This window comes from Nicotiana sylvestris, chromosome 2 (genome assembly GCF_000393655.2).
Source record: "Nicotiana sylvestris chromosome 2, ASM39365v2, whole genome shotgun sequence".
Lineage (NCBI taxonomy): Eukaryota > Viridiplantae > Streptophyta > Magnoliopsida > Solanales > Solanaceae > Nicotiana > Nicotiana sylvestris.
In genome coordinates this window covers 31,369,766-31,441,854 of record NC_091058.1, presented here as the reverse complement: position 1 = coordinate 31,441,854, position 72,089 = coordinate 31,369,766, and the positions used below count along the sequence as shown (strand labels likewise).

Below are 72,089 nucleotides of genomic sequence, written 5' to 3'. Positions count from 1 at the left end.
CCTACGTATCTCACATCCGGTGAGAATCAGACCCGCGTAGTTCGGTCGATCGGGCGTCGAGGAAATAAACTAACCTTTTTTTCTGAATAAAATACTTACAAAGAAAAGGAGAAAATATTTTTTGATTTCGATTTTTTTATATGTTTTTTTATTATTTTTTGAAAAGAGACGATGACTAAAAAAAATATTTTTTCTTTGAATTTAACTTCTTTTCATTTTTTTTTGAAATTTCGAAAATCTTTTAAGGAAGTACTTGGACTATTAGTCTGAACTTATAAAAGAGATACTACAAAAGAAACAATATTTTTTGAATTTTGAATTTTCCTCTTCTTTTTTTTTTTACTTTTAAATAAATACCCCTTTTTTGATTTTGAAAATGATTAAAAGGAAATTTTTTTTATATGTTTTTTTTAATAAATCAAACTAGAAGACAGATTTTGTTTTCATTTTTTTTTAAAGAAAATTCCGGCGAGGTTTTGATACTACTTGGACATTGGTTTTTTTTTCCAAAAAATAAGTAATTATCTCCCTACGCTGCTATTTTTTCTTTTTTTAGAAACCGGTCAGCATGCAGATCTGAAGCAAATAAATGCGCAAAACAGACGGGATGCAGCAGGATGGTCTTTTCATTTCAGGTTGTCTGTCCTAGACGGACCCAACCCCTGTGTTGAGTCCCCTATGTCAAATGCAACATGATGCAGATAAGCGTTCCTACTAGGGATCCGGTATGAGGTTTTGTTATACTAGGTTTATAACCTGGGTATATGTTCTAGACTGTGTATCCGAGTGGACGACTCGAGTCGAGGAGGGGGCAACTTACCGGGAACCAAAAGGACATCCGGTTTCGTAACTTGTTCGTCCTCTTTCTTATTTCAGGTATCGACACTAACAGAATAGGGAGTCTCAACCAGTAAGCACATCCCCGGAGGTGAAGAGAGAAGGGCTTCGACACAGTTTATATACAGTTCAGATAATATCAAAGCGGTAAAAGACAACATTTAGCACGTTATGTCAAAACATGTAATAAATATCAGATAATAAAGCCAAATATAACAATTATTCTAAGCTCGAATTCTTGAACCCTGAACCAGTGGTTCTGGGTTAGTTTCCCTAGCAGAGTCGCCAGAGCTGTCACACCTCCTTTTTGCGCGCCCCGCCCCGAAGGGTAAAAATGCGCGAGGGAGTTTTCCAATTTAAGTGACAATATTCAAAATGGGATTATTTATTTAATTCAGAGTCGCCACTTGGGAAAGGTTTGGCTTTTGGTGTCCCAAGTCACCGGTTTATCTTGAATCCCAAATCGAGGAAATTTTCGACTTTTCCAAATGAAGTCTGCAAACCAGAAATTCTAAGTAAGGAATTCTGTTGACCCGAGGGAAGGTGTTAGGCACCCTCGAATCCCGTGGTTCTAGCACGGTCGCTTAAATTGTTATAATGGCTAAATATCTGATTTAAATACATGTTGTGACTTATGTGCTTTTATTGAATTTAAAACCGCTTTTATTATTATCATTTATTTTTATAGAATTGCAACGTCGTGAAAATGCATCTCGAACCACGTCACAATCAATGCACCCGTAGTTGTTAACACATTTCGACTCCGTTGAGATTTGGATTTTGGGTCACATCAATGCGCACCCGAATTTAAGAATGTAATTTTAATTGAGTCGCGCCTAAAGAGTCTAACGCGTTATTATCTTTGGGGAAGGCAGTGAAATTCACTAAACAGTCCATCCCAAATTCTAAGTATTTATTATGATCAATTATTGAGGGCCCCGTAATTTGCATTTTTTATTTGACGAGGCCCGTCTCATTATTTTAGAAGGGATATCCTAAAGGGACTACATTTCTATTATGTTCGTCTCTAAAAATAAAAGAAAGAAAATGTATGCTAATTGAATTGCATGCTTAGCTAATCCCGGCCTCTTATTAGTTATCCGATTGATTATTTACAAGGTGAAGGATGTTGTACCTCATGGAACATGCTTTTAATTTGATAGAAGGAATTACATACGAGATTGATGAAATGCTACGCTTACTCCAAACACTCCTTAAGCTAAATTTAAATTAACTCATTTAAACGGGATTAATAGAATTCCTTATTAAAGGATGCTACTAATGGTATTCAAAACTTGTCCTATAAACTGCCTAATGAAATTGAAACTCGAGAATCTAAAACTGTATTGTATTTGGCGAGATTTAAAAGACGTTCCCCTACATATTCAAAGCATGCTGAAGAATGAGTTTAAATTAACAATCATACTAAATGGTTGCATATTCCATGAATTATAGTTACATCCTGTATACTACTAAACGAATCACATATCGCGGATTTAGATCAACATAAGCTTCAATTAAGTACAAACTTACTAATGTATTCTCTATTGAACTACAAACTAAAATTTACACAACTTAACAACATTTATAAAAGCCGTAAATAAAACAAAAGATGATTGTAATTCCTTCAGATCTTTCAATTCATGCTTTTCATTGTTACATCAGTTACACCAATGTGGGACTCGAAATATGTACCTGGAAATGCTTACAATGAAGAAGCAGGAGAGTCAGTAGAGTAACCGTGGCAAACGAAACAGCAGCAGTAACAACAGGTAGCAGCAGAACAAATTCCAGTGCAAGATGCAACTATAGCCGAGGGAAAAAGTAGCAAAAATAACAACAACAAACAGTGTAGTAGAAACAGAACTCCAGACAGACCAAATCCAGGAAATAAACCAATGCAACCCACAACCAGTAAACTTAGTTAAGACTTGGAAGAATCAGAATTGATTGAACAGGTTGAAATCAAGTGAAATCCAAACAACAATAGGAAGAAACAGTTTCTGATTGTTGTCTGTATGTTTTTTCTCTCTTGTGTATGTGTCTGTATCCTTTTTTTTTCTCCTATCTCTGGTCCCCTTTCTAAATGGAGGTTCTGCCTCTTTTATAGCCTAGCATCAGCCCTTTACAGCCTGTTGGACAAATCAGAACCCCCCTCTTTTCTGCTGTTTTTCCACTCATCTTTTAAAAGTAGAACCCTCCCCATGAGATTCCCTGACAGCCTTTACTTAGATATGGTTTATTATTTCTTAACCAAATCAGGGTGTGGGCAGCCTGAATATGCCCTGACAGCACATGCTGTCAAGTTATTTTTCATCTCAAAAAGGGCCTTTATGCACATGCCACCAATTCAGACTGCAGCTAACAAACCAAATCCTTAAATTTTTGATTCAAATGTAAGTAGCTATACTCGATTCTCAATTTGATTCAAACAAAGTTCAACAGGAAACAGATCAAATTGTTATCGTTCAAACAGCTGAAACCAATCGACGACACGTATCGAATCGACTATACTAGTTATAACATATGCAACCAATAGCCAATGATCAGAAATCTAACAGTATCAACATGCGATTCAAATTGTACTGACTAAACAAAAGTTGTACTGGGGGATTAATTAATCAGTCAAATTTAAGTTCAATTGATTGTACATCTTATACACATACACATGATCAGCAAATGGAGAAAACTTGGCCAAATACAAAGGTCCGGGCAAGGTGGACAACACAGTCGATAAAAATTCAAAACATAAATTAAACAAAACATTTGGGGCAATAAACAAACATTTAACTACAACAAAAACTCATGAACTGATAAAAGGAAAGCAAAAAATACCTGAAATCTTGAAAAATCAGCAAACCCTGGCTCAGATTTGAATCGATCTTTCTTAGGGTTGAACGGACTTTAATCGAAGTGCTCTCAACTGAGAACAACTTCGATTAAGGTCCATTAGACCCTAATCATTTGGTTCAAACGGACACAGACCGGGCCCAGGGTTTCTAGGGTTCCTAAGGGGCAGATTTGGGATTTGTGTTTCCTTGGTTAGATTCGGACCAAACCAAGCATGGTTTGGTCACGAGGGAGGTCAGGGGAGTGTCTGGTATGAACCTGGGGTAGATCGGTGTAGATCGGAGTTCTTCTCGAATCTTCAAATGAAGATTCGAGAACCTGGGGGCTGATTCGAACTAAGCGGTTGATGGATTTGGGTTCCTGGTGGTGAGGTGCATCTATGGTGTTAAGGTGGGGGTCATCGGCGTTCATGCCGCCGGGGTTTTGGTAAGGGGAAAGGGGGGGAGGCTCTAGGGTTTGGGAGATTGAGGTCTGTGAAGGGGATGAGGACGAAGGAGGTCCTGGGTTTAGGGCGCGGGGTAAAGGGGGGAACGTTTATATACGGAGTGGGTGATTGGATGTTAGCCGTTGGATTGCTGATGATCAATGGCTGTGATCTTTCTACTGAAGGAAAACGGTGTCGTTTGTTCTCATGTTGGGAATGGGTCAAAACCGGTTTCATCGGGTTGGGTCAGATAACGGTTAAGTGATCTGGACCGTTGGATCAATTTGGTTTGATGATCGAGATGGATTGGCATTGAAACGACGTAGTTTTGGTGTCAAACTATGTCGTTTTGGTGGCCTGGAGAAGGGCTGTTTGGACTGGCTGCTTTTGGGCCTCAGGTTTAAAAAGAAAAATGGGCCCAATCCGAGTTTAAACCCATTTGCACCCTTTTTCTTTTATTTTTCTAATTTTTAAACACAAAACCTAATTAAATAAAATTAAACACCATTAATTAACACTTAATGTAATTATTACACATATATTAAAATATTTAAAGCAGGTAAAATCACACCAGGGCAACAAATAGAACAAAAGATGTATATTTTGTGATTTTCCTTTTGATAACCGGATTACGGTTCAACGACATTTATTTTTTATATTTTCTGTTTTTGATAAAAAATAAAAAGTGGACAAAATCACAAATAACTACCAAAAATGCTACGTACAAATCCAAAAACTGTACAGCAAGACCAATTGCTATTTTTTGTTTCTTTTGGAGTGATTGTCGCGAAAACAAAAATCACGTGCTCACAGGTGGATATGCTAAATCCAAATAAATTGAGGATTTATCATAGTTATATTATTTTTATGATGCTTGTCAATCTAACCGGACCATCTACTTTACATGGGCTAGAGATCAGTCTCACATGGCGGAGTTAAGTAGGGGGATCTGTAATAATATGATAATTACACCCCGGACAAAATATGTAAAACCTGCATCACGTATTAATCGCGTGATCTGCAACCTCATTTATGAAAAACACTATTAGAAATTACGCCTATGGCAACCCTTTCAAAACCGTAGCTATAGATATTGTTGTGATGACCCAAAAGGTCATCACTTGTGTTGCAAGTGAATTCAGTGTTTCAAGGCCTAAAAACCTCTTTTTTACCCCACCTTGATTTACGTACGCGGTCCGGACCTATATCCGGAAAGTCTTCTATGTGAAAATATGAGAAATAGAAATTTTAAAGTTAAAAATTTGATTATGGTTGACTTTGGTCAACATTTAAGCAAACGAACCTGCATCCGTGTTCCGGCGATCCCGGGAGGTCCGCATTAAAGTATGGGACTTGGGCGTATGCCCGAAAATGAATTCCGAGGTCCCAAGCCTTAGAAATCAATTTTTGAAAGAAATTATTTTATTGAATTATCTAAGAAATAAAGAAAAGAATTAATGTTTTAAACCATTGTTATCGGGCCCGTATTTTGGTTCTGGAGCCCAGTACAAACTTGTTATATTATTTGAAAGATAACTGTGAAATTTAGTGAAAAACGAAGTTTATTTGACGTGAGTTGGACTTCCGATTAAATAGTTATGAACTTTGAGAGTTCTTGATGAAAATATTGAGTTTTGAGATTTAATTCATGATTTTACATGTTATTTTGATGATGTGATCGCACGAGTAGGTCCATATGATGTTTTTGAGTTAGTATGCATATTTGGTTTGGAGTCCCGAGGGCTCGGGTGAGTTTCAAGTAGGTTCTGGGGTGTCTTAGCCTTAAAACATGGCTATTGGAGGTTCAGAGAAGTGCAAATCTCTGAACTTGCTAGTGCGGTCCGACTGGTTTTTGTGTTGTCCGCACTGGTGACTGTGTGGCCGCAGTTGATTTTGTGCGGTCCACACAAGTTCACTTGTTCGACTTCGGAAGCCTATATCTTTGGATCAACAAGGAATTTTGAGACGAGTCAAAAACGAAAGTTGTAGCCCATCGTGTCTAGTTTCCAAAAAGGTAAAGCAACCACAATTTGGACATCTGCAGAGAAAGTTATGGCCAAAATACTAATACTTGTCAATGTAGTACACAGGAAGGGCTGTGCGGCCGTAGTTGATTTTGTGCGGTCCGCACAGGGCATCTGAGAGTAGTATATTTAGACGGGATTTTCAGTTATTTTTCATTTTCCAAAACCCCAAAAACATAAGAGGCGATTTTTCAAACAACCTTTCTTCTCCAAAACGTTGGTAAGTGATTTCTAACTCATTTTTCTTCACTCCTTAAAATCTTTTAACATGATTTCAACTCAAAATCAATGATTTTCATGGGGAAATTGGGTGTTTTGGGTAGAACCTATGTTTTTCAAAAATTAGGGATTTAGACCTCGATTTGAGGTCCGATTGCAAAACAAATTATATATTTGAGTTCGTGGGGGAATGGGTAATCGGGTTTTGGTTCGAACCTCGAGTTTTGATCATGTGGACCCGGGGGCAATTTTTGAATTTTTGGGTAAAACTTTGGAAGATTCATTTTCATACATTCAAATTGATTCATTTAGCGTTTATTGATATAATTAAGTAACTTGTGACTAGATACGAGTGAATTGGTGGTGAAATCAAGGGATAAAGTTATAATTGAATCGTGAATTGTGTTCGTGACATCGAGGTAAGAGTTTGGTCTAACCTTAGCTTAAGGGATTAGGAGTTGAGTACTATTTGCGATGTGTTAATTGTTGAGTACAACGTATAGGCATGGTGACGAGTATCTATACGTTGGTGTCTAGCATGCCCGTGAGTCTTTATATTGTGATTATCATGACTTCGTTGTATCTTTCATGCCTTAGTGATGGTTTCTATTTGTTGTTTAAAGTGTGTGGAAGGAATTGTGACCTATGAACATTGAGGAGCGTGACTCAAGTTGTATAATGAATTGTAAAAGTGTAAGTAAAAAATTGAACCTCTAGAGCATTGGCTCGACTTGTGAAGTGAATTGTGAAGTAAAAGTGAGAAAGAGAAGAGATCATTATGTTGTTGCCCTTGCCGGGCTATTGTTCATTTATTTGTTATCTCCCTTGCCGGGATTTATTTGTTGAATTGTTATTCCCTTGCCGGGATTTATTTGTTGAATTGTTGTTCCCTTGCCAGGATCTTTATTGCAATTTCATTTATTCCCTTACCCTATTGTTTGTGATTATTGTTTGGGTGAGGAAGAGAGATAAAGCACGAAGGGTGATGTCATGCATTGTTTGTTTCCTGAGGAAAGAGTGTAAAGCATGAAGGGTGATCCCAGTAGCGGAGCCTCAGGTTGACTTTGATGATGAGGTTCCGGCCCCAACAACTCTGGTGGGCCCAGCTCAGGTCCGAGAGGGGTTTATTGCTACCCCAGTCCTTCAGGATGCTCTTGTCCGATTAGTGGACCTCATGGAGAGTGTCACCCGAGCGGGCTTGCTTCCTATAACACCAACCGTCTCTCAGGCTGGAGGAGGGGCCCAGACTCCTGCTACTTGCACTCCGAAGCAGGTAGCTCCTTAGATTCAGACTCCAATGGTTCAGCCAGTTGGAGCAGTTCAGCTGGGTGTGGTAGCTTAGACCGGTGATGGAGCGGTTATGTCTGCTGATGCTTTGTGGAGGCTGGATAGGTTCACCAAGCTCTTCACTTCGACTTTCAGCGGTGCATCTACTGAGGATTCCCAAGATTATCTAGACAGCTTCCACGAGGTTCTCAGGAACATGGGTATTGTTGAGACCAATGGGGTCGATTTTGCTACATTTCGCTTGTCTGGATCCGTCCAGACTTGGTGGAGGGATTATTGCATAGCTAGACCAGCCGGATCTCCAGCCTTGACTTGGGAGCAGTTCACACAACTATTTTTGGAGAAATTTCTCCCCATTACTCAGCGAGAGGCTTATCGGAGCCAGTTTGAGTGCCTCCAACAGGGTTCCATGACAGTTACCCAATATGAGACCAGGTTCATCGACTTATCTCGCCATGCTCTTGTCATATTTCCTACCGAGAGAGAGAGAGAGAGAGAGAGAGGGTGAGGAGGTTTATTGATGGGCTTATTCAGCCACTTTTCCTTTAGAAGGCTAGGGAGGCTGGGAGTGAGATCACTTTTCAGGAGGCGGCCAATGTGGCCCGTAGAGTGGAGATGGTCCTATCGTAGGGAGGTGGTCATGGGTCGGATAAGAGGCCCCGTCATTCAGGTAGATTCAGTGGTGCCTCATCTGGAGGTAGGGATTCATATGGTATAGGCCATCTTCCTAGGCCCTTTCAGTCAGCTCTTCAGGTCTCTCACGGCGCTTCAGGTAGCCGTGGTACACAGATGTGGTATTCCGATCAGCAGTCCTACAGTGCACCACTAGCTCCTATCAGTGCACCGCCGCTCCAAAGTTTTCGGGGTGGTCATTCGGGTCGCCAGGATCAGTCTCAGTTTCCTCAGCCACATCACTCAGGTGGATGTTTTGAGTGTGGTGAGTATGGTCATATTAGGAGGACTTGTCCGAGGTTGGTGGGTACTCAGTCGCAGCAGCAGGGTTCCCGTACTATGGTCCAGGCACCAGGTGTTCCACAGACCGCCCAGCCAGCGAGAGGTAGGGGTAGAGCAACGAGAGGTGGGGGTAGAGGATTTAGAGGTGGAGACCAACCAGCTGCAAGCCGTCCTAGAGATGGAGCCCAGGATGGTGGGGCCCGGCCCCAATGTTATGCTCTTCCAGCCAGGCCCGAGACTGAGGTTTCAGATGCGGTTATCATAGGTACTATTCTGGTTTGCGATAGAGATGCTTCAGTGTTATTTGATCCAGGGTCCACCTACTCGTATGTCATCTTATTTTGCACCGTATCTGGTTGTGCCTAGTGATTCATTGAGTGTTCCCGTTTATGTGTCTACACCGGTGGGTGATTTTTGTTGTAGTTGATCGAGTCCATCATTCTTGTATTGGGGTGATTGGGGGTCTTGAGACTCGTGTAGATTTATTGCATTTAGACATGGTCAATTTCGATATTATATTGGGGATGGACTGGTTATCACCTTACCATGCTATCTTAGACTGTCATGCCAAGACTATGACCTTAGCTTTACCGGGTATGCCTCATTTAGAGTGGAGAGGGACTCCTGGCCATTCAACCCATAGTGTTATCTCTTATGTGAAGGCTTGACGTATGGTCGAGAAGGGGTATTTGGCCTATTTGGCATATGTTCGTGATTCTAGTGCCGAGGTTCCCTCTATTGATTCTGTGCCCATTGTTCGAGAGTTTCCTGATGTTTTCCCTTCAAACCTGCCGGGTATGCCACCCGACAGGGATATTAACTTTTACATTGATTTGGCTTCAGGCACTCAGCCCATTTCTATCCCGCTGTATCGTATGGCCCCGCTTGAGTTAAAAGAGTTGAAGGAGCAGTTGCAAGACTTGCTTGAGAAGGGTTTCATTAGGTCGAGTGTTTTGCCTTGGGGTGCGACGGTGTTGTTTGTTAAGAAGAAGGACGGATCGATGAGAATGTGTATTGATTACCGGCACTTGAACAAGGTTACAATCAAGAATAAGTATCCATTGCCGAGGATTGATGATTTGTTTGATCAGATTCAGGGTGCCAGGGTATTTTTGAAGATTGATTTGAGATATGGCTACCATCAGTTGAGGATTAGGGCATCCGACGTCCCTAAGACAGCATTCCGCACTCGGTACGGGCATTATGAGTTCTTGGTTATGTCATTTGGGGTGACCAATGCCCCAACAACTTTTATGGATTTGATGAACCGAGTGTTCAGGCCTTATTTGGACTCGTTCATGATAGTCTTCATTGATGATATTTTGATATCTTCCCGCAGTCGGGAGGAGCACGAGCAGCATCTTAGAATGGTTCTTCAGACCTTAAGGGATAGTCAGTTATATGTTAAGTTCTCGAAGTGTGAGTTCTGGTTGAGTTCAGTTGTATTTCTGGGCCATGTTGTATCGGTAGAGGGTATTCAGGTTGATCCGAAAAAGATTGAGGCAGTCAAGAACTGGTCTAGACCAGCATCAGCTACAGAGATTCAGAGTTTCTTGGGATTGGCAGGCTACTACCATCGGTTCATGGAGGGGTTCTCATCTATCGCAGCCCCGATGACCAGGTAGACCCAGAAGGGTGCCCAGTTCAGATGGTCAGCTGAGTGTGAGGCGAGCTTTCAGAAGCTCAAAACAGCTCTGACTACGACACCAGTATTGGTTTTACCCACAGGTTCAGGGCCTTATACAGTTTATTGTGATACATCTCGTATTGGGCTTGGTGCAGTGTTGATACAGGATGGCAAGGTCATTGCCTATGCTTCACGGTAGTTGAAGATTCATGAGAAGAGATATCTGGTTCATGATCGAGAGTTGGCAGCCATAGTTCACACATTGAATATTTGGAGGCATTATCTGTATGGCATGGCATGTGAGGTGTTCACGGATCACAAGAGTCTTCAGTATTTGTTCAAGCAAAAGGAGTTGAATTTGAGGCAGATGAGGTGGTTGGAGTTGTTGAAAGATTATGATATCACTATCTTATATCACCCAAGAAAGGCCAATGTGGGGGCCGATGCTTTGAGTAGGAAGTCAGTCAGTATGGGCAGTCTTGATTATATTCCAGTCAGTGAGAGATCGCTTGCTTTGGATGTTCACGCCTTGGCCAATCGGTTTGTGAGGTTGGATATTTCTGAGCCTAGTCGGGTATTAGCTTGCACGATCGCTCGTTCTTCTTTATTGGAGCGTATCCGTGATCGGCAGTATGATGATCCCCATTTGTGCATCCTTAGAGACACGGTGCAGCGCGGAGGTGCCAAGCAGGTTACCCTAGATAATGATGGAGTTTTAAGATTGCAAGGTCGAGTGTGTGTGCCAAATGTGGATGGGCTTCGGGAATTGATTTAGAGGAGGCCCATAGCTCCCGGTACTCTATTCATCCGGATGCTGCAAAGATGTATCAGGATTTGCGACAACATTATTGGTGGCGGAGAATGAAGAAGGATATCGTAGCATATGTGGTTCGTTGTTTGAATTGTCAGCAGGTCAAGTACGAGCATCAGAGGCCTGGTGGGTTATTTCAGAGGATTGAGCTTCCCGAGTGGAAGTGGGAGCGGATCACTATGGACTTCGTTACTGGACTCCCACAGACTCGGAAGAAGTTCGACGCAGTATGAGTCATTGTTGATAGGCTAACCAAGTCAGCGCATTTCATTCATGTGGCAGTCTCCTATTCATCCGAGAGGTTAGCTGAGATCTATATCCGGGAGATTGTTTGTCTTCATGGTGTGCCTGTGTCTATCATTTTGGACCCAGGTACGCAGTTTACCTCGCATTTCTGGAGAGCAGTTCAGCGAGGGTTGGGTACACAGGTTGAGTTGAGCACATCATTTCATCCTCAAACTGACGGGCAGTCCGAGCGGACTATTCAGATTTTAGAGGATATGCTTCGAGCTTGTGTCATTGACTTTGGAGGCTCGTGGGATCAGTTTTTGCCTTTAGAAGAGTTTGCCTACAACAACAGCTACCAGTCGAGTATTCAGATGGCTCTGTATGAGGCTTTATATGGTAGGCGGTGTCGGTCTCCGGTTGAATGGTTTGAGCCGGGAGAGGCTCGATTGTTGGGTACGGATCTGGTTCAGGAGGCTTTGGACAAAGTCAGGATAGGCTTCGTACAGTTCAGTCCAGGCAAAAGAGTTATGCAGACCGCAAGGTTCGAGATGTGGCTTTTATGGTCGATGAGCGGGTATTGCTCCGAGTATCATCTATGAAGGGCGTGATGAGATTTGGGAAGAAGGGCAATCTTAGCCCTAGGTTCATTGGTCCGTTTGAGATTCTTGATCGAGTGGGAGAGGTGGCTTATAGACTTGCGTTACCGCCGAGCTTATCAGCCGTGCATCCAGTGTTTCATGTATCCATGCTTCAGAAGTATCACAGCGATCCATCCCACGTGTTAGATTTCAGCACTGTCCAGTTGGACAAGGATTGTCTTATGAGGAGGAGCCGGTAGCTATCTAGACCGGCAGGTTCGTCAATTGAGGTCGAAGAGTTTTCCTTCTGTTCGTATTCAGTGGAGAGGTCAACCTCCTGAGGCATTGACCTGAGAGTTCGAGTCCGATATGCGGAGTCGTTATCCCCATCTTTTCCCTGACTCAGGTACTTCATTCTTCTGTCCGTTCGAGGACAAACAATTGTTTTAGAGGTGGAGAATGTTCACTTGTGTTAAAACGAAATTTTCGTGTTTTGAGGCCTTGAAAACCTCATTTAGAGTCACCTCGATTTGCATGCGCAGTCCGGTAGCCGGAAAGCTTAAATTTGATAATCTGTGAAAATATGAGAAATGGAAATTTTAGAGTTAAAACTTTGATTATGGTTGACTTTGGTCAACATTCTTAGAAAACGGACCCGGATCCGTGTTCCAACGATCCTATGAGGTCCGTAGTAAAATATGGGACTTGGGTGTATGCCTGAAAATGAATTCCGAGATCCCAAGCTTTAGAAATCAATTTTTGAAAGAAATTATTTTACTGAATTATCTAAAGAATAAAGAAAAGAATTAATGTTTGAAACCATTGTTATCGGGCCCGTATTTTGGTTCCGGAGCTCGGTACAAACTTGTTATAGTATTTGAAAGATAAATGTGAAATTTGGTGAAAAACGGAGTTTATTTGACGTGAGTTGGACTTCCGGTTGAAGAGTTATGAACTTTAAGAGTTCTTGATGAAAATGTTGAGTTTTGAGGTTTAATTCATGATTTTACATGTTATTTTGATGATGTGTGTCGCACCTCCTTTTTCCGCCCCCGCGAGGGTGCGTGGGAGTTTTTCCAATTAAAGGACAGTCGAAACGGGATTTATTTGTTTTGTTTCAGAGTCGCCACCTGGGAATTTTAAGGCGTCCCAAGTCACCAATTTTTAATCCCTGAATCGAGGAGAATATGACTCTGTTTGTTATTCTGCGAACCAGAAATCCTGAATAAGGAATTCTGTTAATCCGGAAGAAGGTGTTAGGCATTTCCGAATTCCGTGGTTCTAGCACGGTCGCTTAACTGTTATTATATTTGACTTTGATTTATTAAATGCATATTTATTGCCCAATTTTATTGTTACCGCTTCTATTTAGACTGCTTGTAATTAAGGACCCTTCTTCGAATCGAATCACGCATACGTGTATCCGTTTTATATATTATATATTTTTTTAACGTGAAAAATCGTGTTACGCGTACGTATACACAATGATATTGATAATATAATTTATTTATTTTTTTCGAAATTTTTATTTATTTATAAAAATAGACTTAAGTTCGAAATTGTGCTTAAAATAAAATTAAGAACGTCTGTCGCTCTTGTATGATTAAATAGTGAACTGCACATCTCAGGTTATATGAAATTAATTTGATATTCTCCGAAGAACCCCTTTTTAATAAAAATTTGCTCGAAGTTGCGCGAACGCATAATCCGAAATGCCTTTAGAAGTATAATCAAGTCACGCGAACGCATCCCTAATTATGCAAATTAGTTTGGGTCGCATAAATGCGTACCCATGTTTAAGAATGGAATTATTATTATACCGCGCCTAAAGCAATTAGCGTTTTATTTACTTTGGGGAAGGCCGTGAAATTTGTTAAACGGCCCATCCGAAGTCTAAGTAATCAATTAAACAGTTATTGAGGGCCCCGCAATTAGTGTGTTTTATTGGGCGAGGCTCATCTCATTTTATTAAAAAAAAATAGTCCTAAAATGCCTACATTTTCTGTTGAAATTTTTCTTTACAAAATAAAGAGAAAATGTCTTAATTTATTTACATGTTATTACCTAGTTACATTATACTAGGCATGTTCTCAATTTGTCAAATTAAAAAATAGCAATCCAATTTTAATCCTAGACCATTTACATGCTGAACTTAACCAATATTATTTAACTAAACAATATTTCTACCAAATTCTTACTAGATGGCCTATTCGTTTGATTTTTACTTGACGAAGTTACTACACCATTTATTTATTTTTGGCAATATATAGGTAGTTCAATCGTTAAGCTATCGTCGGATATTCCACTATATGTATTAAATAGCTACACGATTCTGATTTTTTTGCAAACTAAATAAATTATACATACAAATAAAATTCAGAATATAATTAAAACTAATTCAAAATTTCAACTATTTATTTTTTCGTATTCATGCTTCATATTCGGATTACAATAACCAGCTTTCAGTTGTGTACCTGATATCGGAAGCAAAAGAAAATGATGATGAGAATCAGCGACAGTAATAACAATACAGCAACAACAGTCCAGCAGCAGTAACAACCCAGTAACAGACCGGTGGAGTAGTAATCCCAAAAACAAAAGCTTTAAGCTTTAAATGAAACAACAACCATTAATACTAATTTCAAACAAAGAAAGAAAGCAGTAGATTTTTTTTAGTTTTATTTTATTTTGAAAGCTTAAATATTTTTCGGAATTTTTCTCTCTTCTATTCTCTGTCCGTTTTTTCTCTCTCTATCTGTGTGTGTATTTTTTTTTCGTATCTCTCTCCCTCTTTTTCTTATGTCTTGTGTTCAAGACTTCACATATATAACACATCCCATAAACCTTTCAATTAATTAAAATCCATACTTTTTCTCTACCCAACCCATTATCTTTCTACTCATCCCTATTACATTAAATAAACATATCACACCACCCTATTATATTTTGTCCCCCATGCTTCATTTAAAATAATGCAAGATTCCCCTTTAAATTAAATCTTGTCCCCCCTTTATATTAAATAACCATATCACAACCCACCCCATTTCATTTTGTCCCCCATGCTTCAAATAAACAATTACAAAATGTACAATTCCTAAACTACCCCTCCGACCTTACTGAAATTACCAAACTACCCCTGAACGTACTACAAATTTACCAAACTACCCATCAGCTATAACACATCAATTAATCAAACTTAACCAAAATATAGACAATATGATCAATTTCTAACAATGTTCAAACAACAATATGAACACGGATGAACATCATAACAACAATATCACATGAACACAATTTTAACAACATTTCAACAACAAATCACATGAACACAAATTGAACAACAAAGAACAACTAAAATTTGATTGAACAATATTTTAGCAACAAACAATCCTATTTTCGGATTCAACAACTACAACAAACAAGTATATTTAGATTTCTAACTTCAATCATATTGAACTTAAAATCAATTCTAACAACATTACAACCAACAATTCCTATATTAAACTTTATGAGACAAATTCAAGAAATAATCACAAATGGTAAACAAGAAATCAAGCTATACAAATTTCGGATTCAAGAACAATCAAACAAAGTATGAACATGAATTAAATCTATTTTAAACAACAAACATGATGGATTTAAACGATTAAACCAACATATTTCTCTAAACACAACTAAATTCTTTTAGACAAATAACAAGATCGACGAATAAACAATTATGAACTTAAGCTTAAACTTAACAATATTAACAACTTCTAACAATACATAAACACATGAAACAAATTGAAGAAATAGTTAATTAAATTTCAATTTGAATCTAACAAACATCAAACTAACAAATATTCATTTAAACAATAATACAAACATGAAATGAATATGAAAACAACTAATTAAACTTCTATTTTGAAATCTGAAAATTAATTTAACAAAGCACATGAACATGAACAAACTAGAAAAATGATTTCAACGATGAACAACGAACAAAACAAGAATTGAATTCTTTAACGATTTTAACTTCGAGAAATATAAAAACGAAATATGGACAAAATAAAACTCAAAAACAACTAACCGGAGATGAATCAACGAAGAACTTTGATTGTAAACAAATCTGTCCGAGCCTCGACCAAAGCTCGAACAAATGACGACGAAGACGAAGAGAAGATGAAGGCAAAAAACAGCAGCAGCGGCAAGCATGTTTGGTGAAGGTCGACGAGCTGTTCGTCGTCGATGGAGCAGTGGAAACGCAGCAACAATGGAGGACAAAAAGCAGCAACAATGGAGGACAAAAAACAGCAGCAATGGAGGACAAAAACAGCAGCAATGGCGAAGAGAAAAGGACGCAGCAGCAGCGACATGGATGACGCAGAAACAGCTGCGACGATGGTTGTTTGGACGCGACGAAGATGGTGTAGCTGCTGGGAGTCATTGCTGCTCGTCATGGCTGCTCGTTCATGGCTGCTTGGGGCTGTTTGAAGTCATCCATGACTGGACGTGGTGAAGAAGACGACGAAGAAACAAGGGGGGGACAACCATGGATGTCGAAGTTTGAAGGTGGTCGTTTGGTTTTAATGGCGGACGGGGGTCGATTTGGGTGGTCCGACGAGGGGTTGTGCGTGTGTGTGAAGGTGAGGCAGAGGGGGAAAGGGTAGCTACCATGGTTTCTTGCTTGAAACTTTTAGGAAGAAGAAGAAAGAAAGAGGGGGGGGGGGGCGGATCTCTTAGTCTAGGGTTTTCTTCTTTTATTTTTTTTTGTTTTGTTTTTGTTTTGTAAAAAATGAAAGACAAAGGGGGTTTGGGTCTTTTGGGTTATGGACTGGGTCGACCCAGTTCGAAATGGACTGGGTCGTAGGGAAGATTGGGCCATTTTTTGGGCTTGTGGCTTAAATTTGAAGAAGAGGCCCAATTCCGACTTTCTTTATATTTTCGCTCTCTTTTCTTCTTTTATTTCTCTAAAACTAAATTATAAAAATACTTAAACTATTATTAAGAACTAAATTAAGTTATAAAAGCGCAAATTAACTCCCAATAACAATTAACGCACAATTAAGTAATAATTAAGCATAAAATTGTATATTTGGACATTAAATGCTAAAAATGCAAACGATGCCTATTTTTGTAATTTTTAATTTTTGTAAAACAAATTTAATTACTAACAATTGTAGAATTAAATCCTACATGCAAAATGCGACATATTTTTGTATTTTTTATTAATTTAGCAAATAAACATGCACAAACAAATACAAATAATTATTCAAAATATCACAAAATATCACAAAATTGCACATCAAAGAAAAATCATTTTATTTTTGAATTTTTTGGGAGTAATTCTCATATTGGGCAAAAATCACGTGCTTACAGCTGCCCCTCTTTGCCCGAAGACACGAAGGGTTTTCGTGCAAAGATAAAGCGAGCGATTTTTGCCCATCCGAGTACTCCGTGTGAAGCATTTTTTTGAAAAAGATTTGACCGAACCTTTGCTTCAAAGGTTTCCTACATATCCTAGCTTCGCGGCCGTGGTGGGGACTCCGCGACCGCGGTGGGATTTGTGCAATCCGCGGTGAGCAAGGCCAAGCCTTCGTAGCCGCGCTCGATTTCTTGCGGTCCGCGGTGGAGCTCCGCGGTCGCAGTCTTTTTTATGTGGTCCGCGGAGAGGGTCTGAGAGGGGTATAAATAGACGGGATTTCCAGTTATTTTCATTTTTCAAAATCCCATAAACATAAGAGGCGATTTTTCAAACAACCTCTTCTCCAAATCAATTGTAAGTTATTTTTAACTAGTTTTCTTCAATCATTAACATCTTTTAACATGAATTCAACTTCAAATCAATGATTTACATGGGGAAAATTGGGTGTTTTGGGTTGATCCTAGGTTTTTCAAAAATTGGGGATTTGGACCTCGATTTGAGGTCTGATTTCAAAACAAATTACATATTTGAGCTCGTGGGGAATGGGTAATCGGGTTTTGGTTCGAACCTCGGGTTTTGACCACGTGGGCTCGGGGGCGATTTTGATTTTTTGGGTAAAAATTTGGAGAACTCATTATCATGCATTCAAATTGATTCATTTAGCGTTTATTGATGTTATTAAGTAATTTGTGGCCAGATACAAGCGAATTGGCGGAAGAATCAAGGGGTAAAGCTATAATTGAAATTTGAGTTGTGTTCGAGGCATCGAGGTAAGTGTTTGGTCTAACCTTAGCTTGAGGGATTAGGAGTTATGTCCTATTTGCTATTTGTTTCTTGTCGCGTACGACGTATAGGCATGGTGACGAGTATCTATGCGTTGGTGTCAAGCATGACCGTGAGTCTTATCTTGTGATTTTCATGATCTCGTTGTATTATTCATGCCTTGGTGAAGATTTCTATTTGTAATGTAAAGTTGTGAAAAGAATTGTGACCTATGAACATTGAGGAGCGTTGACTCCAGTTGTATAACGAATTGTAAAAGTATAAGTGATAATCGAAACTCTAGAGCATTGACTCGAGTTGTGAAGTGAATTGTGAAGTAAAAGTGAGAAAGAGAAGAGATCATTATGTTGCCCCTTGCCGGGCTATTGTTGAGTTGAGGTTCCCTTACATTGTGTTCTTAATTGATATTACGGACGCTTATGTTGATGATTCTTCGTGTTAGGTGTTGTAACAAGTTTGGTTATAGCTGGGTAGTTAGGTGTTGTAACAAGTTTAATTATAGCTGAGGTAGTTAAATGTTGAAACTAGATGAGTTATAGTTGAGATAGTTAGGTGTTGTAACAAGTTTGGTTATGGTTGTTTCTCCCTTGTCGGGACGTATATACTTGTACTATTGAGTTCCCTTGCCGGGATAGTATAGTCTATTGTTGATCCCTTTTTGGGACGGTTAATTATGATTATTGTTGACTGTATATTTAGAACGGGTTGCGCGCCAGAACATTATTAGATATTATATTAGATCTGGTTGCACGCCGCAACGGATATTATATTGGATCGGGTTGCACGCCGCAACAGCTATATATGTGGATCGGGTTGCACGCCGCAACAGATATTATATTGGATTGGGTTGCACGCCACAACAGGTATATATGTGGATCGGGTTGCACGCCGTAACAATGTTAAATGATAAGGGATCGGGTTGCGTGCCGCAACAATATTGTTATTGTATTGATTGTAGACATCGAGTGTTCTTTCATACTTTATTAAGTTTCTGATAGAAGTGATATGTTTCCCCGAAGCATGTTTCCCCTCCCTTTTAAACTGTTATTACCTATTTATATTTTCGTTGTTTATTATATAACTGCACAGGTTTATCTAGAGTTTGGTCCTAGCCTCGTCACTACCTCGTCGGGGTTAGGTCAGGCACTTACCAGCACATGGGGTCGGTTGTGCTGATACTATACTCTGCACTCTGTGCAGATACCGGAGCGGCACTTGATCAACAACAGTAGGGGAGCCAGCCTTCAGTCCACCGAGACACCGAGGTAGCCTTGCAGGCGTCCGCAGGCCCGGCATCTCCTCTATCCTTTATTATGTTCTGTTATCTTATGTATCCGAGACAAACAATGTTATTTTTCCTTCAAACTGTTGTATGTAGTACTCTTAGTAGTCCGTGGATATTGTGACACCGGTTTCTGGGTAGAGGCATGTGTTGACTTTCAAAACATTTTGATTTTATATTTATTTAAGACTTCCGCTTAAATCACATATTCCGTTGTCATTTAGATGTTTATCACTTGTTAAAATAAGCTGTAAAAAGGATTAAAATAGAAGAGTAAAAGATTTCTAAGTTCGTGGCTTGCCTAGCTTCTACGAGTAGGTGCCATCACGACTCCCGAGGGTGAGAATTTCGGGTCGTGACAGAAATCCGGGTATAGGTCAGGGGATTACTTATGCATTTTTTCAAAAGAATATTTGATCATTAGAAGTGTCTTGTTACTCGCTTAGAGTTAATTAATGAATTTTGAGAATAAAGGAAAGTGAAATTTTAGATTTTGTATATTTATGTTATAATTGATAATATATGTTTTGTGTAATATAATATATATTTTGGTACAGTATCGGTATTTCGGTATTTTATCTTAACATACCAAATACCATACCTAATACCAATTTTTTTTTAAAAAAACTTAAATCAAATACCAAAATACCGTATACCAAATACCAAAATTTTCGATTTCGGTACGGTAATTCAGTATTTACCAAATTATGTCCAGCCCTAGTTGCTGCCAGTCAACGTCCTTCATCGACTATGTACGTGACTTAGCCAATTCTAGAATTGGATTTCTTTTCCATAATTTTGAATGGAAAATTCCCATCCTTTCCATAAATGCACAGTGGCCGAGTCTTTCAAGGAGTTTGAATTGAATTTCTGCCGTATGAATTCCTTTATGGAATTCCAAGGCCAATCAAAATTGGATCAAGTGTTCTTTATTAATATTTTATATATACACCTTATATAAACAAATTATATATATATATATATATATATATATATATATATATATATATATATATATATATATATATATGCTAGTAAAGAATATAATAGTGTTTCATTTGGACCAATAACTAACTCTATTTGACTATTTAAATTCCTTAATTTAATTATCAAATAATAAATTAATTAATCCTTTAGCAAAGATCAGAACACTCGTGTGAGACCCCATGTGTTTTTTCTCTCTTCTCTTACGTAATATACGTAACGTGGCGTGGTTATATTAGGTATATATGATTGTGTATAGCACATTGGGAGAATAAGACTAAAAATGTAATGAAATGGTTCGTGATTAAAGAAATGGCTCGGGTAGCACCCCGCGCGTTCGGAAGGTTTAAGTTAACTTGCACATGTGGGATAAGACTAAGAGCGTCTAATATGCTAAGAATAATGTGTTATGAGGTATTATAATATCACACTGGTCACATGTCCGGGCTGAAACCGGGTCGCGAACAGGGCCGGATCAAACAAGTGGTATAAGTCGGCAAATTCGACTTTTAAGACCTCAAAACATTTCATTTTAGTCCCAAAACAGTGAGCAAGCTGAACAGAAGGTTCCATGGTGCTCTTGAGTGATTAAGCTGTGTTTGGAGCTATTCTTGGATGATAGGAATTTGTTGTTCTTGCTGGTTCTTCAGGCTTTATACTTGGTTTGCCAAGGTGCGTATAAGCTGCATATATATAGTGTTTGCGAAGCTTAGGACATAAGGAACAACTGTCGTGAAGGAACTATAGGCATTCAGACGTTCGTTGGAAAGGTATGTTAAGGCTAAGCTCCGTCCTTCCTTTTAGCACGAATTCCGGGAAATTCCGAAGACGTCAAATGTGATATTTTACTATTCTATTGCTAGAAAGACCTTCTGTGAAAGGCATTGGGATCGTAGCTGAAGTATTTTCATGATGTTATTGGGTTGATATTCCACTCATTCAGTTAAATAGGGTATTCGACATCTATATATGTCATTTTGTCGGCTTTCTTAACTATATGTCTATATATATGAATTCTTATTCGTCTTTGGGTTGTGTGACTAAAAAAATAAAGGCATTTAGTATTTGCGATCAGTCCTTCTTCCTTGTTAAAGTGTATTATAAAATCTCTAAAGTGACACATCGATTTCCAAAAATCTCAAATATAATTTTTATGTTTAAATTACTAAAACACTTGATTTTTGAAATACTTTCTTTTACTAAATATAATGAAATCAGGTATAAGGACTAAGTGAAGCACCTTAAGTTTTTTATGAACATCTTCAGAGTTTTAAGTTATCCTTCTAAAAGTCGAGTTAAGTTTTCAAGTTTATTCAAAAAAAACATATAAGGTTCCACAAGACAATTGTATGCGATACGAAGGTGATTATGAGAATAAGAGTACCAATGAGCCAAGATTGACTAAGTTCTTGTTATGGCATATTATGTGCATTCAAAGTTCATATCATACATGACATATTATGTATGGACTTCGAGCTATAATCGGAGGTAAGGGGCCTATTTGCCCAAAAAACTATATATATTGTACAGATAGCCACGGGTTGGCAATATGATACCGGTTAGCTACCAGGAGAGAATGCCATTGCTAGCATTTGGTTGGGTATGTCATGCATTTGCATCAATATATATGTATTCACGACATACGATTACACGAGCACACCATGCATATTTGATTACTATGAGATCGGATGTCGGCCATGGAGGATATCAGAGTTTCAGTGTCAGGTGGTATCTATATTACTTTTTTTTACATCAGCTATGTATGATTCTACTTTCTGCCTTACGTAACCAGTACATTTTTATTCGTACTGATGTCTCGTTGCCTAGGGACACTGCATGTTTGTTTCGTGCGTGCAGGTCCAGGTAGGGACTCTGATCGACCCCTCCGCTAGGATTTCGGCGTTCAGTTGTAAGTTGGTAAGCTCCACCTCTTCCTGGAGCTTTCATAGGATGGTTACTTTTATTGTATAGTTTGGGTATAGTCGGGGCCTTGTCCCGACGGTGCTTATGACATTCTTAGAGGCTATTGTGGACACAATATTATGGGTTTCATTTTGCAGCTTTCAGTCTCCAGCCCATAGGCTTGGCATGTATATATCCAATCGCGGCCTCGTTGGCCAGCTAGTACTTTATTATTTTTGGCTCGTCTACCTTTGTTTATATGGCTTATTGTTATTCAGGTCATGACCTTAATGGTCTAGGCTTAGTATTTCAGATGTTGTGCTGCCCGATCTGTTGGGCCCTCAGTTTAGTTAGCTAGTATGTTTAGTGGCTAACTCGATCGAATACAGTATCGAGTGTCAGTCGTGCCTCCCCTAGTTTGGGGCGTGACAACTCGTAAGTGTATTGTGCGACCCCATAGGTTCAATACTAAATCGGTAGTAAATTGATCACATCAATATACTAATCAAGGGTGGCGTCTAGCAACACTCCTTAACGACCGGATAACATGAAATATACAATTTACTCTCAAGAACCAGTAGAAGAATAATGTAGTAATTCCTTCTGTCCTTATAGCTCTGGATCACCCTAGGATATAGTTCAACTGTCAAATCCTAATAGGCGACCAACTATGTGTTCATGTCAAATATAATCGACCATTGAATGACCTAAGAAACTCATTTCTTCTTTCATTCAATTGCCCTAGCCAAGGTCTTAGTTTGGTAGTTTATAATTCATGACAACACAGAGCTTAAACTTATTACCAAGAGTTAACAGATTCCATCTTGATCAATCACTAATTCTACAAGTATTTAATCGTACCCAAAATCCTTTCAACTATTGCCCTAGGGCCATAGGTGTCTGGTATCAAAGCACAATAAATAACTTGTCAATTACTATGACGATCTCATGTCAAAGGAAACTCTTACATCACATTCTTCAAGAGAATATCCTATTGACAGTTTATGATAATTCTAACCATTAGGAATTATCCAATGAGTCGGTTCAATGAACATATCGCTATATGCATCATCTATATAATTTAGTTAATGAGATCAACTAATCTTTATCCTATAAAAACGATCATATAAATATTAATCTAACCGGATTACTAATGTCCAAATTAATCATCCTACGATCAAGAACAAATTTAGATTAAATTATAAGAAACTTTACTTTTTATCATGATCTCCATCACAATGTCAAGTCTCAAAATTTAATCAAGGACCTTATCAAATTAATCAAGCAATTAATGACAATAATAAAAGAATATCAAATGCCATATATATTTTATATCAAATAACATTCAAAAAAATATGTTCAAATCATCAAATATGATATTGGATCTAGGGCATATCTACTATGTCCCTAACAGAATTATCACCCAATGCCGCTAGAATAATGTTAGAATCAATATCAATTCCTGAACGTTGAAGTCGCGCAAGGACATCTGCAACAACTTCTTGACGGATAGTTGCCTTTTGTTCCTCAATTTTTTCCTCCATTCTTCGTATCTTCTCATCCGAGCTCTTGTGTAGCTACAAAGACTTCCTGGAGTTCTTTTTGCCTGACTAGTCCCCTAAGTATCTCACTCAAAGAAATTTGATCCTTAAAATATCATCTTACAAGGAAATTAATTTTCAAGATGATTTTATTCCCTAGTTGATAGTGTTATTTCTTGGTCGTAATCTAATGGAGACAATATCATGAGGGCACACTGTGAGTATTTCAAAGCAGTTATGATATTGTCATGATAGAGTATATTCTTCAATGTTTCTGTCAGCCAAATAATGCTGGTTTATCAAGAGAGCATATTTCTAATATTGACATCAAAGGGCAAATCACTTCGACAACAGTAATGTTACGCAACGCCTTCCTGATGATCTTTGGAAGGGCAACGTAAGGCTAAGCAACCGATGTCAGTGCGGTTGCTGTCCGCCAATGAGGTCCTCGCCGCACGCTAGACTAGATTGTCAGTGCCGTGCGGGAAAACCAATGTCGTGAGCAATTGCGGAAGCTGAGAGAGAATTGGGTTTTGAATGCTGATGATGATTTTATTGATGACTGAAAATGATGATTACAATGATGTGGTGTCGAGGGGGAGAGACACCAGAAAATGCTGATTGAAATGTTTGATTGTTTGGTCCCCCTTAATAATGCTTAAAAAAAATAAACCAACATTACAAGACTAGTCCTAATAAAGCTGTAGAAGCACACTGAAATGAAAATGATGTAAACTAGCCTATGATTACAATGAAAAGGACTTAGATTATTACAAGGAAAAACTAAGTCCGATGGCAGCATCTTTGTCTTGCGGGTCAGGGTCTGCGCGCGCGTTGCTGTGGGCGCGCGCGACACTTGATGTGCTGGCCTGAGGCTGGGCACTGGTGCTTGGCATCAGGGTCTGTGCGCGAGGCGCTGTTGGAATGGGCCTGCAGCTGGGCGCTGGCGAGGCATCAGGATCTGCGCGCGCGGCATTGTCAGGGCGCGCGGCGCTGTTGTCAATGGCCAACCCTTGGGCGCTGGCGAGAGGCATCGGTGGGGCGACAGAGGCACATGCGCGCTTGTCACTTGGCGCAGCCAAGACCACGGGGCCGACCATGGCGCTAGGCATTGCGAGGCTTGCTAGGCCGCCATGGGGCGCGGCCAAGGGGTCATGGGGCGTGTCTGGAAAGCGGCCCATGACATTCTCCCCCACCTGAGTTGGCGCCGTCCTCGGAGCCTTATGATGATGATGATGATGATGATGATGATTCTGATGGTTGTTGGATGGGAGGTCTGCGCCCCTCTGTTGTTTGAGCTTGCTGTTGTAGCGAAGCAATGATTGCATGCGGCTGACATGGAAGACTGGATGGATCTTCCACCAGGATGGAATTCTCACCTGGTATGTGGACTTCCCAATGCGTTTTTCAATGGGCAGGGGCCCGATGTATTTTTGTTGCAGCCGAGGGTCATGGGTCCTTTCTGCAAACAAGTACCGCTTTGGGATGCATAGCATTACTTTGTCCCCTGGTTGATGTTGGGCAAAGCAAAGATTTTGTTCGGTGAACCTTTTTGCCCGCTCTTGGGCCCTGATGAGATAGCTCCGCACTATCTCCATGTTGCGCTCCCATTCGCTCGAGAAGTTGGCAGCTCGAGGAGATTTCGGCATGGTTGATGCATTCACCGTTTGCGGGAGAAGCGGTTGCTGTCCGGTAACAATTTCAAAAGGGCTCTTGTTTGTATGATGGTCCTTTTGAGAATTGAAACACAGTTGAGCAGCATCCAGGAGCTTCACCCAATGCTTCTGTGATCCGGTTGCGAAGTTGCGGAGATATTCCTCCAGCATGTCATCGAACCGGTCTGTCTGGCCATCCGATGGTGGATGGATGTCTGAGTTGTGACTCAATGTTGACCCAAAGCACCTGAAGAGATGGGTCCAAAAGTTGCTAGTGAAGCGTGAGTCGCGCCTACTAACAATGTGTTTGGGCAGGCCCCAATGTTTGACAATGTGCGAGAAGAAGAGTTGAGCTGTATCTTCTGCTAATGCATTTTTCGGGGCTGCTATGAAGGTTGCATAGTTTGAAAATTGATCTATGACAACCATGATGGATGCAAGATTGCCGACTTGGGGCAATCCCGTGATGAATCTGAGGGAAACACTTTCCCATGGTCTCTGAGGGACATGTAATGGCTGTGAGGGTCCCGACTGTGATGAGTGATCCGACTTGTCCTTGTGGCATGGCTGACAAGTCTTCACACGATGATGAGCGTCACCAGTCTTTTGAGGCTGATGACATGATGGCTGATTGTTGCTGTGAAGGGTAGCCTGAACCTGGGGTTCATGTCTGTTGACTACCTTCTCCAACTGCATGGCCGAGATGTTTTCAGCGGCCATCTTATGGGAAAGCATGGTATGGTGCAGGGCTTGGCCCCTTTTTCTCCCATCATCAGGAGCATGTTGGCATATGGTACCGGAATGGTGTTGGTTTGCCTCATGAACTCCAAACCCACTATGATGTCGAAGTCATCTATGATTGCGATGCGCAGGTCGATGCTTCCTTTGTATGGGCCAAGTTTCACTGGGACATTTGTAGCTGTTCCACCCAATGTCTGAGGTGGTGAGTTGATAGCCTTGACGCGGCCTTTGCTCTTTTGTACCACAAGACCTAGGCGCTCTACTTGCGTTGATGACAAGTAGTTATGGGTGGCACCCGTGTCTATCAATGCGTGAAGGGGCTTGCCGTTCACTTTCAATTCGACGAACATTAGGGTCCTCGCTTGCTTAGGAGGTCCTTCGTCCATCTTTTCTTTCCCTTTCCTGGTGATCGGGACTGATGTTTTCTTAGGAGGACATGCACTGGTCCCCGCTAAGGCATGAGGGATAGAGCCAACAATTGCATTGAAGGCGCCTACCTGGTTGTCTTCAGATGTGTCTGATGCATCTGTCTCATCCTCGACAGTCTGATGAGCATTGACCTTGATGTTTGGGCATTCATTGTTCCAATGTGCCCCGCCGCAATGACGGCATTCTGAGGGAGGCTTTCTCCCCTGATTGTTGTTGATGGATGCAGCACTGTTGCTGTTGGAGGGAGGAGTCTTAGTTTTGGATGCACTCCGATCTCCCCCACTTTTGCTTGGGCCACCATTGCTGGGATGGTGCCCGTTGAATCCCCCTCGGACAGACGGCTGGGGCCTGTCGTTCTGAGTTCCCAAATGATAGTCGCCAAGGCATTCTGCAGCTTGAATGGCCTTGGGCAGGGTGTCTACCCGTTGTCGCTGTAGTTCCATACGGGCATGAGGTTTCAAACCTTCTATGAATGCGAAGAGTTTGTCTTTGTCCCCCATGTCGCGTATGTTTAGCATGAGTGCGGAGAATTCGCGCACGTACTCCCTCACTGATCTGGTGTGGCGGAGGTCCCGTAGCTTTCTCCTTGCGTTGTATTCCACATTTTCGGGAAAGAACTGCAGGCGTATGGCTACCTTCAATTCGTCCCATGTCTGAAGAGTATCTTCACCGGCCTTGATGGCTTCGTGTTTGACCCGCCACCAAAGTTTGGCATCGCCCTGAAGATACATGGCAGCAGTCGCTACCTTTTTGGATTCCTCCAAATGGCCCACGGCATCGAAGTATTGTTCGATGTCGAAGATGAAGTTTTCCACTTCTTTAGCATCCCGGGATCCGTCGTATGGCTTTGGCTCCGGTATCTTAAGCTTTTGTGGAATGGGGGTGAGGTCTGCTGCACCCCTGATGTGATGGTTGCCTTCTCGAAGTAGGCTCTGTAAGGCAGCATTGACAACGTTGAGCTTGTCTGTCAAGTCGTTTATGGTTTGCTGCATGGCAGTTAGTCTGTCTGCCTCATGTTGCTGATGGGCTAAATCGTCGGCACGCTCCTGTTGGAGGTCCTCAAATTTGCCATGAATATTGGCAGTTTCGATGGCTGCCGTTTGTCGGTCCTCGTCGGAGTCACGACTGATGTTTGCAATGTCATTTTCGGCCTGCCGCATTCGGCGGTCCAGGTCGTCCAACCTTTGCACTAGGTTGTTGCTTTGATCAGGCACCGTTTCTACGATGGGTCGTAATCGGTCAACCGTCTCTTCTAGGGATGCTAGACGCTCCCCATGATTCACCATGGTCAGAAATGGTGATGATGGCAAATGTTCCCTCGTCCGATGTCGAGCCTAGGCTCTGATACCAACTGTTACGCAACGCCTTCCTGATGATCTTTGGAAGGGCAACGTAAGGCTAAGCAACCGATGTCAGTGCGGTTGCTGTCCGCCAATGAGGTCCTCGCCGCACGCTAGACTAGATTGTCAGTGCCGTGCGGGAAAACCAATGTCGTGAGCAATTGCGGAAGCTGAGAGAGAATTGGGTTTTGAATGCTGATGATGATTTTATTGATGACTGAAAATGATGATTACAATGATGTGGTGTCGAGGGGGAGAGACACCAGAAAATGCTGATTGAAATGTTTGATTGTTTGGTCCCCCTTAATAATGCTTAAAAAAAATAAACCAACATTACAAGACTAGTCCTAATAAAGCTGTAGAAGCACACTGAAATGAAAATGATGTAAACTAGCCTATGATTACAATGAAAAGGACTTAGATTATTACAAGGAAAAACTAAGTCCGATGGCAGCATCTTTGTCTTGCGGGTCAGGGTCTGCGCGCGCGTTGCTGTGGGCGCGCGCGACACTTGATGTGCTGGCCTGAGGCTGGGCACTGGTGCTTGGCATCAGGGTCTGTGCGCGAGGCGCTGTTGGAATGGGCCTGCAGCTGGGCGCTGGCGAGGCATCAGGATCTGCGCGCGCGGCATTGTCAGGGCGCGCGGCGCTGTTGTCAATGGCCAGCCCTTGGGCGCTGGCGAGAGGCATCGGTGGGGCGACAGAGGCACATGCGCGCTTGTCACTTGGCGCAGCCAAGACCACGGGGTCGACCATGGCGCTAGGCATTGTGAGGCTTGCTAGGCCGCCATGGGGCGCGGCCAAGGGGTCATGGGGCATGTCTGGAAAGCAGCCCATGACAGTAATCATGTCCTAGCTTCTCTGTTTCTATCAGACGCTGATTTGCCAGATCTTACCCTTAAGAAGGCCAACATTTATTTGCAAGACACAATTGTCTCAATGAGGAAGCTGCTTCAGAAGCAGGTTTCTGGTTCAAAGAAAGGAAATGTAAATCTGAGTAGCCAAAACAAACCTACTGTGATACTTTTCTCATTATAGGTCATTTTTGTCCCAGCATTCTGCCTACATGCTATTATTTGCTGAGTTTTTTGGTCCGAACTAGTGGTTTTCTTGCTTCAATCATGAGTATGGAGCAACTGCAATAATATCTCCATAATAATACTCAGTGACTAGCAATTTGACACTTCCGATAGAGTTATCTTCGAAGAGAGTTAAGTCGGTTCAAATACCTCTTAAGGGATGAAACTAGAAATGTAGCTTGTAACGAGGTTTTTTTGCTAAGTGATAGTACCAAACTGAAATTATACATCACACATAAACCTACTAACCAACCAAATGTATCAAATATCCATTGGAAGAGAAAAATATGGCACTCAAAAAGGCAAGTACTTATATATGTGTATCATATTTGGTAAGATTATAGAAAATGTAGTGTCCAATAGAACCAAATACATCAAGATGTAAAACAAGACTATGATTTAGCTAATTTTATCACTTTCATAGATGCTTGACAACTGAAAAGTCACATTGCACAATGGTTACTATCTCTGTTTTCAAGCATCTATAAGGCAAAAAAAAAACAATGATAAAAGGACAAGAAGATAAACAAATGGATATACCTTCAAGAAAGCCAAATATATCACAAGAAAATAAGTTGTTCCAAGGAGATAAATCCAATTGCAAACCTAACAAAATGAAAATATAGTGATTAAATTAGAAATTTCTCCTGATATAACAAAATGGAAATATAGCGATTAAATTAGAAATTCTACTGATATTAGGCAAAAGAGTCGCAGACACATAAAAAAAACAAGAAGTAAAATTAGATCCCACTGATTATATTAAAGTGAAAGCTATCCAACCTTTTTAAGTAACTTAGCTTAGAAAAGATTTGGAGAAAGTGAGCCTTTTCGGTAACTGTTTCATTTTCTTGTATCCACAAATGCACTCAGAGAATTAAGAGATGGCTATTAAAGTGTAATAACAATGAACCAAATGTCATGTTTCAATCTTCTTGTCTTTTGACAACAAATATTTAGCTAACAAATAAAATTTAACAGAGGATACTTAGCCAAATGATGAACTTACCCAAATAATGAACTTAAACCAAGGGTCGCAACTATCAGCACACACAAAATTATTTGATACTTTCTGCTCGATAGTCTCAACTAAGTGTGTACAATCATTACCTCCTAGATGAACACACAAACACCAACTGACATCTATTCTCACATCCTTCCAAGACAAGTGTAATTTGAGATTTACTCTTTTCTTTTTCAAGAAGGAGGAATTTCAGCACTCAAAACAAGGTAAAGCAAGCCAAATTATAGTAGCCATGTCTAAGGATAGTTATATATCAAGATGATATAAGCATAAAGAAAAATAACAAGGTTGCTATCAGCAAAGTACAATTCCATGGTATACAATATTATAATGGTAAACCAAGCTGAATATTTCAGTACTAAATTCCAAGAGAACACCAATTTCCGTGCTATTTGTACATCATGGCCCTTTACAATTTTGAATTTAAGAAAATGACCCTTTTAGATCTCTTATGTGTAAAAGACAGATTTCTTACGTGTAAAAGTAAATCTCCCATGTGTAAAAAAGAAGGTAGGATCATAAAATTAAAAACAAGTTTGTAAAAAGTCAAAAAACCAATTGACCCTCCAATTTCCTACATATTTACAGGAATATCAAACCAAATAAGGATGATATAACTATGTTTCAGTCTAAGATATTACTAGGTTTTGAACTCTGGATTGGAGTTGAAAAGAAAAAGAGAAATATACTCAATGATATTAGTAAATAGATATTTAGCTCTTTTAACGTCCAGTATTTTTCTTCTCATCTAATTGTTGGGTTTTGATTTTTTAGCTGGTATAACATTGGTTAGAAGTGGTAAGGTTTGTCTAATAGGAGAATCCTTCAAACGTATGTGCAAAAATATCACATATGATTAATATCAGGAGAATACAAGCTCTTCAACTACAAAATTAAACATTCTCCCCACAATAAAATTCCTTCAAAGCCCAGAAAATACACCCATGCCCAAAATTAGGGGATAACACAAAGTTAATAATAAAAGAAAGTTAAACAATCAAATAAATAAAATCTTCTACAAAATGCCTAAAAATAAAAATTAATCATGGAGATATAGCAAAAAGCCCTAGAAATCTTGTACAGTAACCAAAAATTTAACTTGATACAACCTGGGAGAACCACACCCCAAAAACTAGCTATTAAGGTGGGTGAGCCCTAGGCTATATAAACTCCACATCATCACTTTGTAGTAGTACCGATGTGGGACTCAAGTCACATTCCTTACAATAGTTCATAACATAACTCCACCTAAAAATCACCCCCCTTATCCTCGCGATACCAAGCGTAAAATCAAAATCTTAACCCTATCCCCAATCGGTATATCACCAAACAAAATGAATCCGAAAAAGCCCTAGCTTATAAGAACATAAACGAAAAACAGAAACCCCTAAAAAAATACTTAATTGAACTAGTTGGAAAAGAATAGGACAAGAAAAAAGAACCTGAATATAGCGAGAGCGACAAACTATTCGAGTTTAAGAGAGGGCTGATGCCATAGCTAGAGCTGGTACAAATCTGCAATCTCCGGATGGTCATTAGGAAGCGATTCTCAGTATTGCATGGCCTATTGAGTGTTGGACTTGAAAGTCACTCTTAGCATCGACGAAGAAGTAGCGGAAGTAAAGTCGAGAGAGAGATCGAGATCGGGAGAGAGAGAGAGAGGTGAGAATAGAGTAAGAGATGGGGGTCGAATTTTGGTGCGGACAATGGATGAGAAAAGATTAATTAAAAGAAAAGAAAGAAAAGAAAAAGGGTGAAAACCGTTGCGGTAGAGGAATTTGTTCTTTAATTACATAACCATAGCAAATAAGCGTGACGATAGACCATCTATGGCAGCGCTTTAACAACCGTTGCCGGAAATCGTTACGACAGAATGTCAACGGTAAGGCTGTATTGTGGCCTAAACGGGCCAGGCCAAACGGGTCTGGCTTATACGTGCTGGGCTGAGGCGGTCCCGGGCCTAACGGGCCAAATGAGTGGAACCGGCCCACTGCGATCCTAAGACCACATGGTCCCGTATTAAATGGGCCGAACTTGCGAGCCTAAACGGGCTTTTTCGTTCCGGACTATTTTTTTTTAATTTTTTTTTTATCTAAGGCAATTTCTTGTAAACTATATATGTATATACTAATATAAATTGTTTATATATAGCTATATAAATATATATAGTATGTATATATAATTATATATTGCCTTATATAATATATATATATATATAGTGTCTTATATATAGCTGCTCCTTAAAAATTTAAATTTGTCAATATCCAGATTTTAAATCGAATTTTGAAAATATATTGGCGTCATATAATCTAGATAGCAAGTCCCTTTTATTGGGGATATGATATCTAATCCATTTCAGATGTTTATTCAAAGGTTTATAATTTATAACTAATCTAGGAATACCGTGTTCCTTTTCTGCAGCATTATTAACATAAAAGGCAGAACATGACCAAAGAGATTTTGAGGGTTTTATCAAACCCTTTTGTAACAAACTATTAATTTCCTTTTTGCAGAATTCGACCAATTCAGCATTCATCTGGCAAGGTCGAGATTTAGTGGGGATATCATCCTCGGAGAAGTTTTCTTCGTAAGGAAGAGTTACAATATGCATTTTCTCATATTAATCAAGGCGTTAATATCTCTAGTTACGAGATCTGTAACAAAAGAATAACTTATCTCTTTATCTTGATAAGTAGCAAAAAAACCCTTTGCATCTATGTTATTAAAAGGGTAAATAGCACTAATAAAAGGGGTTTCAAGTATAATCGGAGGGTATAACTGGTTTTTTAACAAAAAGAAGAAATGAGGAATACAAACTCTATTTTGGCAAATACGAGCATTCGGTAATTTATACTCTATATCTAAAGCATGACCAGAAGCAGATTTTACCAAATGAGTAGTTTTTTGGAAATATTTGGTAGGAACCAGACCCTCTTGAATACAACTTACATCTACTCCACTATCAATCATTGCTACATCAGTTAGAGAGAAACTATTATCAATCAAGATAGTACACTTAATGTACCATTTATGAGCCGTAACAACCTGCATCATTCCTAAAACATATATATATATATATATATATATACTATATCAAATTTAAACACAAAATAAATTGCAAAGAAATATTCAAGGGAATGTCTTATAATTTTTATTATTACGACATTAATAAAAAATGACAATATCTTTCTTAGTCTTCCCCCCCCCAGTGGAATGAGCACAACAAGGTACTAATACCACCATAAAAAGGAAAAAACTAAGGAAGATGTGCCAAGATACAAGTTACATATTAGTCTATGTGTTATCTCTAACAAATTTCATAAATCCTTCAAGGTCCGGAGGAATTTTTGTTGGTGGTGGTGGAAAAGAAGCTTGTTCATCACCACTTCCGGGCGAAGCAGCATCCTGCGCAAGTTCCTCTAGCATTTCTTCATAAGCTTCATCTATCTCCGGTTGTGATTCTGCAAGTCCAAAATTTCTGCTTTCCGAACGGATCCAATCTCTGAAGAGTACTGATTTTTTCAAGCTCTCCCTCATAGACGCTCTATGATCACCGATTTGAAATCTCGCTTGACTGAAAGCGTTCTCCGATGCCATTGTTGAAGCTTGAACACTTAAAATATCTCGAGCCATCCTTGAAAGAACCGGATAGTGTTTTTGTTTGTCCTTCCACCATTTCACAACATCGAAGGAGCCGTCGGGATTCTCTGATTCAAGTCCTTGCGACAAATAAACTTGAAGCTCATTTAGTTGTGAACTATCACCAATATTATCACCTTGAGAACCCAGGAACTCCGTCCAAGAACTAAAGGTTTTTAGGCCCGCAGTTCTTTTAGATGATTGCGAACTAGACGAAGTAGGAGTTGGAACATTTGCTCTAGCATGATCTAAGGCAAGTTGATAAGCATTATAAATTGTTTGAGCGCTTATTTTAATGAGGCTTTTACATCTCCAAGTGTAGCAAATTCCTCAGCTGAAAGTGATAAAGCGTTATAAATTTTTGAGTACCAAAAGTGAGGACCTCCTAATTTCATTGTAGGATTTAACACTGCAGCAACACCAAAAATATGGGGGATAGGAAAAAAATAATTTTTAAACTTAGCATTCATAGAATTAATAGCTTGTTGATAAATTATCCCACCCTCTGAAAATTGAGTAAATAAATCTGCAAGTGCTGCAATATAAACTAAACAGTTAGAAATAGTAGGATAATATTGCCCAGATAATTCATTTGTAGCAACATGAAATTGTTTTAAAAAGTCTACAAGCATTTTAACGTTAGTCCAATCTTGATTTGTAAGGTGCTCATCATCATCATCATCATCATCACCTACACGAGCATTATATGTTGCGCTTATTGAGTTTCTATATTCATATGCAACAACTAAACTTTCATACATGTAATTCCATCTAGTCGGACAAGGTTTAGGAACCTTTCTTTCTCTAAGGCCAAATTCATCGCATTTTTAAAAATAATCTCTAAGTCTACTTCTACGGTTTGAATAAAAAAGCCAATTAAGAGCCATTTTAACCTTTTCAATTTCTACATTTAAAACTTTCATACCATCACCGACGATTAAATGGTAAATATGACAAATACATCTAACATGAAAAATATTAACTAATGCAGGATTTAGTGTAGTTGTAAGCAAGTATATAGCATTAGTGTTACTAGAAGCATTATCCATTGAAACCGACATTATTTTATCTCTAATGCAAAAATATCTACAAATATCTGCAACTGTGTTAGCAATTAACTTACCTGTGTGGCGTGAATTAATTATTCTATAAGCAATAATGCGCTTTTGCATTATCCACTCCTCATCTATCCAATTATAGAAGAAAATTAGAGAGAGATTGATGAATTTGTGAGTAAAAATGAAAGAATGAGGGGATATTTATAGTTGAGAATAGGGAAAATGTGTAATTATAAAACGTTTGGGGTTAAAACAAAGTTTGGGGGCCAAATGGCTATTTTTTAAAGTTCCAAACGGCTGAAAATTTAAGGCCAACGACTAGATTTTAAAAATCTGACTGTTGGCCCTTTTTTAAAAAAAAAAATTAAAAAAAAATAGTCGTTGGGGCCCGTTTGGCCCGGTTGAACCGGCCCAGGCCCGCCTGCCGATCCCAGGCTAAACGGTCCCGGGTTCACGGGCTATTTGTTTAGGACCGGCCCGTTATGGGCTTTTGTACCACTAGAGATCAGCCCGTTTGAACCGGCTCGTTTGGCACGCGGGCCCGTTACACATAATCGTTGTAGTTGGGTGTCTATTGCAACCGTTTTCAAAACCGTTGCAAAATAACTGTTGCAATAGGTCCAATTTCTAGTAGTGAAAAGATCTCCTCCTCTCCTCTCTGCAGCTTTATCAAAAAATTAGAAACTTATCCAAGTTCATCTTCAGAATCACACTTGCATGAAGCTGTTTCACGTTGAAGCTAAAACTTAATGCTAATGTAGCATGAAGTTGTTTTATGTTGAAGCTAAAACTTCATGAAGTTGTTTTATATTGAAGCTAAAACTTCATGCTAATGCATGCTGAAGTTATATATTGTGATGACCTTTTGGGTCATCACTTGTGTTGCAAGTGAATTCAGTGTTCTAAGGCCTAAAAACCTCATTTTACCTCACCATGATTTATGTGTGTGGTCCAGACCTATATCCGGAAAGCCTTCTATGTAAAAATATGAGAAATAGAAATTCTAGAGTTAAAATTTGATTATGGTTGACTTTGGTCAATATTTTGAGCAAATGGACCCAGATCCGTGTTCTGACGATCCCGGAAGGTCCACAGTAAAATATGGGACTTGGGCGTATGCCCGGAAATGAATTCCGAGGTCCCAAACCTTAGAAATTAAATTTTGAAAGAAATTATTTTACTGAATTATCTAATAAATAAAGAAAAGAATTAATGTTTGAAACCACTGTTATCGGGCCAGTATTTTGGTTCTGGAGCCCGGTACAAACTTGTTATATATTTGAAAGATAACTGAGAAGTTTGGTGAAAAACGGAGTTTATTTGACGTGAGTTGGACTTCCGATTGAAGAGTTATGAACTTTGAGAGTTCTTGATGAAAATGTTTAGTTTTGAGGTTTAATTCATGATTTTACATGTTATTTTGATTATGTGATCGCACGAGTAGGTCGATATGATGTTTTTGAGTTAGTATGCACATTTGGTTTGGAGTCCCGAGGGCTCGGGTGAGTTTCGGGTAGGTTCCGGGGTGTCTTAGTCTTAAAACATGGCTATTGGAGGTTCAGAGAAGTGCAAATCTCTGAACCTGCTAGTGCGGTTCGCACTAGTGACTATGCGGCCGCGGTTGATTTTGTGCGGTCCGCACAGGTTCACTGGTCCAACTTCGGAAGCCTATATATTTTTATCTAAAAGGAATTTAGAGATGATTTAAAGACGAAAGTTGTAGCCCTTCGTATCTAGTTTCTACAAAGGTAAAAAAATCACAATTTGGACATTTGTAGAGAAAGTTATGGCCAAAATACTAAAACATGTCACTGCAGTACATAGGAAGGGCTGTGCGGCTGCAGTTGATTTTGTGCGGTCCGCACAGGGCATCTGAGAGTAGTATATTTAGACGGGATTTTCAGTTATTTTTCATTTTTTCAAAACCCCAAAAATATAAGAGGCGATTTTTCAAATAACCTTTCTTCACCAAAACATTGGTAAGTGATTTCTAACTCGTTTTCTTCAATCATTAACATCTTTTCACATGATTTCAACTCAAAATCAATGATTTTCATGGGGGAAATTGGGTGTTTTGGGTAGAACCTATGTTTTTCAAAAATTAGGGATTTGGACCTCGATTTGAGGTCTGATTTCAAAACAAATCATATATTTGGGTTCGTGGGGGAATGGGTAATCGGGTTTTGGTTCGAGCCTCGAGTTTTGACCATGTGGGCTCGGGGGAGATTTTTGACTTTTTGGGTAAAACTTTAGAAAGCTCATTTTTCATGCATTGGGGTTGATTCATTTAGCGTTTATTGATGTAATTAAGTAAATTGTGGCTAGATACAAGCGAGTTAGGAGTGGAACCAAGGGGTAAAGCGGTAGTTTAAGCTTGATAGTGCTCGTGGCTTTGAGGTAAGTGTTTGGTCTAACCTTAGCTTAAGAGATTTAGAGTTGTGTCTTATTTGATACATGTTAATTGTGGAGCACGACGTATAGGCATGGTGACGAGTATCTATATGTTGGTGTCAAGCATGCCCGTGAGTCGTGTATTATAATTGTTATGACTCCGTTGTGGTTTATTGCGCTTCATATGTTATTATCACCATTGTTCCCTTGCCAGATGTTTGTTTGATATTAATGATCTTTTGTCGGGATATTTGTTTTGATATTATTGTTACCTTGCCGGGATGTTGTTAAAATATCATTGTTCCCTTACCGGAAAGTTGTTATATTGCTCTTGTTCCCTTGCCGGGATTCCTTGTGATTATTGTTGGCTTGTAACTGGGAGCGGGTGGTACGCCTACCACAAGATATAATAAAATGGGAGCGGGTGGTGTGCCTACCACAAGATATAATGAAATGGGAGCGGGTGGTACACCTACCACAGGATATAATGAAATGGGAGTGAGACCTACCACAAGATATAATAAAATGGGAGCGGGTGGTATGCCTACCATAAGATATAATGAAATGGGAGCGGGTGGTACGCCTACCACAAGATAAATGAAATGGGAGCGGGTGGTACGCCTACCACGAGATAAATGAAATGGGAGCGGGTGGCACGCTTGCCACGAGATAAATGAAATAGGAACGGGTGGAACGCCTGCCACGAGATACAGTAATTGGGATCACTATGTGCAAATCCCGGAGCAGCTTTTGGAAAGTAGCTTGGAGGCTTCCTTCAGTCCATCCGGAGACCCAAGGTAGATCTGAAGGCGTCCGCAGGCCCTGGCGTCTCCCTCTGTCCCTATTTCCTGTTTCATTTTCCTTTTATTCAGAAACAGTGTACTGTTATTTCTTCAGACTTTGTATGTAGAAATGTTAGACAGTATGTGACACTGTGACACCAGGTTTTGAGTGGTTAAGGCTTAGGTATTTGTAATAGATGCCGTTTTCATAAATCTTATTGTTGTCTTCCGCTTAAATTTGAATTTTCGATGTTACCACGTTATCGTCTTATATTTGTTAAAAAGAAATAATTGGTTAATGAAGTAATTAGATTAATGGTTTGGCTTGCCTAGCTCACATTAGTAGGCGTCATCACGACTCACGAGGGTGAAAAATCCGAGTCGTGACATATATCCTGCAGTCTACAGTTTTGTTATGAGTTTTATCTGAAACTTCAGTCTAAACATGCTGAAGTTATTTAGTTCATTTGCTAAAATTTCATACTAAGCATGCTTAAGTTTTTTAGTTCATTTGCTAAAACTTCAGACTAAATATGCTTAAGTTTTTGTCTTGCAGTATGTAATTTTCTAATAAGTTTTTGCTAATGCATGCTGAAGTTATTTAGTTCATTTGCTAAAATTTCATACTAAACATGCTTAAGGTTTTTAGTTCATTTTCTAAAACTTCGAACTAAACATGCTTAAGTTTTTGTCTTGCAGTATGTGATTTTCTAAAGAGTTTTTGCTAATGCATGCTGAAGTTATTTAGTTCATTTGCTAAAATTTCATACCAAAACATGCTGAAGTTCGTAACGCAATCTATAGTTTTGTCTTGAGTTTAATCAGAAACTTCAGTCTAAACAATTTGAATTTTTTTTAGTTCATTTGCTAAAACTTCAGCTTAAACATGCTTAAGTTTTTGTCCTGCAGTTTGTCAATAGTCTTTTATTAAAGAAGGGCAAAATCATCTTTTTAAAGCACTTTTAACAAAAAAAAATGAGTACGAATGTAAACGGAAAAATAAAAAGGGTATAAGTTAAAAAGGGGCGCTCTATTTGGAATTTTTACAGTTAAGTAGCTCAATGAATCAGCAACTATGTGTAGTTCAGTAGGATAGTTGTACTTGAGCATATGCCGCCAAGATCTGAATTGTTGTCTCATATGTTGAACATGCTATATAGAAGTTACTTTAAGCATGAATGGTCATCATTGCACAACAATTGCAATATTACACAATTATTTTTAAAGAGGGAGATAATCATGAAAATCAAATAACAGAATAAGAAGTTAGGAACGCAGAATTCCTGCGAATTTTAGAACTCAGTCTGCTTCTGTAAGTTAAAGAGGATAATTATCTTATTTGTTATGCATAAAATGATGTAATAAGAAATTATTTAAGGCATCTAATTAGGATCAAGAATACAATATATAAGGCATCAAATCTTCCTGTGAGAGCTAGAATTAGAATTTTTATGTAGCTTCCCGAGAAAACAGATAAAATGGAACTTGCCATCCTCTAAAGAATGTGATCACTAATGAATCTTCACACTACTCCATAAAGTGAACTTGCTTACCATAATAAATAATAGAAATGTAACACACTTGACCAATTATCTGATAGATAAGACACCAATAACACACTTGGATAGTTGGCTCTTCTTCTTAACCAAATCGAACATTTGTTAGCAAGCCAATTAGCATGCACATTCAGAATTCTATTCTCGATCCTTACATTGAACCTTCCAATTTATTGTTGTGTCTGCTATACTTCAGGATGGCCCGTCTTGGATTTACTTAAGACAATCTCTAGTGGTCCAGAGTTCTTTATGGTATAGTGGTCACGTGGGTTCAAAAGCTCTTGGTGGTCCAGAGTTCGATTTTACATTGCAGCACCTGCTCTTTATTTTTTGATAATTATTGATTATGTTTGTCTGTTTGTATTTTTGGAATGACCAATAGCTTTAAGTTTAAGTTGATTGTTTCAGTATGAAATTATTTATTTGCTCTGGTATTTTTTTTAGCTCTCTTTAATTATTTGTATTAATTTAGTTTAGTTAATAATCTTTCTTTTGATTGTTTTATTTGTAAATAACATACTCTATGAAGGAGAAAAATATCTAAATTTGTTTATATATATATTAAAGTTTAATATACTTTTTAATATGTTATATAAAATTTGTTAGCAAATCTTTAAATTTGTTAAAATAAGTAGATAATTTATTCTAAAATTAAATTTAAATAGAATTTGAATACATTTATTTTAAAAAACTTGCTCGACTGATAAAGCAAAATGTAACGACCTGGCCAGTCGTCTCGTGAGTTACCGCTCTGTTTCCCCTATTTTTTCTTTATTATGCTTCGTTATCCGTGTTTTATATGATCGAGTTGAGTAGGTTGGGTTCGGAGTGGATTTGGTAAGAAATGAGAAGGTTTAAGTTGGAAAAGTCAACCGGATATTGATTTATGTGTTAGAGAGCTCGGATGTGAGTTCTGATGGTTCGGTTAGCATCGGCATGTGATTTATGACTTAGGAGTGTGATCGGAATTGGTTCTGGAGGTCCGGTGTAGAATTAGGCTTGAATTGGCGAAGTTAGTATTTTGGCGATTTCCGCTTGGTAGGTGAGATTTTGATCCGAGGGTCGGAATGGAATTCTGAGAGTTGTTGTAGCTTCGTTATGTCATTTATGATGTGTGTGCAAAATTTCAGGTCATTCAGACGTGATTTGGTTGGGTTTTTGATCGAAAGCATATTTCAGAAGTTTCTAGAAAACTTAGCCTTGAATTCAATGTGAATTGATGGATTTGATGTTATTTGAGGTGTTTTGATGATTGGAACAAGTTTGAATGAGGTTTTAAGATGTGTTGGTGCTTTTGGTTGAGGTCTCGGGGGCCTCGAATGAGTTTCGGATACTCAATCGGACCATTTTGGAGTTTGAAAGTTGCAGAAAAATCTGCCCAGCTGTTGCAGAGAATTATCTCTTCACGTTTGCGAGCGGAGTCTCGCGTTCGCATAGAAGAATTTGAGGAAGGCCATAATTAAGCCTTCGCGCTTGTGAGAGGTGCCTCGCATTAGCGGAAGGCTAGGAGTTTGTGCTTCGCGTTCGCATGAGGCTGTCCGCGTTCGCGTATAAGGATTTGGGGTCCAGTGGAATTTGCTCTTTGCGTTTGCGAAGGTCAAGGCGGAGGAGGCATCGCGTTCACGACTGGCATGTCGCGTTCGCGTAAGATAAAAGTTGGTCAACGTAAATTTGTGCTACACGAACGCGAGAGGTTGACCGCGTTCGCGAAGAAGGAAGGGTCAGACCTGGGCAGAAAGTTTATAAGTTATTTCATCCGCGATTTTTAAGCTCATTTACTCCATAGTTGGTCTTTTTGAGAGCTTTTTGAAGTAAATCGAAGAGAGATTCAAGGAGAAACGTTTGGAGGTAAGGATTTCGGACCAAAAACTCCAATCTATTGTGAAATCCACCTAGAAAATCATGAAACGTAAGCTAAAAATGGAAGAACTAGGGCTTGGGATTTTGAGCTTTTGAATTGGGATTTGGAGGACCATTTGGGATCGGATTGGAGAACTTTTGATATGTATGAACTCGTGGGGTGATAAGGAATCTAAGGATGTGAAAATTTCTGAGTTTCGGGAAGTGGGCCCGGGGCTCGGGTTTTGCTAATTTCGGGATTTTTGATATTTTTTGATTGTTTTCGCTTGGGGTTTGTTCCCTTAGCATATTGTGACGTATTAATTCTGATTTTGGATAGATTCGATGCGCGTGGAGGCCGATTCGAGGGGCAACGGCGTCGCGAGCTAGAGTTGTAGCCGGTTCGAGGTGAGTAATGATTGTAAATGATGTCCTGAGGATTTGAAACCCGTACTGCACATCGTAGTGCTATATTGAGGTGAGACACACGCTGGATGATGTGCGTGGGGTCTTTTATTACTGGGGATTGAGACTTGGTCCGTCCCGACTGATGATTTTATCGCGTATTTGACTAAAACTTATTTGTTATCATCATGATTTGGGCTAATTACCATATTTGGGCTTCGTGCCAACTATTTGAACCCTTCGGGGATTTTGACTAATTTTTCTCACTATACTTGTTCAAAATCATATCCTCAGTCATGTTTCTATCTGTTTTAAACGATTCGAGTCGGTTTTATCATACTATTCCTAAATGAGAGGAATTTGTGGGCTGAGATCCTTATCTTCTATTATTATGCCCGAGAGGCTGTGAGGTTAATGACTGAGAGAGGTTGAGAACCCAATGGTGAGGATATTATATATGTTATGGATCGGGTTGCACACCGCAGCAATACTTATATGGATCGGGCTGCACGCCGCAACAATATAGCACTTGGGATGTAGGAGCCCCTCCAGAGTCTGCACACCCCCAGTGAGCGCAGTTGACTATCTATATGGATCGGGTTGCACGCTACAGCGATGTACGGATCGGGCTACACGCCGCAGCGGTTATTCTGATTTCTATTATTATGAGAGATATATGGGTCGAGAGCTGAGAATGAGCACTAAGTGATGAGGGTGAGCCCGAGGAGCTGATACTGTTCTGAGTGATTGATACTGTGCCCGAGGGGCAGATTTCTACTTGTTATTTACCTGCTAAATTACCTGTTTTACCTGATTTAAAGAGATTTCACTTGACTTCTTCACTGATTTACTACTTTACGTGATTTTTACTGCTTTGATATAGAATTGCTTTGTGCTTTTACGTGTTTTCATGCTTTCAGCCATTATTTATAGTTATTACTCACTGGGTTGGAGTACTCACATTACTCCCTACACCGTGTGTGCAGATTCAGGCATCGCAGAGTTTGCTCCTGAGTGTTGATCTTCCCGTCCAGGCAATGTTTCGGAGATAACGACGTAGCTGTTGGCATCTGCAGCCCTCGTGCCTCCATTATCTTATCATTTTCATGTTCTTAGAACTGTTGTATCGGGTTTAGTGATTAGTATACTATATCAGGATTTCTCTTAGTCGCTCATGGCTTGTGACACCCCGGTTTGGGCTGTGTCGGGATGACTTTTACTGTTGTTATCGTTCATTCTGCAAATTATGGATATTATATCATGCTTTAGAATTGTTTATGATATTTAACTATTTAAAAGAGGTGTTCTGTTTTGGTCTGGTTGGCCTTGTCTTCACGAGATGCGCCATCACGACCGGGTTCGAGAATTGGGTCGTGACAAGTTGGTATCAGAGCCTAGGTTACATAGGTCTCACGAGTCATGAGCGTGTTTAGTAGAGTCTCGCGGATCGGTACAGAGACGTCTGTATTTATCCTCGAGAGGCTGCAGAACCTTTAGGAAAAACTTCATATCCTTGAAATTCTTGTTGTGCGACCTTGTTGATCCGAGAACTAAACTTCTGTTATTCTATTCTCTCACAGATGGTGAGGACGCAAGCTACCGGATAAGGTGGAAGACCACCAGTTCCACTAGCTGAGACCATCAAAGGCCGTGGACGCGATCGTGGTCGTGGCAGAGGCAGAGGCAGAGCAACAAGGGCAGCACCTGTAGATCCACCAGCTGCCCTAGCTCCGGATCAGGCTCCAGCTATGGATGATCCAGCAGCACCAGTTCAAGCACCAGTTATGCCCATCGTGATTCTGGGTCTTTAGAAGGCCTTGGCACAGATTTTATCAGTTTGTACTGGCCTGGCTCAGGCAGTTTCAGCCACTACAGCAGCAGCTACTTCACAGGTCGGGGGAGGCAATCAAACCCCCGCTGCTCGCACGCCTAAGCAGGTAGTGCAGGGACTTCAGACACCGGGGGCACCTCCAGCCCAGCCGGTTGCACCAGCTCAGGAGTTTGTTGTGCCAGTTATGCCGGATGATGAGCAGCGTCTGTCACACCTCCTTTTTGCGCTCCCGCCCCGAAGGGTAAATGCGCGAGGGAATTTTTCCATTTTAAGTGACAATATTCGAAATGGAATTATTTATTTAATTCAGAGTCGCCACTTGGGAAAGGTTTGGCTTTTGGTGTCCCAAGTCACCGGTTTATCTTGAATCCCAAATCGAGGAAAATATTCGACTTTCCAAATGAAGTCTGCGAACCAGAAATTCTAAGTAAGGAATTCTGTTGACCCGAGGGAAGGTGTTAGGCACCCTCGAATCCCGTGGTTCTAGCACGGTCGCTTAAATTGTTATAATGGCTAAATATCTGATTTAAATACATGTTATGACTTATGTGCTTTTATTAAGTTTAAACCGCTTTTATTATTATCATTTATTTTTATAGAATTGCAACGTCGTGAAAATGCATCTCGAACCACGTCACAATCAATGCACCCGTAGTTATTAACACATTCCAACTCCGTTGAGATTTGAATTTGGGTCACATAAATGCGCACCCGAATTTAAGAAAGTAATATTATTAAAACACGCCTAAAGAGACTATCACGTTATTGTTTTTGGGGAGGATCGTGAAATTCGCTAAACGACCCATCCCCGATTCTAAGTATTCAATATATACATTTATGAGGGCTCCACAGTTTGTGCATCTCATTTGGCGAGGCTCGTCTCATTTTATGAAACGGGTAAACCTACAATGACTACATCTTTATTATGTTCGTCTCTAAGAAATGGAAGAAAGAAAATACATTCTAATTAAATTGCATGCTTGGCCAACTCCGGATTCTTGTTTGATTATCTGATTAGTTGTTTATGAGGCGGGAATTGTTTCGTGCCTTATTTCACGGGGGAACATGCTGTTAATTTGCTAAAGGAGATTGCAGGCAAGATTAATAAAAATACTAAACTTACACTAAATGTTCTTCAAGTTCGAATTTAAACTAACTTATTTGGGCTTGATTAATGGAATCAACTACTTATTAGAAGATGCTACTAATTGGATTTGAAACTGCCTAATGGAATCCGGACGTGACAGAGTTAAATTAAATGATTTAAAGCTATGTTGCGTTTGTCCAGGTTAGTAGCAATATACCTTATACATACAGAGTATAACTAAAAATGAAATCTAGTTATCGATATACCAATTACTCGTGCATTCCACGAATTACACAATTACATCATATGTACAAACTAAGCAAGCTAAACCATTGTAAATCACAATAATTAAATAAACTAAGCTTTCAATTAGATACGAAACTACCTGCTGTATTTTCCTATTAAGTCATAACCTAAAGATTTGCACAAATCTACTAACACTTTATAAGACTATAGGTACAACACCAAATGACTGAAAAATTCTTCGCGTCTTTCATTTCATACTCATTGTTACTGTTACATCAAGGTGAGATTCAAAATATGTACCTGGATGCTGAAATGCAAAGAAGAAGAAGGAGGATAGAGAAGTCAGCAGCAGTGGCAAAGGATAGCAGCAACAACAACAAATACAGCAGCAATAGCATACCCAGGCAGAATGAAACAGCAGTAACTCAATGAAACAGTACCCAATATCCCAGTAAAAGACTCAACAAGGCTCAGTTGAGACCCAGGAAACTCCAATGTTAATCAAACAGGTAATAGATAAATCCAACACAAGATTGAAATACAGTTTCTGATTTTCAGACACTCAAAGGAAAGAAACCCCAAATTTCGAATAAAACAAAGCAGTTGATGCTGATTTCAAACACAAAAGGTGAGGAAAAGCAAAGTTTTCAACTTCAATCAAACAGCAGAAATTTTCTTTTCTATCTCCCTCCCTGATTTCTGAAACCTTTCTTTTCTGATTTTTAAACTATCTTTGATTTTCTGAACTATCTTTTTTCTACACTCTCCACTGTCTCTCCTGTCTGATCCCCCCATTAACTAATGGAATCCTCCTCTATTTATTCTAGCATCAGCCCATTCAAAACAGCCTGTTAAAATCCACTGAACTCCCTCCCATGTTCTCCTGCTGTTTTTTCCACTCAAAACTCAAAAGAAAAGTATTCCCCATGAGATTCCCCTGACAGACCCTTTCTTTACTGCTAAAGTGGCCTGTCTTTATTAAATTAAGCAAATATGGGCAGTGTGGGCATGTCCTGACAGCACATGCTGTCCATTTCTATTCTAACTTCCTAACACATGTTGACCATGCCATTAACTTGAACTACAATCTGCAATCTATGCTAACACTAACAACACCAATCTTTAGGTGATTTCTGGTTCAAATACACATGCTAAACATAGTGAAATTACTTCTCAGAAGCTTCAATAAGCAAATCAATCATATAAGTCAGATAAATACCATTCCAAATCGAAACTTATTGACGACATATATCGACTCGACTATACTAATTATAACACAAAACAAACAGTCGATCAAACAAACAACACAAATAAGGCATAAACTGTTATTGACAATTTTTGCACGATACAGGGGAACCACATGCATTATCGATTCGACGATTTAATCAAGCTGGAATATGTATATCACTATATGTATTCAAACATAAGCAGAATAACAATTAACCGAATAAAAGGTCTATCGGAAATGGAGAATAACTGACAGTGGAATCCCAGAAATAAACAAAACTAATTAAACATGCCGAACAAAACTAAAACAAACAACGAAATGGACTGACAAGAAAAAGGAAAACAGAAATACCTTAAAGGCTTGAAAAATCAGAAGGCCCTACCTCGGATTTGAATCGACCTTTCTTGGGGTTGAACAGACTTTAATCGAAGTGTTCTCAACTGAGAACACTTCGATTAAGGTCCATTAGACCCTAATCTTCTGGTTCAAACGGACAAAAATCGGACTTAGGACTTCTAGGGTTCCTAGGGCAGATTTGGGATTCAGGTTTTCCTGGTTGGATTCGGATCAAACCAAGCCTGGTTTGGTCATGAGGGAGTTCAGGGGAGTGCCTGACATAGATTTGGGGTGGTTTGGTGCAGGTCGAGGCCTGGCTCAAATCTTCAAATGAAGATTCGAGACGGTGGGGGAAGATTTGAGACCTAAGGTTAGCAGATATGTGTTCAGGGCGGTTGAGTGGTCCTAGGGTGTTAAGGTAGTGGTCACCGGCGTTGTTGCCGCCGGGTTTACGGTGAGGGGAAAGGGGGCGGCGCTAGGGTTCTAAGGGGTTTGGGTCTGGTGAAGACGACCTAAGGGCAGGGGGGTCTGGCTTGGGGGCGTGGAGTAAGAGGGATGGGCTTATATACGGGGTAGGTGAGTGGATCCAAGCCGTTGGATCTGATGAGATCAATGGTTTGGATTTCTTTAACTATATGAAACGGGGTCATTTTGTCTTAAAGGGTGTTGGGTCGGTTTGGACGGGTCGGGTTTAAACAATGGGTATGGATATGTGACGAGGGCCGTCAAATCAACTTGGTTTGAACGGCTGAGATGGATTGTTCTTGAAACGGCGTAGTTTTGGTGTCAAACTACGTCGTTTAGTGGCCTGGGCGATGGGTCTCTTGGACCGGCTGCCTTTGGGCTGGTTTTTGGTGCTTTTGGGCCTCGAATTTTCTAAATAAACTGGCCCAATCCGATTTAGACCAATTTGCACTCTTTTCTTTTTATTTTCTAATTTAAACACAATACCTAATTAAAGTAAAACTAAACACATATTAATTAACACTTAACACAATTATCACACACATATTAAAATATTTAAATAGGTAAAATCACACCACGACAACAAAACACAAGACGAAAACATACATTTTGCGATTTTTCTTTAAAAACTAAATCACGATTTAATTAATTCCTAAATGTACAATTAAATCCCAAATAAGCATGTAATATATTTATTTTACATTTTGCGATTAACTACAAAAAGGTAAACATTTTACGGACAAAAATGATTACCAAAAATGTCACACAAATTCTCACAATTGTACCCGAAGGTAACTTGTTTTATTTTTTTGATTTCTTTTTGGAGTGATTTCCGTGAAGCAAAAATCACGTGCTCCCAGCTGCCCCTCTTTGCCCGAAAACACAAAGAGTTTTCGTGCAAAGATAAAGTGAGCGGATATGAGCGATTTTGCCCATTGGAATACTCCGTGTGAAGCACCTTTGAAAGACTTGACCGAATCTTTGCTTCAAAGATTTCCTACGTATCCTGGGCTAAACAGGAATCAGGTCAATGTAGTTCGGGAAACTTTGGCAGCTGGGACTACCATTGGATTGCAATGCTTGCTGTTACTGCTGTTTCTATTGCCGCTACTGCTTACCGACCGCCTTATTACAACCAAAGGAAGTTGAAACTGAACTAACTATTTATGCCTGTCAACCGGTAGTTACAAGATTCCTATCTATAATTCTTTTGCAACTTGATCTTGGGTCTTAGCTGATTCTGCTTGTAGACTTCGATCCGAATCTTGATGCTTGCAAGTTATAGGCGCTTGTTTATTTCTACAATATTGAATGAAACGGGATTGGCGGAGCTTCGTGACTTTGATCAAATTTTGGAGCGATCCGCCGTTTGTTTGTTCCAGTACTTGGGAACATCTTCTCTTTTTGTTCTTTTATTCTTTTCTTTATTCAAGATTGAGATTCATCCTGTAGGTCATCTCGATCCATGCGCCTCGAGGTCAGACCTGCTGAGACAAAACAAAACAAACAAACGAAATTTTTCTGCCCCAGTTTCACTAGGAAAATTTCGTGAGTTAATTGCCATAATAATCTACAGCACTGATGCGGGGATTGAAAATTCTAGTCTACGAAGCGCAACTCAGGGATTGGAGCCCTAATATTGCAAAAGGTAAAAATGCACAACTCAGGGATTGGAGCCCTAATGTCGGCTTAACAAAAAAACGCTCAGTTCAGGGATTGGAGCCCTAAATTGGGAGGATTGCCAGGTTATGCTGGAAACTGTCTGGGTTATGTTGGAAAGATTCATCGGGTTATGCCGGAAAAGGGAGAGAGTCCTCGGGTTATGCCGGGGAAGTCATCGGGTTATGTCGGAAAAGGGAAAGAGTCCTCGGGTTATGCCGGGGAAGTCATCGGGTTATGCCGGAAAAGGGAGAGAGTCCTCGGGTTATGCCGGGGAAATCATCGGGTTATGCCGGAAAAGGGAAATAGTCCTCGGGTTATGCCGGGGAAGTCATCGGGTTATGCCGGAAAAGGGAAAGAGTCCCCGGGTTATGCCAGGGAAGTCATCGGTTTATGCCGGAAAAGGGAAAGAGTCATCGGGTTATGCCGGGGAAGTCATCGGGTTATGCCAGAAAAGGGAGAGAGTCCTCAGGTTATGCTGGGGAAATCATCGGGTTATGTCGGAAAAGGGAAAGAGTCCTCGGGTTATGCCGGGGAAGTCATCGGGTTATGCCGGAAGAGGGAAAGAGTCCTCGGGTTATGCCGGGGAAATCATCGGGTTATACCGGGAAAGGGAGAGAGTCCTCGGGTTATGCCGGGGAAATCATCATGTTATGCCGGAAAAGGGAAAGAGTCCTCGGGTTATGCCGGGGAAGTCATCGAGTTAAGCCGGAAAAAGGAAAAAGTCCTCGGGTTATGCCGGGGAAGTCATCGGGTTATGCCGGAAAAGGGAAATATTCCTCGGGTTATGCCGGAAAGGGAAAGAGGTCCCTGGGTTATGCCAGGGAGGTCCACAGGTTATGCCGGGGAAGTCATCGGGTTATGCCGGAAAAGGAAAAGAGTCCTCGGGTTATGCCGGGGAAGTCATCGGGTTATGCCGGAAAAGGGAAAGCGGTCCCTGGGTTATGCCAGGGAAGTCATCGAGTTATGCCGGAAAAGGGAGAGAGTCCTCGGGTTATGCCGGGGAAATCATCGGGTTATGACTGAAAAGGGAAAGAGTCCTCGGGTTATGCCGGGAAAGTCATCGGGTTAAGCCGGAAAAGGGAAAGAGTCCTCGGGTTATGCCGGGGAAGTCACGGGTTATGCCGGAAAAGGGAAAGAGTCCTCGTGTTATGCCGGGGAAGTCATCGGGTTATGCCGGAAAAGGGAGAGAGTCCTCGGGTTATGCCGGGGAAATCATCGGGTTATGCCGGAAAAGGAAAAGAGTCCTCGGGTTATGCCGGGGAAGTCATCGGGTTATGCCGGAAGAGGGAAAGAGTCCTCGGGTTATGCCAGGGAAATCATCGGGTTATGCCGGAAAAGGGAGAGAGTCCTCGGGTTATGCCGGGGAAATCATCGGGTTATGCCAGAAAAGGGAAAGAGTCCTCGGGTTATGCCGGGAATTCATCGGGTTATGCCGGAAAAGGGAGAGAGTCCTCGGGTTATGCCGGGGAAATCATCGGGTTATGCCGGAAAAGGGAAAGAGTCCTCGGGTTATGCCGGGGAAGTCATCGGGTTATGCCGGAAAAGGGAAAGAGTCCCCGGGTTATGCCAGGGAAGTCATCGGGTTATGCCGGCAAAGGGAAAGAGTCCTCGGGTTATGCCGGGGAAATCATCGGGTTATGCCAGAAAAGGGAGAGAGTCCTCGGGTTATGCCGGGGAAATCATCGGGTTATGTCGGAAAAGGGAAAGAGTCCTCAGGTTATGTCGGGGAAGTCATCGGGTTATGCCGGAAGAGGGAAAGAGTCCTCGGGTTATGCCGGGGAAATCATCGGGTTTTGCCGGGAAAGGGAGAGAGTCCTCGGGTTATGCCGAGGAAATCATCAGGTTATGCCGGAAAAGGGAAAAAATCCTCGGGTTATGCCGGGGAAGTCATCGAGTTAAGCCGAAAAAAGGAAAGAGTCCTCGGGTTATGCCGGGGAAGTAATCGGGTTATGCCGGAAAAGGGAAATATTCCTCGGGTTATGCCGGAAAGGGAAAGATGTCCCTGGGTTATGCTAGGGAGGTCCACAGGTTATGCCGGGGAAGTCATCGGGTTATGCCGGAAAAGGAAAAGAGTCCTCGGGTTATGCCGGGGAAGTCATCGGGTTATGCCGGAAAAGGGAAAGAGGTCCCTGGGTTATGCCAGGGAAGTCATCGGGTTATGCCGGAAAAGGGAGAGAGTCCTCGGGTTATGCCGGGGAAATCATCGGGTTATGACGGAAAAGGGAAAGAGTCCTCGGGTTATGCCGGGGAAGTCATCGGGTTAAGCCGGAAAAGGGAAAGAGTCCTCGGGTTATGCCGGGGAAGTCACGGGTTATGCCGGAAAAGGGAAAGAGTCCTCGTGTTATGCCGGGGAAGTCATCGGGTTATGCCGGAAAAGGGAGAGAGTCCTCGGGTTATGCCGGGGAAATCATCGGGTTATGCCGGAAAAGGAAAAGAGTCCTCGGGTTATGCCGGGGAAGTCATCGGGTTATGCCGGAAGAGCGAAAGAGTCCTCGGATTATGCCAGGGAAATCATCGGGTTATGCCGGAAAAGGGAGAGAGTCCTCGGGTTATGCCGGGGAAATCATCGGGTTATGCCGGAAAAGGGAAAGAGTCCTCGGGTTATGCCGGGGAAGTCATCGGGTTATACCAGAAAAGGGAAATAATCCTCGGGTTATGCCGGAAAGGGAAAGAGGTCCCTGGGTTATGCCAGGGAGGTCCACGGGTTATGCCGGGGAAGTCATCGGGTTATGTCGGAAAAGGAAAAGAGTCCTCGGGTTATGCTGGGAAGTCATCGGGTTATGCCGGAAAAGGGAAAGAGGTCCCTAGGTTATGCCAGGGAGGTCCACGGTTTATGCAGGGAAAGGGAAAGATTTCCCGAGTTATGCCGGGGAAGTCATCGGGTTATGCCGGAAAAGGGAGAGAGTCCTCGGGTTATGCCGGAAAGGGAAAGAGGTCCTCAGGTTATGCCGAAAAGGGAAAGAGGTCCCTGGGTTATGCCGGGGAAGTCATCGGGTTATGCTGGAAAAGGAAAAGAGTCCTCGGGTTATGCTGGGGAAATCATCGGGTTAGAAAAAATGAAGGAAAGAATCGGGAGGAGACTTCCCTTTTGGGTTGATTATTACAGCATAGCTATTTCTAACCCTTGCGCATTTCCTTTTGGCTGCACCTGCCTCTCGCAGGGTTGTACCTGCTTCCTGCTTAGTTCGTTTTGTATCGCAACTGCTTCAACTTCAAACAAAGGAAAATTATTAGTTTGAAATTGTGGTCGGTTTTGTGGCCTTCATTGTTTTTCTTGGTCCCAAGCCTCATTTCTGTTGAGAAAATTCACCATTGATTGGCTTCCAAGGCGACCTCCTTTCAAACTGATAAGACTCAATATTTCCGGATTTCACGATGATTTGCGCGTGTACGGCTCTGTTTCTTCCGTCTCACTCTGCTTGGGGATTTGAGGTAATCAAACGTCACGATTAGTCGGGATTGGACTGACGCATCATTGAGGCCGAGTATGTTCTCCACCTCTTTCCAGATAGAGCCCTGTGAAACCGGTCCTGCCACCTTTTCTTTCTAGCATGTTTTGGGGCTTAGGGTTAAACCGAAAAGGAAACCAAAGAAAGGTAAACAAAGAGTGAGGAAATGAATTTAAAAAGAGAAGCGTCCTTTTCGGGGAAAAGAAAGACTTATCTGAGGTGCATGCTGGCTTTAAATTGACATAACCTGCTTTTTGGACTGGATGCCCGACTCTCACGAACCTACATTTTCTCACGAACCAAACGGATCTATGTTTCCAAACCAGGGAACCTTGCCAGAACCTTCTGTGGTGAAATCCTCTTTTCGGCCGACAGTGCCCTTTGCGAGTTTTCGCTAGCCGACCTCTCTCATTTCTCTTCTTACCGTCGCCTTATAGTGCTCGTCATGAGTTTTCACTAACAAGACTCTCTCATTTTGATTTCTCTTCTCGCCATCGCCTTATGGTGCCTGTAGGTTTTCACCAATAAGACTCTCTCATTTTAATTCTCTCATCCTGACTGCGTCGGATCCGAGCAACTGCATCCTTTGATTTTGAAGAAACTTTTGCCGATTGATCGAAAGGACTTGCAACAGGTTTGGGGTCAACAAAACTTGGATCGAATTACAACTTTGGAACCGTCTAGGCGGGATTATCGCCGAATTATTATAACGTCTGCCCCAATTTAAATTTTTGGGGAAAAACTGGATTTTGTTTTGGTGTGACTGAACCCCATAGAGAGGCTGCCTACGTATCCTTTCGGAATCAAGTCAAACGTAGTTCAGGAAACTTTCATTTTTTTTGACTAGCACTTCTGGGTTCCAAAGAGGGTAATGAAAGAAAGGTAAATGGCTCAAAGGGTTAGCAAAGGATTTGAGTGTTTGGGTAGCGGGAATGAAAGCCTTCATCCTCTCAATTGTGCAAAAACATCGTCAGAGCAAGTTCAGACATAGTATCTTTTTACTGCATCCGCATTCACGACTGTGTCGGGATCTTTTCCTTCAATATCACCTAGATATAATGCTCCCCTGGGCAATATCTTCCTGATGATGTATGGACCTTTCCAATTAGGAGCAAATTTTCCTTTCGCTTCCTGGTGATGTGGAAGAATGCGCCTTAACACCAGTTGACCTACTTCAAAATTCCTGGGTCGCACTTTCTTGTTGTTAGCACGGGCCATTCTTTGTTGGTACAACTGCCCGTGACAGACCGCAACCATTCGCTTTTCATCGATCAGCGTTAACTATTCCAAACGGGTTTTGACCCACTCACTGTCTTCAATTTCAGCTTCAACAATGATCCGGAGAGAAGGGATTTCTACCTCTGCCGGTATCACAGCCTCATCCCGTAAACCAACAAGTATGGGGTTGCCCCTACTGATGTGCGTATTGTAGTGAGATACCCCAGCAGGGCGAAAGGTAACTGCTCATGCCATTGTCTGGAACTCTGGGTTGTCTTCCTCAAAATCTTCTTGATGTTTTTGTTCGCCGCTTCAACAACGCCGTTGGCCTTGGGCCGCTAAGGAGTGAAATTCCTATGCGTTATTTTGAACTGTTCGCACACATCTTCCATCAAATGACTATTCAGGTTTGCCGCATTATCTGTGATTATAATTGCAGGAATACCGAAACGACAGATAAGATTTGAATGTACGAAATCCACCACGGCTTTCTTAGTGACCGATTTGAGAGTGACAGCCTCACCCATTTTGTGAAGTAGTCGATAGCGACCAATATAAATCTGTGTCCATTTGAGGCCTTCGGCTCGATAGGACCAATGACGTCCATGCCCCAAGCAACAAATGGCCAAGGTGCAGACATGAGATGCAGTTCTGTGGGAGGCGCATGAATCAAATCACCGTGCACCTGACACTGATGACACTTTCGAACGAAGCTAAAACAGTCCTTTTCCATGGTCATCCAGTAATAACCTGCTCGAAGGATTTTCTTTGCCAAAACATACCCGTTCATGTGGGGCCCGCACACTCCTGCGTGTACTTCATGCATGATCCTTCCCGCCTCCTCGGCGTCAACACATCTTAGCAGATTGAGGTCCGGGGTCCTTTTATACAATAACTCGCCGCTCAAAAAGAAACCACCTGCATGCCGCCTAATGGTTCTCTTTTGATCTCCAGTAGCATGTTCGGGGTATTCTTGTGTCTTCAAGAACCTCTTGATATCATGGTACCATGGCTGTGTACACGCTCCTGCCTCGATTACGTTGCAGTAACCGTGTCTTTCCCTGATTTGGATTTCCAAGGGATCGACGTGGGCGTTGCCTGGGTAGGGTAGCATTGAAGCCAAGGTAGCAAGTGCATTCGCTAGTTCGTTGTGACACCGCGGGATGTACCTGAACTCTATTGACTTGAAACGCTTGTCGAGGTCTTCCACGTGCTGTCGGTAAGGAATAAGCTTGACATCCCGAGTTTCCCATTCACCTTGGGCTTGCCGGATAATCAGGTCAGAATCCCCCATAATCAATAAATATTCAACATCCTGATCGATCGCCATATTCATGCCTATGATGCAGGCTTCATATTCAGCTGTACTGTTCGTGCAAAAGAAATGAAGCCTAGCTGTAGCTGGATAATGTTGACCAACAGGTGAGATCAAGATTGCCCCTATTCCTACACCTTTGGCGTTTACGGCCCCATCAAAGAACATCTTCCAAACATAAGCGTTTTCCGAGGTTATTTCTATGGTGTTGATTTCTTCATCCAGAAAATATGTACTCAACGGTTGGTATTCCTCATCAACCGGGTTTTCGGCCAAATGATCCGCTAATGCCTGGGCCTTCATTGTCGTGCGGGTGACATAGACTATGTCAAATTCAGTAAGCAAGATTTGCCATTTGGCCAGTCTTCCAGTAGGCATCGGTTTCTGAAATATGTATTTCAGAGGATCCAACCTGCTTATGAGGTAAGTAGTGTGAGCTTGGAGATAATGTCTCAATTTTTGAGCAACCCATGTCAAAGCACAACACGTTCTTTCCAGCAGAGTGTACTTGGCCTCGTAGCCGGTGAATTTCTTGCTCAAGTAGTAGATCGCCTGCTCCTTCTTTCCAGTTATGTCATGCTTCCCGAGGACGCAACCGAAAGAATTTTCCAAAACTGTCAGATACAAGAACAGGGGTCTCTCTGGCTCTGGCGGGACCAAAACCGGGGGATTTAAAAGATTTTCCTTGATCTTGTCAAAAGCTTCTTGACACTCAGCCGTCCATTTGATTGCTGCATCCTTCCTTAACAGCTTAAATATGGGCTCACACGTGCTACTCAGCTGGGCGATGAATCGACTGATATAATTTAACCTGCCCAACAGACTCATCACGTCTTTCTTCGTCCTTGGGGGAGGTAGATCTTTGATAGATTTTATCTTTGTTGGATCTAACTCTATACCTCTCCTGCTTACTATGAAACCCAAAAGCTTGCCTGATGGGACTCCGAAGGCGCATTTGGCCGGGTTCAGCTTCAAGTCGTACTTTCTCAGTCTCTCGAAGAATTTCCTCAAGTCTTGGATATGATTGTCCCGAGTCCTGGACTTGACTATCACATCGTCCACATACACCTCTATTTCTTGATGCATCATGTCATGAAACATGGCAGTCATGGCTCTCATGTAAGTTGCCCCAGCATTCTTCAGGCCGAATGGCATAACCCGGTAACAGTAAGTGCCCCATGGTGTAGTGAAGGCAGTCTTCTCGGTGTCTTCTTCATCCATCAACACCTGATGATATCCAGCGTAACAATCTACGAAAGACTGGATCTCATATTTGGCGCAATTATCAACAAGGATGTGGATGTTGGGCAATGGGAAATTGTCTTTGGGACTCGCTCTGTTCAAATCTCGATAATCCACACATACCCGAGTCTTCCCATCTTTTTTCGGCACTGGAACTACATTCGCCAACCATGTGGTGTACTGGACTACCCGAATTACTCCCGTTTTCAGTTGCTTGGTGATTTCTTCTTTAATCTTATCACTGACATCAGTTTTGAACTTTCATTGCTTTTGTTGAACTGGAGGATAATCAGGGTGAATTGGCAATTTATGCACCACTAGATCAACGCCTAATCCTGGCATGTCATCATATGACCAAGCAAACACATCTTTAAATTCAAAAAGGAGTTGAATTATCGCGTCTCGCGTTCTCTTGTCCGTGTGAATGCTTATTTTCGTCTCTCGAATTTCCTCAGGAGTTCCCAAATTAACCGGTTCGGTGTCATTCAGATTCGGCTTAGGTTTGTTCTCAAAGTGTTCCAATTCTCGATTTATTTCCTTAAAAGCCTCTTCTTCATCGTATTCCATTTCTTGGTTCATTATTTCGCAGCTAGACTACATGTTTGGATCTGGGCATGAAGTCCGCAAGCATGTCATGTTATTTAAAACGGCATTATTAGAACTGAAAGAAATAAAACAAAAAAAAATTAAAAAAAATCAGAGAGAATAAATATGATGGAAGATGAAATATTAATTTCATTTCATTGAATTTTGAAGATAATAGGGTTTACATCAGAATTTAAGGACAGGAAACTAAGAGGAAATCATTCGAGTTACACCCCAAAATAACTCATGATACAGAAAAGGTGGCAAGACTGGTCTACCAGGATTCCCGCTTGATCGGAAACGGAGTAGCCTTCCAGTTTTGCAATTTGGCTCCAGGCCCCATGTAAAGCACCTCAGCGGTGCTCGAGCCTTCCCCCGGCTGAACCATATGGGTTTCATACAGTATTTGCCTCATAACCCCACAGATTTCTTCAATTTCCTCGGTCGTGAAGGTCTCATCCTCTCTTTCTTCAATGTACTTGGGTTTGACGAATGTTCTGTAAAGATGCGAAATTGGCTGAGATAAAACCCAACCATTGCTCTTTCGTTGGTTTGCCCACATTACGTCAGCTTCTTCGGCGTAAAAACCAACACCGAAGAACTTTTCGGCGGCAGGTAAGGTGATAGGCTCGGTGATACCTTGCAATGATGCCCCGAGTCCCTTCCTCGGTTTATAACCATGCTTGATCATTTCCTTGGCAACCATAACTGACGCTTTTGAGAGAAAAGGTTGAGGGTAAGGGCTTCCTTCTTCGCATTGGTCTGCGACCACAACCTCGAAAACTTGATAGACTATGTGTTCACTACCCTCCTTAGCTTCGAGGCATGAAACCGACGGGTCTCGATAAATTGAATGCTCATCCTCTCCATGGACTATAATCTCTTGATTTTCATATACAAATTTTACCATCTGGTGGAGAGTAGAAGGTATGGCTTCCGCCGCATGAATCCAAGGCCTTCCTAGAAGGAAATTGTAAGAAGTATCCATATCCAAGACCTGAAAGGTCACCTCAAAATCCACAGGTCCAATAGTCAAAATCAAATCGATCTCGCCTAGGGTGTCCCTTTTGATGCCATCAAAGGCACGAACACATACGTTGTTAGGCCTGATTCTCCCTGTCTCGATCTCCATTCTTTGCAGAGTCGAAAGGGGACAGATATCTACTTTGGACCCACCATCTAGCATGACCCTCTTCACATAGTACCCTTCACATTTAACTGTTAGGTGGAGGGCCTTGTTGTGAGCGGTCCCTTCCGGGGGCAGATCATTTTTGCTGAAGGAAATCTGATTGATCATGAAGAATCTTTCTGCCATCCTCTCTAGCTGTTCCACGGTAGTTTCAATTGGGACGTAAGCTTCGTTGAGGGTCTTGATCAACACTTTCTGATGCTCAGTTGAATTCATTAATAGAGACAACAACGAGACCTGAGCGGGAGACTTTCGGAGTTGGTCAATTATCTCATAGTCCGCAGTTTTCATTTTCCTGAAAAACTCTTCTGCTTCCTCGTCACTAACTGGTTTCTTGAGTGGGAAATGCCTCTTTGTAGAATCATTCAACTCCTCCAGGTTGAGGTATTTCTCAGTTGGGTTAGTTTCATTTACTTCTCCCAGGATTTCTTTTCCTTTGTAGGCTACTACTGCCTTGTTATAATTCCATGGGACGGTAGTAGGATCTGTCATGGGCCTCTGCAGTGCGCGTCCAATAATCACGGGCTCATTCAGCCTTGGTGAAATTATTGGTCCCCGTTCCGCATAGGTCCCTTTGGGCACATACATTTTAGATCCTTTGTTTAGCTCAAACCTTCTTGGAGGGCTCAATGTCACTTGTCCTTTATTCGAACCTCGGGGGACATAAAGGACGGCATCTTTCGAAGGTACTACCTCAGTTTTGGTTTCCACTGCTTTTTCTATATTTTGAGGGGGCGTTTTACTCTTTTTGTCCCCCTTTTCTTGCTTTGCATACGTCTTGGGCTTTTTCTCAATGTCGGCGATTGCAATGATGGCTCTCAAGACAGGATCAAACTCTTTATCTTTGCAGATCATCCCAAAAATCGGTCCATGGTTGTGAGCCGGTAACGGGTTGTTGGTCACATTAGGAATGTCTTCGTCCTTTAACACTATCCGCTTTTGTTCTATGAGGTTTTCAACAACCCTTTTCAAAGTCCAACAGCTCTTAGTGTCATGCCCTTCCACTCCAGAATGATAGGCACATCGGGCATCAGGTTGGTAAGAGGGTGACTCTGGGTTTTGCCTATTTGAGGGTACGGGTTGTAACAAACCCATTTGGAACAATTTAGGGAAAAGGTTAGAATATGACTCACCAATGGGTGTGAAGTCCGTTTTCCTGGGCGGCTCTCAAGTGCGGGCGTTGTAGGGGAGATTATTTTGTGGAGGTCGGGGATTATACTGAGCTTGGTGAGGAGGTTGATTTCTTGGAAATTGAGCTCGCTTTTGGTGAAATTGTTGTTGTGGCCTAATATATGGTTGTGCATTCATTACTGTGTAGGGCTGGAGGTTCATAGCATAGGCCGCATCTTGATGGGGGTAGTAATGTTGCGGGGCTCTTTCAGAGAAATGAAATCTGGACGGATGGGGTTTTCTTACACTCGAAGTGGCCATTGTTGCTTCTTCTTTCTTCTTTCGGTTTGCTCCTCCTCCAGACCCACCTTGGATTGCTTGGGAAGTGGCCCTTATGGCAGACTGACTCAAGATTCGCCCTGTTTTTAACCCATTCTCCACCATTTCACCTATTTTGATGGCTTCAGCAAACGGCTTTCCCAATGCAGACATCATGTTTGGATAATAATCAGCCTCTTGGGCTTGAAGGAAAATACTGACCATTTCTGTTTCATCCATCGGAGGTTTGACTCTGGCCGCTTGTTCGCACCATTTGACAGCATATTCTCAGAAGCTCTCCGAAGGCTTCTTCTTTAGATTCGACAATGAATTCCTGTCGGGGGAAATGTCGATGTTATATTGAAACTGCCTGACAAAATCCCGAGCCAAGTCATCCCAAATGTCCCAACGAGATACTTCCTGATCCGTATACCATTCAGAAGCAATGCCGATCAAAGTTTCTCCAAAGTAAGCCATAAGAAGTTCTTCTTTTCCGCCCGCTCCCTGCAACTGGTTGCAGTACCTTTTGAGGTGGGCTATAGGGTCCCCATACCCGTTATATTTCTCAAACTTTGGGGTTTTGAAACCCAAGGGCAGATGTACGTGCGGGAACATGCACAGGTCAGCGTAAGATACGCTCTTTTGCCCGCTCAGACCTTGTATATTTTTGAGAGTTTGCTCCATGCTTCTCATTTTTCTGGTCATTTCCTCTTGTTCAGGTGTTTTCTCGGCTTTCTCCTGCCCTGCGATAAACTCATACCGAGACGGCTGAGGGTAAGTGTTGGTAGTGAACTGGCTAGGTTCCAATGGAAGAGGTGGTGCTTGAAATGTGAAGGATAAGGAATCGAAGTTAGGCCTGGGTAAAACAGGTTCTGCCGTGGCTGAACAAGGTGGAGTAGTGAATATGTTTGAAGCCGCACCGGAAGCTAACACTTGGGGGCGAGACTCAGAAGGTGTTTCAGTAAAGTGGGCTGAGATGGTAGGAAATCCCAGTGGGGTATTTGGATAACTTATGGGGATGTTGGAGGTCCCACTTGCCCTAGGAAAAAGCTCAGGGAATCCAGGTATCGCACTTGGTGGCTCTTTTCCATTGGCCCAGGCATCCCACATTTCCATCATGCGGAGACGTAGAATTCTATTTTCCTCGACCGTTGCTGACTCAGAAGTTGGGATGGCTGAGATTGAACTTTCCTCCGAAATAGGAATCGTTTGCAGAGGAACTTCTGAAGACATTTCGACACTTCCTTTCGACCTTGTGAAGTATGTATGAACACTTCCTCTTGATTTAGCGACGGGTGGCTAAACGTTTCCTTTTGATCTCGTGAAGTACGAATGTGAGGCCAGATTACCACAAAACCAAACCACTTTTCTAGGAACCTGGACTTATCAGCAAACAAACGGTTAGTTTGAAACAAATAACAGACAGGTAATCTCACATTGGGGTGTGATGCACCTATACAGTTAGGTGAGTTTCTACATGCTTGCAACAAAGACATGCGTCATTACGGCTTCTTTTTAGGCTTTCCTTTTATTTATCACCATTTTTCTTTCTTTTTTTTTTCTATTATTATTGTTTTCATTATTTGCATTTAAAAATGTGACCGGATCCGATGAGGATTGCCTACGTATCACGATGCCGCGTGAATCAGATCTTGCGTAGTTCGGGATAGAGGAGTGTAAAAGAAGCACACATTTTATTATTGAAGCAATCCATTACAACCAATATTTGAAAAAGGGAAAATAAACAAACCTTGAAAATAAGTACAGACTAATGCACCCTGATGCGAAAAGACGGACAGAAGATGCTAAGATACAGACTCGACCTATGAATACATTAAGGTTTCGAGAATTGGCGCCCGCGGGGCATCGTTCGGCCTCGCCGCTGTCTTAGGTGTGATATCCCTTTCAAGTTGTTCCAGCTCATGCATGGTCTGCTTGACATAAACCATTACTGCCAAGAGAACGGTAATGCTGGTCATATTTTCACACCGTAGACACCTTCTGATGATGGCATGGGCAATGGTCCTAATCTTATATATGGTTCGCCTCTTTTCTATAAGCAATCGTTTTATCTGATCATTGCATGTTTTTAATGCCTGAGAATCCTGCATATGCTGATTCTTCAGTTGCCGCACTTCTACCTCCATTTGGGCCAACAAGTCGTAACAGTGTCCGCTTTCAATTTGGAAATCCTCGGCCTGCTTAACTGCTTTAACCTCAAGTGTAGCCATCTTTCTCTTCATGTTGGCAACAGTTTTCTCGTGGTCATGTTTCAATTGATTCAAGTATCGGCGATGCTTATCTGCTCTTGTTCCCCACTGTACTTTGAGCTCTGCCATGACGTTTTCAGACTCTTCTAAACCATCTCGCCATTCCCTGACTTCACTTCTCAACCCTTTTATCAACTGCTCGTCTGATCGACTCCTTGGTTGTTTATCAAGAGCCATTCTCAATTTCTGGATTTGGGCCCTAAGTTCTTCATTCTCTTGGGCCAATCTATTCTTTTCGCCTCGATCTGCAGCGACCTGCATACTGTTATTGGATTTCAGACTTTCAACCTGTTGTTTCAACTCACCGATCTCTGCCCGATAACCTTTCTCCTTTACTAACCAGTTCCATTGTTCCTGGGATGACTCAGCGAAATCTTTGAGATGAGGTCTTTTAGTTGGCCTCTCGCAGGACATGTCACCTCTAAACCAAGCGTGATACCCCGGGGAAACTTCTCCTTTAGCCGTATCCATCACACAAGTGTTTGCCGTCAGATGTTGACACTCACTCCAGATCTGGCGAACTTCTTCTTCGGGGAACCGACCGTCCGGACTGATTTCAACCACTTGGGTACTCAAGTCTTCATCTTTTGGCACTACTTGATACCTCCCAAGTTGCTCAAAACCCGATACGGTGCATAGGGTTGGATGCTTTTAAGTCCCATTAACAGAAATGGGGCCTGGTTGCCGGCATGTATATGATTTCCTCAATAGGCAGCCATCCGAGCGTCCACTGAATTTGGTTAGCAGTGAGAGTTCGGAAGAATGACGTCCAAGCTGTGACTCCCTCGGGCAGACTAACCCCTTTGATTCTTGTGTAGAATTCTCCAATACAAGTCTTCTCGGGCGAACCGTAACCCAAGAGCAGGGAGAGGTGGCACAAATAATCGGTCATCCACATTTGTAACAATAGGTTACATCCTTCGAAAAAGTCACCTCCGGCTCAGCAAACAGTGAGAGCCCGGAAGATGTCAGCCATAATCATAGGCGCCAGAGTACTCTTATCATGGGTGAGCAAGGTATTGACGACCCCAACTACTTTTAGATCGATATTTCCGTCTTTCCTTGGGAACACTATAAGACCCAAAAAAGCTATCATAAAAGCTACCAGCCTGTGTTCATCCCACTTTTGTCGGTTACCTCCACTGCACAGTTTGAAGTCTGGCTTATTGAACCCGCCCACGTGGCCGTATCTAGCATATATGAGGCGGAGACTGCAGAAACCTTTTGCAAAATCTGGATGATAAAATGTTCGGGGTATTTTTAGGAAATCCAAAAATCGGTGTATAGTGACGGCCCTAGGTGCAATCAAGTATTTGAACCTTAGTGGAGCTTCATCACTTCCGATGTATCCTGTTATTTCTTCTAATGTCGGGGTGAGCTCAAAGTCTGAGAAATGAAATACATTGTGTGCCGAATCCCAGCAAGTGATCAACGATCTGATAACATCACCCCGAGGTTGGATGTCTAGTAAATCCGGGAGATCTTTCAGATACTTCTTTACCTTATGTTGCCCTTCCTTGCCTAGGTCATTCCACCATAGTCGCAACTCAAAAGGGATCTTGGTCATTATTGAAAAGGGTTTGTTTTGTATTGTGCTCATCCTGCACATTTATTAGGGAGGTTAAGCAAAAGTGATTTGACCAAAAATGATTTGACTATATTTTAGAAAGAAAGATCCGATTTTCGAACACGGCCTTTCAGCACTTCGGGGATGAAGATTTTAAGGCTGTGAGGGTCAATCGATCAAAACTTTAAAAGATGATCGAAAGTGGCCGTCTATGCAAAGTCAGCCTTCCGTTGTCCCTTTCGGGAACGTTCGGCTGTTTTTTACAACAACAACATCACTTGATTTATTTATGACTCTTTTTTTTAGAATGGTGACCCGACATTGGGAACATGGCCTCCAGACCCCCGGGGACGAGGATCCTAAGGCCATTGGGCAACTTGGTCAAAAAAATTTACAAAAAATGACCAAAAATGGCTGTTTATGCAAAGTCAGCCTTCCGGCGTCCCTTTTTGGAACATTTGGCTATTCTTGACAAAACGGCATCACCCGACTCATAAATTAAAATTCTGGCAGTTTGGCTATTTTTTGAAAAAGGGGAAGTTGGACCCGATGAGGGTTGCCTACGTATTTCACACCCTGTGAGAATCAAAGGCGTAGTTCGGGCTTGATCAAGCGTAGAGTAAATAAACTAAACCCCTCCTGAATACAATCTTTTTTAGAAAGAAAAAAAATATTTTTCTGGATTTTTATATATATTTTTTTAAAAGAGATAAAGACTAAAGAAAACCTTTTTAGGGAAGCATTTGGACTATTAGTCTAAATTTATAAAAGAGACACTACAACAGAAACAACATTTTTTGAATTTTTCCCTTTTTTAAATAAATATATTTTTTTTGGATTTTGAAAGTGATTAAAGGAAAAAAAATTTATATATGTTTTTTTTAATAATAAAAAAAAACTAAAAGACAAATTTTTGTTTTCATTTTTTTTTTAAGAAAATTCCGGCGAGGTTTTGACACTACTTGTTGGTTTTATTTTTCCAAAATAAGTAACTATCTCCCTACGCTACTATTTTTCTTTCCTTTTTGAATTGTTTTCTTTTTTTAGAAACCGGTCAGCATGCAGATCTGAAGCAAATAAATGCGCAAAGCAAACGGGATGCAGCAGGATGGTCTTTTCATTTCAGGTTACCTGTCCTAGACGGACCCAACCCCTGTGTTGAGTCCCCTATGTCAAATGCAACATGATGTAAATAAGCGTTCCTACTAGGGATCCGGCATGAGGTTTCGTTATACTAGGTTTACAACCTGGGTATATGTTCTAGACTGTGTACCCGAGCGGACAACTCGAGTCGAGGAGGGGGCAACTTACCGGGAACCAAAAGGTCATCCGGCTTCGTAACTTGTCCGAGCCTCTTTTTTTTTATTTCAGGGTATGACATTAACAGAATAGGGAATCTCAACCAGTAAGCACATCCCCGGAGGTGAAGAGAGAAGGGTTCGGCACAGTTTATATACAGTTCAGATAATATCAAAGCGGTAAGAGACAACATTTAGCACATTATGCCAAAACATGTAATAAAGATCAGATAATAAAGCCAAATATAACAATTATTCTAAGCTCGAATTCTTGAACCCTGAACCAGTGGTTCTGGGTTCAACATCCCCAGCAGAGTCGCCAGAGCTGTCACACCTCCTTTTTGCGCGCCCGCCCCGAAGGGTAAATACGCGAGGGAGTTTTTCCATTTTAAGTGACAATATTCGAAATGGGATTATTTATTTAATTCAGAGTCGCCACTTGGGAAAGGTTTGGCTTTTGGTGTCCCAAGTCACTGGTTTATATTGAATCCCAAATCGAGGAAAATATTCGACTTTCCAAATGAAGTCTGCAAACCAAAAATTCTAAGTAAGGAATTCTGTTGACCCGAGGGAAGGTGTTAGGCACCCTCGAATCCCGTGGTTCTGGCACGGTCGCTTAAATTGTTATAATGGCTAAATATCTGATTTAAATACACGTTATGCCTTGTGTGCTTTTATTAAGTTTAAACCGCTTTTATTATTATCATTTATTTTTATAGAATTGCAACGTCGTGAAAATGCATCTCGAACCACGTCACAATCAATGCACCCGTAGTTATTAACACATTCCGACTCCGTTGAGATTTGAATTTGGGTCACATAAATGCGCACCCGAATTTAAGAAAGTAATATTGTTAAAATGCGCCTAAAGAGACTATCACGTTATTGTTTTTGGGGAGGATCGTGAAATTCGCTAAACGACCCATCCCAGATTCTAAGTATTCAATATATACATTTATGAGGGCCCCATAGTTTGTGCATCTCATTTGGCGAGGCTCGTCTCATTTTATGAAACGGGTAAACCTACAATGACTACATCTTTATTATGTTCGTCTCTAAGAAATGGAAGAAAGAAAATACATTCTAATTAAATTGCATGCTTGGCCAACTCCGGATTCTTGTTTGATTATCTGATTAGTTGTTTATGAGGCGGGAATTGTTTCGTGCCTTATTTCACGGGGGAACATGCTGTTAATTTGCTAAAGGAGATTGCAGGCAAGATTAATAAAAATACTAAACTTACACTAAATGTTCTTCAAGTTCGAATTTAAACTAACTTATTTGGGCTTGATTAATGGAATCAATTACTTATTAGAAGATGCTACTAATTGGATTCGAAACTGCCTAATGGAATCCGGACGTGACAAAGTTAAATTAAATGATTTAAAGCTATATTGCATTTGTCCAGGTTAGTAGCAATCTACCTTATACATACAGAGTATAACTAAAAATGAAATCTAGTTATCGATATACCAATTACTCGTGCATTCCACGAATTACACAAATACATCATATGTACAAACTAAGCAAGCTAAACCATTGTTAATCACAATAATTAAATAAACTAAGCTTTCAATTAGATACGAAACTACCTGCTGTATTTTCATATTAAGTCACAACCTAAAGATTTGCACAAATCTACTAACACTTTATAAGACTATAGGTACAACACCAAATGACTGAAAAAATCTTCGCGTCTTTCATTTCATACTCATTGTTACTGTTACATCAAGGTGAGATTCAAAATATGTACCTGGATGCTGAAATGCAAAGAAGAAGAAGGAGGATAGAGAAGTCAGCAACAGTGGCAAAGGATAGCAGCAACAACAACAAATACAGCAGCAATAGCACACCCAGGCAGAATGAAACAACAGTAACTCAATGAAACAGTACCCAATGTCCCAGTAAAAGACTCAACATGGCTCAGTTGAGACCTAGGAAACTCCAATATTAATCAAACAGGTAATAGATGAATCCGACACAAGATTTAAATACAGTTTCTGATTTTCAGACACTCAAAGGAAAGAAACCCCAAATTTCGAATAAAACAAAGCAGTTGATGCTGATTTCAAACACAAAAGGTGAGGAAAAGCAAAGTTTTCAACTTCAATCAAACAGCAGAAATTTTCTTTTCTATCTCCCTCCCTGATTTCTGAAACCTTTCTTTTCTGATTTTTAAACTATCTTTGATTTTCTGAACTATCTTTTTTCTACACTCTCCATTGTCTCTCCTGTCTGATCCCCCCCCCCCCCATTAACTAATGGAATCCTCCTCTATTTATTCTAGCATCAGCCCATTCAAAACAGCCTGTTAAAATCCACTGAACTCCCTCCCATGTTCTCCTGCTGTTTTTTCCACTCAAAACTCAAAAGAAAAGTATTACCCATGAGATTCCCCTGACAGACCCTTGCTTTACTGCTAAAGTGGCCTGTCTTTATTAAATTAAGCAAATATGGGCAGTGTGGGCATGTCCTGACAGCACATGTTGTCCATTTCTATTCTAACTTCCTAACACATGCTGACCATGCCATTAACTTGAACTACAATCTGCAATCTATGGTAACACTAACAACACCAATCTTTAGGTGATTTCTGGTTCAAATACACAGGCTAAACATAGTGCAATTACTTCTCAGAAGCTTCAATAAGCAAATCAATCATATGAGTCAGATAAATACCATTCCAAATCGAAACTGATTGACGACATATATCGACTCGACTATACTAATTATAACACAAAACAAATAGTCGATCAAACAAACAACACAAATAAGGCATAAACTATTCTTGACAATTTTTGCACGATACAGGGGAACCACAGGCATTATCGATTCGACGATTTAATCAAGCTGGAATATGTATATCACTATACGTATTCAAACATAAGCAGAATAACAATTGACCGAATAAAAGGTCTATCGGAAATGGAGAATAACTGACAGTGGAATACCAAAAATAAACAAAACTAATTAAACATGCCGAACAAAACTAAAACAAACAACGAAATGGACTAACAAGAAAAAGGGAAACAGAAATACCTTAAAGGCTTGAAAAATCAGAAGGCCCTGTCTCGGATTTGAATCGACCTTTCTTGGGGTTGAACGGACTTTAATCGAAGTGTTCTCAACTGAGAACACTTCGATTAAGGTCCATTAGACCCTAATCTTCTTGTTCAAACGGACAAAAATCGGACTCAGAACTTCTAGGGTTCCTAGGGCAGATTTGGGATTCAGGTTTTCCTGGTTGGATTCGGACCAAACCAAGCCTGGTTTGGTCATGAGGGAGGTCAGGGGAGTGCCTGGCATATATTTGGGGTGGTTTGGTGCAGGTCGAGGCCCGGCTCGAATATTCAAATGAAGATTCGAGACGGTGGGGGAAGATTCGAGACCTAAGGTTAGCAGATCTGTGTTCAGGGCGGTTGAGTGGTCCTAGGGTGTTAAGGTGGTGGTCACCGGCGTTGTTACCGCCGGGTTTACGGTGAGGGGAAAGGGGGCGGCGCTAGGGTTCTAAGGGGTTTGGGTCTGGTGAAGATGACCTAAGGGCAGGGGGGTCTGGCTTGGGGACGTGGGGTAAGAGGGATGGGCTTATATACGGGGTAGGTGAGTGGATCCAAGCCGTTGGATCTGATGAGATCAACGGTTTGGATTTCTTTAACTATATGAAACGGGGTCGTTTTGTCTTAAAGGGGGTTGGGTCGGTTTGGACGGGTCGGGTTTAAACAATGGGTATGGATATGTGACGAGGGCCGTCAGATCAACTTGGTTTGAATGGCTGAGATGGATTGTTCTTGAAATGGCGTAGTTTTGGTGTCAAACTACGTCGTTTAGTGGCCTGGGCGATGGGTCTCTTGGACCGGCTGCCTTTGGGCTGGTTTTTGGTGCTTTTGGGCCTCGAATTTTCTAAATAAACTGGCCCAATCCGATTTAGACCAATTTGCACTCTTTTCTTTTTATTTTCTAATTTAAACACAATACCTAATTAAAGTAAAACTAAACACATATTAATTAACACTTAACACAATTATCACACACATATTAAAATATTTAAATAGGTAAAATCACACCACGGCAACAAAACACAAGACGAAAACATACATTTTGCGATTTTTCTTTAAAAACTAAACCATGATTTAATTAATTCCTAAATGTACAATTAAATCCCAAATAAGCATGTAATATATTTATTTTACATTTTGCGATTAACTACAAAAAGGTAAACATTTTACGGACAAAAATGATTACCAAAAATGTCACGCAAATTCTCACAATTGTACCCGAAGGTAACTTGTTTTATTTTTTTGATTTCTTTTTGGAGTGATTTCCGTGAAGCAAAAATCACGTGCTCACAGCGTCATCTTGAGAGATTTGGTAGACTCCAGCCTCCATCATTCAGTGGTGCTGAGGGTGAGGATGCCCAGGGTTTTCTAGATAAGTGTCAGCAGATGCTCCGTACAGTAGGGATTCTCGAGTCTAGTGGTGTGGCATTTACCACATTTCAGTTTTTTGGGGCTGCCTTCACTTGGTGGGAGGTGTATGAGAGGTGTAGGCATGTGAGAGCAGCGCCCCTTACTTGGCAGCAGTTCTCTACTCTCTTCTTGGAGAAATATGTACTGCAGTCTTGTAGAGAGGAGCTACGTAGACAGTTTGAGTGGTTGAGATAGGGGGATATAACTGTGTCACAGTATGAGTCGAGGTTTTTTGAGTTGGCTCGTCATGCCATTTGGATGGTTCTGATAGATCGTGAGAGGATCAGGAGATTTGAAGATGGCCTTAACTGTCATCTTCGTATTCTTATGACCCGAGAGAGGGTGTTGGGTGATACGTTTGAGGAGGTGGTTGATATCGCTCGCGATATTGAGACAGTTCGCCGTCAGGATCAAGAGGATAGGGAGGCCAAGAGGCCTCGAGGGTCTGGCAGTTACAGTGGTGCTCCTTCGAGGGGCCAGCTCTGGCATGGTAGAGGTCATTCTTTCAGGCCCGCTCAGTCAGCCCGTCCAGAGTATTGCGAGGCATCTTCGGGTCATGGTCATTATGGATCTCAGTGGGGCCAGTCATCACTCAGTGCCCTACCAGCCTAGAGCTCGTCACGTGCCCCATTAGTCAAGGGTTCTTCCATGCCAGGTCCTTCTACTGGTCATTCCAGTACCAGGGGTTCCCTTTAGTCCCCATCTCCAGCACCGGGTAGTTGTTATGAGTGCAGAGAGTTTGGACATATGAGGAGGCAGTGCCCTCGACTTCGTGATGATTAGCTTCAGCAGAGAGGTCAACCCTTGACTTCTGCTCCAGTTACTTCACCACCCGCCCAGCCAGCTAGGGGTGGGGGTCAGGCAACCAGGGGTCACCCTAGAGGGGGAGGTTAATCAGGCGGTGGCCAGGCTCGTTTTTATGCTATTCCAGGCAGGACATATGTTATTGCTTCAGATGCTGTCATTGCAGGTATTGTTTCAGTCTGCCACAGAGATACCTCTGTATTATTTGATCCCGGTTCCACCTATTCTTATGTGTCCTTGTATTTTGCTCATCATTTGGGTACGTCCCGAGAGTTTCTTGCTTTACCTGTTCATGTATCTACCCCGATGGGCGATACAATTATTGTAGACCGTGTGTACCGGTCATGTGTGGTGACTATTGGGGGTCTGGAGACCAGAGTGGATCTATTGCTATTGAGCATGGTGGATTTTGATGTCATTTTGGGCATGGATTGGTTATCTCTGTGTCGTGCTATTCTAGATTGTCATGCTAAGACAGTCACTTTGGCTATGGCAGGTGTATCACGGATCGAGTGGTGTGGTGTGACTCATTATGTTCCTAGTATAGTGATATCTTTCTTGAAGGCCCAGTGTATGGTTGGGAAGGGTTGCCTTTCATATTTAGCATTTGTGAGAGATGTGGGAGCTGAGACTCCTAGCATTGATTCTGTTCCAGTTGTGAGGGATTTTCCTGATGTGTTTCCTGCAGACCTACCAGGCATGCCACCATATAGGGATATTGATTTTGGTATTAACCCGGTACCGGGCACTCAGCCTATTTTTATTCTGTCGTATCATATGGCACCAGTAGAGTTGAAAGAATTGAAGGAGCAGCTTCAGGAACTCCTAGATAAGGGGTTCATTCGGCCTAGCGTGTCACCTTGGGGTGCGCCGGTTCTGTTTGTAAAGAAGAAGGATGGCACAATGAGAATGTGTATCGATTATAGGCAATTGAACAAGGTAACAATTAAGAACAAGCATCCCTTGCCTCGCATTGATGATTTATTTGACCAAATTCAGGGAGCGAGAGTGTTCTCCAAGATTGATCTCCGTTCGTGCTATCACCAGTTGAAGATCAGGGATTCAGATATTCTTAAGATTGCTTTCAGGACCAGATATGGTCATTATGAGTTTCTTGTCATGTCTTTCAGGCTGACCAATGCCCCAGCAGCGTTCATGCATTTGATAAACAGTGTATTTCGGCCTTATTTGGATTCATTTGTTATAGTATTCATTGATGATATTCTGGTGTATTCTCATAGTCAGGAGGAGCACGTGGAGCATTTGAGGGTTGTATTGCAGAGACTGAGGTAGGAGAAGTTTTATGTAAAGTTCTCGGAGTATGAATTTTGGCTTAGTTCAATGGCTTTCTTGGGACATGTGGTGTCCAGTAAGGGTATTCAGGTAGATCCAAAGAAGATAGAGGCGGTTCAGAGTTGGCCTAGACCGTCCTCAGCCACAGAGATTCATAGCTTTCTTGGGTTGGCAGGCTATTATAGCTGGTTTGTTCAGGGATTCTCATCTATCGCATCGCCGTTGACCAAGTTGACTCAGAAGGGTGCTCCATTTGTATGGTCGGACGAGTGTGAGGAGAGCTTTCAGAAGCTTAAGACAGTTTTGACCACAGCTCCAGTGTTGGTTTTGCCATCAGCTTCAGGTTCATATAACGTGTATTGTGATGCTTCGAGAGTTGGTATTGGTTGTGTATTGATGCAGGAGGGTAGAGTTATTGTTTATGCTTCTCGTCAGTTGAAGATCCATGAGAAAAACTACCATGTTCATGATTTGGAGTTGGCTGTCATAGTTCATGCATTGAAGATGTGGAGGCATTATTTGTATGGCGTATCTTGTGAGGTATTCACCGATCATCGTAGTCTTCAGCATTTGTTTAAGTAAAAGGATCTTAATTTGAGGCAGCAGAGATGGTTGGAGTTGCTTAAGTATTATAATATCACTATATTGTACCATCCGGGAAAGGCCAATGTGCCGGTCGATGCTTTGAGCCGAAAGGTAGTGAGCATGGGAAGTTTGACATATATTCTAGTTGGGGAGAGACCTCTTGCAGTTGATGTTCAGGCCTTGGCCAATCGGTTTGTGAGGTTGGATATTTCGGAGCCCAGTCAGGTGTTGGCTTGTGTGATTTCTCGGTCTTCCTTATATGATCGCATCAGAGGGCGCCAGTATGATGATCCATATTTGCTTGTCCTTAAGGACAAAGTTCAGCATGATGCTACAGATGTGACCATCAGTGATGATGGGGTGTTGAGGATGCAGGGCCGGATTTGTGTGCCCAATGTAGATAGGCTTAAAGAGTTGATTCTGGAGGAGGCCCATATCTCGCGGTATTCTATTCATCCGGGTGTCGTGAAGATGTACTAGGATTTGAGGCAGCACTATTGGTGGAGAAGAATGAAGAAAGATATTGTGGTATTTGTAGCTCGGTGTCTCAATTGTCAGTAGGTGAAATATGAGCATCAGAGACCGGGTGGCTTGCTTCAGCAGATGGTTATTCCTGAGTGGAAGTGGGAGAGGATCACTATGGACTTCGTTGTTGGACTTCCACGGACTTTGAAGAAGTTCGATGCTATTTAGGTGATTGTGGATTGGCTGACCAAGTCTGCGCACTTCATTCCTGTGTGTACTACTTATTCTTCAGAGCGGTTAGCAAAGTTATACATTCGGGAGATTGTTCGGCTGCATGGTGTTCCAGTTTCTATCATTTTAGATCGGGGTACTCAGTTTACATAGCAGT

At 41.2% G+C, this 72,089-nt stretch overlaps 2 long non-coding RNA genes across 3 annotated transcripts; both read right to left on the bottom strand.

Annotated features, from left to right (window-relative positions):
• Window positions 1-14,108: 14,108 nt before the first annotated feature.
• Window positions 14,109-16,487, bottom strand: LOC138886496 (uncharacterized). The gene is made up of 2 exons (XR_011405273.1): window positions 15,909-16,487; window positions 14,109-14,313 (listed from the first exon to the last, which is right to left on the bottom strand). It is a non-coding gene; the product is annotated as an uncharacterized lncRNA (long non-coding RNA).
• An 11,594-nt stretch (window positions 16,488-28,081) lies between these two features.
• On the bottom strand, window positions 28,082-31,975 carry LOC104222337 (uncharacterized). Of its 2 annotated transcripts, XR_709917.2 has the most exons (3): window positions 31,445-31,910; window positions 29,519-29,584; window positions 28,082-28,866 (listed from the first exon to the last, which is right to left on the bottom strand). It is a non-coding gene; the product is annotated as an uncharacterized lncRNA (long non-coding RNA). The 2 variants fall into 2 exon arrangements; XR_011405272.1 differs by having other exon boundaries at window positions 28,082-29,584; window positions 31,445-31,975.
• Between the last annotated feature and the right edge of the window lie 40,114 nt (window positions 31,976-72,089).